General features: G+C 48.5%; 2 protein-coding genes, 1 non-coding gene and 1 pseudogene across 8 annotated transcripts; all 4 read right to left on the reverse strand.

The window, feature by feature from the left end:
* Positions 1–2,118: 2,118 nt before the first annotated feature.
* Positions 2,119–29,136, reverse strand: PPIE (peptidylprolyl isomerase E). Its single transcript, XM_075554224.1, has 10 exons — positions 29,078–29,136; positions 27,022–27,120; positions 25,027–25,070; positions 24,388–24,414; positions 19,539–19,620; positions 18,734–18,834; positions 15,704–15,827; positions 8,261–8,446; positions 2,604–2,746; positions 2,119–2,438 (listed from the first exon to the last, which is right to left on the reverse strand). The coding sequence occupies exons 1-10, from the start codon at positions 29,106–29,108 to the stop codon at positions 2,370–2,372; spliced, it is 906 nt and encodes a 301-aa protein (XP_075410339.1). The 5' UTR covers positions 29,109–29,136; the 3' UTR covers positions 2,119–2,369.
* LOC142438129 (U5 spliceosomal RNA) lies at positions 13,971–14,093 on the reverse strand (annotated as a pseudogene).
* Positions 29,137–31,500: 2,364 nt separating the features above from the next.
* PABPC4 (poly(A) binding protein cytoplasmic 4) lies at positions 31,501–45,652 on the reverse strand. 6 transcript variants are annotated; one of them, XM_075554255.1, is made up of 16 exons: positions 44,485–45,652; positions 42,224–42,417; positions 41,462–41,577; positions 40,199–40,338; positions 39,781–39,875; positions 38,613–38,750; positions 37,945–38,040; positions 35,954–36,226; positions 35,508–35,595; positions 35,259–35,378; positions 34,736–34,822; positions 34,505–34,635; positions 33,022–33,115; positions 32,793–32,923; positions 32,537–32,596; positions 31,501–31,793 (listed from the first exon to the last, which is right to left on the reverse strand). In XM_075554255.1, the coding sequence occupies exons 1-16, from the start codon at positions 44,675–44,677 to the stop codon at positions 31,776–31,778; spliced, it is 1,974 nt and encodes a 657-aa protein (XP_075410370.1). In that variant the 5' UTR covers positions 44,678–45,652; the 3' UTR covers positions 31,501–31,775. The 6 variants fall into 6 exon arrangements, with proteins under 6 accessions (XP_075410370.1, XP_075410362.1, XP_075410351.1 ...); XM_075554247.1 differs by having other exon boundaries at positions 32,491–32,596; XM_075554236.1 differs by having other exon boundaries at positions 31,502–31,793; positions 32,497–32,596; positions 44,485–45,651.
* LOC142437831 (small nucleolar RNA SNORA55) lies at positions 37,559–37,692 on the reverse strand. Its single transcript, XR_012782343.1, has one exon. It is a non-coding gene; the product is annotated as a small nucleolar RNA SNORA55 (small nucleolar RNA).
* Positions 45,653–70,733: the final 25,081 nt, after the last annotated feature.

Consider the following 70,733-nt stretch of genomic DNA (forward strand, 5'->3'; position numbering starts at 1 on the left):
TTTGAATACAAAAGAAATAGCAACGCCCACAATACCCTGCAGACAAGTGTTACCATTCCTTCCCACCCTCCTCTGTAGCTTTTTGTCTTTATGTGAAATAGGTGTTTTAAAAGTTCAAAGCAGACGTGTGTTCTGCTTGAGTTGCTTTATTCAGTGTATATTTTGAAAATGTCACAGAGTACCTTTGGGAACATCATTTCCAGGTGGCCCAACCTCGAGTTCTCCGAAGCCCTTTCCTCACAGGAGGCTCGTGCTATGGCCCCAGGGTTCAGGACACTGAGAGTTCCAGGCTGCTCACTAACCCCCAATCCCTCAGCCTGACACTGGGCAGAGGAGGCACAGCCCTACTGAAGGAGCTAGGGGCCCAAGGGTCAGGTGACCACTTGCACAAGGGTGTTGAGGTGGTCTGAGACAGCCCCTAGAGAGCAGAAGGAGCTCTCTGGCCTGTCCCTTTCCCAAAGCCATCAGGGAAGTGCAGGAAGTGGCACATTCCCTCTTGCAGCCTGAGGCCAGCCTGCTCCCTCCTCCACCACCCCTGAAGCCCTCACACTGTGCCCTGCCCACCATCCTCTTCTCTCTCGGAGGCCGCGCAGCCTTGCATGGAGGAGTGTCAGGGTGCCTGTGCCAGATTCCGAGCTGTGACTTCTTCGTACACAGCAGGTCAAGGTAACAGCCACACTGATGAGTGTGCCCTAAAGGCAAGGTCCAGGAGCTGGCCTGAGGGTCCCTTGGCAAGGCAGGCAGCAGCCTTCCCTGCTTCAGATCTCAACCCTAGACCAGAACATGGGCTAAGAGGCCAGCCCAGCAGTTTTGAAGAGGATCTCAACCCCACAACTGCCTGGGATCAGGCAGGAGAGCAGATGGCAATCCCGGAGGGAGCGCAGCTGCAAATCGAGGTGGACTACAAGTTGCAGGTGGAATGAGGGTGGGGGCTCAGGAAGACCACTGTCTCGTCCCTTATGTTCTCCCCACTCCCAACAGCATGTGGCCAGCCAGAAGGCACTAGACACCCTGCAGTGGTAACACCCTCATGACTCAGTCACTGAGGAGCCCAGAGCCCAAGTAAGGCCCCATGAGACCCACTGGTGGCAGTGTGGTGAGCTACTTACTATGGCCTTTCTAACCGCAGGCTTTGTAGGCCCGCCAAATGACTGGGAAGGGCTATGCAAATATGAGGTGTCTGTGATCCACTCAGGGTTTTGGGAAGCTTTCGAATGAGGATAAGGTCTATGGAACCCTAACATGGTAGTGGCCAGCTTTGTCATTCTGCTAGTCCTAGAGGTGGAAAGGGGATCTCACAATCATAAAGAAATAAGAGCTAAGAGTAGAGCACATCCTTTAGACCCAAGATCCTATGCAGAATCACCTCAATCCAGAAGACAGCTGTGCCATCAGAGATGATGAGAGAGGCAGGGGAAGCAATGGCCAAGTGGCAGCAGGAGCAAGAGGCCAGCAGAAGACCCACAGAGCGAGCAATCTGAGCATCTCTGGGCAGGTAGCTTACTGTCAGGAATGTGTCTGGCCTAAAAGAGCTGTGTAATGCATGTCAGAAGGGCAGAGGCCAAGAGACTCACAGGGCCAGAAAGAGGTGTGCCTACAGGCGTGGACGAGAAGAATTGTAACCTATCACTTCCCTTATAATCCCCATATCGTATGATCTGTGAATTCTGTGGGGCCGCTGCAATGAATTACTGAACCTACCAAAGAAGCAGAGTAGCCACGGGAGGGTGGGTTGGTGTCAGCATTGTAAAAAGGCTGTAAGGGTGGAGGTAAATCTGAGTTCTGCCTCACACCTCACAGGAATCAGCTTGGGCTGTGGAAGCTGATGGTACTGATTCTCTCGCCTCCCAGTGAAGTTACAGGTCCGCTATTGGTACAGCACGAGGGCAGGCTGGTGTCTGGGTGACCTAACTCCACTGCCCAGCAGATGATAGAGAGACTGAAGTACTTTCGCACCAGCTCTGACATCCACTGGCCTGCAATGGTCAGCCAGGGGTGTTTCTTTAGAGTTCTCCTGTGGGAAGTCAGAAGCAGCGGGGATGGTGCCGAGGCCCATCCAGGCAGACAGCTCAGTTGCAGCTGCAACCTTTGAAAACACCTGGGATCCAGCCAGCAGGCAGCAGTACAAGAACCAGGATTTATTTCAGCAGAAGAAATCGTCCCGGAAGGCAGAAGTGGCCTTGGAGAAGGCAGTAACTGTCCACAGCTGTCCACGGTGGGGAGGGTGGGCGCCTGTGCTGGGGGAGTCCAGGCCATACTGCAGAGGCGGTGCTCAGACATATGCTGCTGCTTCAGAGGAACGAACACCCTGAGGGGAGTTCCCTGCTGCTTCCCCTGCAGAGCTGAGGGCAGAGCCGAAAACGCCTGGATCAAACATATTCTCCACAGTCGGCGATGATCACTTTCTGCTTAGGCTTCCCGTCCTTGCTGCCCTGGGTCTGTGTGTAGGACAGAGGAGGAGAAATCAGGGAAGGGAGGGGGTGGGGATAAAGGGTGCCCCCCTCCACCCTGGCACCTGCTTCATCAGAGGAAAGGCTGTGGGCCCTCCCAAGTTCCCTCAGCTCTCCAGCAGTGCAGACGTGAGGTTCACTCAGACCACCTACCTCAATCTGCCGCACAACATCCAGGCCTTCGGTGACTTCCCCAAACACCACATGCTTGCCATCCAGCCAGTCCGTCTTGTCACATGTCAGGAAGAACTGGGAGCCATTGGTGTTTGGTCCGGAGTTGGCCATGGAGAGAAGGCCTGAGAGAAGGCACAGCTGTGTGGGTTCTCCGCACCCTGGGTCCTGGCCCCAGAAACTCGGCGTCCGGGGCCAGCTAACGCTCAGTGAAGCGAGGTAGCATGGCGACCCAATCATTTTATCCTGGTTTGTCCTTTTATCTCATTTATTTCACTAACACTTGTCAAATGTCTGTGTCATAAGCAGGCCCGAGGCCCAGGGACACTGGTGAGCCCAGCAGGGTCCTGGCCTTTGGGGAGCTCAGTCTCTGGGAAGAGAGTTACTCCAAGGAGAACTGTGCTGTGTCTCCAGAATGCAAGACTGACTAAACATCCAGACACTACTCACTGCACACCCCAGAGTGATACAGGATTACACCAACAGACGCAGAAAACACTGGACAAAACCCACCACCCTTTCGGGAACAGAAACACGCAACAATCTAGAAGCAGACGAGGATGCCCTCAAGCTGCAGGGGAGCATCTGAGCCCCTCCCTCTAAGATCAGCCCCAGGACACGGATGTCTGTGCTCGGTGCTCGGCCAGGCAATTAGGCCAAAAATAAGAAGTCATTTCAAGCGGAAAGGAAGCGCAAATGACCTCTGTTTGCAGATGCCACAAGCTCACAAATGAAAAGCCTGGAGAATCCATCAGAACTAAAATGGAGTTGCGTTATCAAACCAAAAACTTACTGAATTTCTACATACTAGCAATGAGCAACCGAAAAATATGAAATCAAGAAAACAGCTCCACTTATAGTTGCAACAAAATGAAATAAATACTTAGGAATCTAGATTAACCTAAAGTATAGAACCCCTACTCTGAAAACTCCACAAACCTGTTAGGAGAAATGAAAGCCCACACAGGTGGAAAGACATTCTATGTCCATGGATTGGAAGACTTACTCTGTACATTGGCATTATTCTCCATCTTGAAATGGGGGCTAAAGGCAATTCCTACCACACTGCTTTGAAAAGGTAGCTTCTTTTGTAGAAACTGACAGCGTGATCCTAAAATTCATACTGAAATACAAGGGAACCAGAATAGTAAAATAATCTTGAAAAAAAATGCAATTGAAAGACTTACACAGCCTGATCTTAAAGCTTTTCACAAAGTCTCAGGATTCAAGACCATGTGGTAGTGGCGTACGAACAGGCCCTGGGTCAATGGAATAGAATTGAGAATCCAGAAATACAATGAAACAGTCTTTTCAACACACAGTGCTGGATCTCTACGTGCAAAAGAGGTCCTGCTGGGCCTCGGGGATCAGGACTTCAGTCTTGGGAGACATCCAGGCCAGTTGGCATAACATGATTGACAAAAACAATGCTCTACGTCCTACTTCGGTGAGCTGATCTAGTAGAAAGAAGAGTAAAGAAAACTGAAGACACCTGGAAACATTTAGTCCAGTGGACCAAGTGACCTTAGCCTCCATACCCCGGAGAACTGAGGAACTAGATGGGGCCTGGCTGGCACTGCCAACTGCTCTGAAAGGGACCACACTGGAAGGTCTTAGGGAGAGTGGGTGGGAGAAAACTGTGAAACAGAATTCAAAGTCATAAAAGACAGCGCTTCATGGTCAGCTAGACTGGGGCAGGGAGGCTGCAGGGAGTGGGAGAAACGCAGGAGGGAGTGGGATGAGTAGTTATGTTGTGGGAAATACAATCAATGAGACCAAACAAAATGTGCATGAATTATTAAATAGAAAATTGCTCTGCTCTATCAACTTTTACCCAGTTCACAATAAAATCAAAGAAGAAAAAACAGTAGTTGAACTTTTCCTTATAATAAACTAAAAATAAACAAACAGAAATCCATTGCCATCAACTTGATTGCAACAAAATGATCTTATATAGTGTTTCAAGGCTTATAAATCTTTATGGGAGCAAGTAGCCTCATCTTTCGGCTTTAGAGCAGCTGATAGGTTTGAACCACTGACCTGGAGTTAGTTCAGCACCGAACCCAGCCACAGCACCACCGGGGCTCCGTTCCTGCACTACAGGTGGGAGCAAATGACAGACGGCCCCACAAAGCCTGCAGCTGCTCTGTCCTGTGTTCCTCACACCACAAACAAAAATTAACTCAAAATAAACGAAAGACTTAAATGTAAGAGAATATGAAACTCATAGAAGAAAATTAAGTATGATACCAAAGCTTTGTTGTTCCAAGGGACAGCATCCAGGGAGTGGAAAGGTAAGAATGGAAGAGAACACTAGCAAATCATGCTCTCAGTAAGAGACTGGGGATAGACATATAAATCAGTAATAAAATGAAAAATAGCCCAATTAAAAACAGGTAAAGGAGCTGAATAAACATTTTTCCAAAAAAGTATATGCAAATGACCAATAACTAAAACATATTAGACCTACTGCAACCACATAGATTCCTACTCAGAGGGCTTCTGATGCTGCTGCTGTTTACAGAAGCAGATGGCTGGTCACTTTCTCTCCCAAGGTGGTTGGTATCTGGCCAATGACCATTTGGTTAGCAGCTCAGTACTTTAACCACTGAGCCACCAGGGCTCCTTGAATGACTAATATGCACATGCAAAGATGTCCAACATTACTGGTCACCAGTGAAATGCAAATAAAAACCACAATGTGATACCATCTCTCTCTCTCTCTCTCTCTCACACACACACACACACACACACACACACACACAGGGAAATGCAAATAAAAACAATGTGATACCATCACACACACAACCAAACTAGTTGAGGCCGACACACACTGACTCCATGTGTGACAGAACTTTGCTCTGCAGGGTTTTCACAGTTCACAGGTTGACCTTTCAGAAGTAGAAGGCAAGGTGTTTCTTCTGAGGCACCTCGGAGTATACCCAAACCACCAACTTTTTGATGAACAGCCAAGCAGGTGCTTAACTATGCTACACATATACTGGCATGGCTATAATACAAAAGACAGACAAGGACGAGTGTTGGCCAGGAGACAGGTAGAGAAATAGGTTGGGGTGTAAAATTATGTACCCACTTTGGAGAACTATCAGCAGTTCTTGAAAAATGTTAAAGTTACAGGATCCAGAAAGCCCCTCTAGGAGAGATAAAAACACACGTCCATAGAAAACCCAACACACAATCTTCATAGTATAATTCCTGATATCCACATTGACTAATGCAGGCTTATTGCTGAAAGCCCTGAACTGGATGGCTCCTTCTGGGTCAGAGGTTCTCTATAGATTAATACTGCCCCCTAGAGGCTAATTGGAAATGGTTAAGGCTTTTTTGTTATAAGAATGGTCTCAGCTGCCTAGTCAAAGGCTGGTGATTCAAACCCACCGCTCCATGGGAGAAAGATGAAGTGGTTTTCTTAAGGATTTACACCCTTGGAAACCCCATGGGTCAGCTCTACTCTGTCCCATAGGTCCCTATGGGTCGGCTCATCTCAATGGCATCAGGTTTGGTTTTCAGTAATACTGGTGTGGCGGTGGCCCAGTGGGTAGGCGCTCACTTGGCTGTTAATGAGAGGACTGGTGGTCTGGAGCTAGCAGCCATTCCACAGAAGGAAGATGGGCAGTCTGCTTCTGTAAGGAGTTAGTGCTGGAAACCTGACAAGGGCAGAGGCTCCGCTCTGTCCTACAGGATCAGCAGGAGTCAGATTCAAATGGATGGCAACAGGTTTGGTTTTGTTCACTGGCGATGTGATACAGAGGGGCTTTGGGGGCCTATGTGTGTCCATATGTATGTGTTTGTAGTGGGGACCTAGCTGTCCTGCAATATCCCACCCAATGAAAACATATTCTGCATCTTCTGGACTTTCCCACACCCTGACACACAGAACAGGACACACAGAACAGGAACACGTGCTCTCGCTGATCTGCTTTGAGCCGACACTGGAGACTGAAGTGTGACATTACTTCATTCACACGCACTCGAAGCAATTCTTTTGGCCTTGGGTTTCCAGATCACAAGTATCTGAGTCACAAGGTACCAAGAAACCTCTTTGGGTTCAGAAGCGCACTAGTATTTCAGAAAAGCCCGTGACAGTGCCCTGTCGACCACCCCCACCTGCACCCATGCACACTGCTAACTGTGACCGCAGCCCACGCGCACACACTTGTGCAGCACTGTATTTGAGTAGCTGTGCTCAAGGGTTTACAGACCAAAATGCATGTCAGTTTATGACAGCACATAACTGACTTTTATAAAATACAGTGGAAGTACGTATTAGCCAAGGCTTTCATCTCAGACAGTAAGGGGGGAACCCACCAGTTAAAAGAGGCTGGGCTAACGGGTCAGACACTGAAGAGCGAGTGTAGATAGAGAGGAAAGCCTCGGCTGGCGCCCTGGGACCTGACAATCTAGAGGGGAAAGGAAGGGAGTGTGGAAAGATGGGCTAACGAGGCAGGCGGCAAATCAAGGGGGAAGTGCTGCCAGCGAGCGGAAGAGACTCAAGGGGAACTGATTAGCAGCGAATGCAACACTGCTGCAGTGGGCAAAGGCGCTGGGAACCAACTGCCCTGCCGGGAAGAAAGCGGCTCTGGAGGCGACAAGTCTTCCGTTTCTTCCAAGCACTTCTGCCAACAAGGGGCTGGAGGCCTGAAGTGGTAACTGGAGGGAGACAGGGGTCAAGGGAGCCATCAGCAGCTTGAAGGCTGAAGGGAGCTGGTGAGCAGTGCAGAGGGAGGGGGCAGGAGCGGGAGTGGAGGGACCCGGGCTGACTGTTTGGTGAAATGAGAGCGAGTGTTTGGAGGCAACGCCAGAGGCCTGAGGAGCAGAGAGGAGGCGTGGAGCCTTCTCAGGCTGTGGGAGAAAACCAGCTGACGGTGTCTGGGAGGGGAGCTCAGGGTGGGTTTTACTCCAGCCGCGAGGCTGAAGGCAGGTGTGAATGCAGGACCCAGAGGAAGGCAGTGGAGCCTGACGGCAGAAGGGAGGACATGTGTGCGGTGGTGGAACCTGGGTCTGAATGGCAAATGCAGAAGGGTGGACTGGGGTGGACAGCGAGTAGACTCCTGCCAAACTATCCAGGCCTCTCAGGGGACGTCACTGTGACACACGGTGATGTCTGAGGAGAGACACTGTCGACCACTACTTTCTGACTTCGTGTCTGGCACTGAGGCAACAGACACAAATGCCTGTGACAGCAAATGACGGCTGATTTATTCTCAAATGTTTCTGAGAAATATGGCTTTGTCTGCAACGAAAGGCAAGAAAAGAGACAGCCAGAGAAGTGGAGAATGCGGATCACAAACGTCAACACTGCTGAACCTTCATGAAATGCATGCAAAAGTGTACGAGGCTCCTCATACTGTTCTTGTAACTTTTCTGTAAGTTTGAAATTATATAATAAAGAGGTACAAAAACAGTACTGCCACCACATTGCTGCTGTAACAGCACCAGGCGCCTTCCTCTCGTAATACAGGGAGACTTGTTTGGATTTAAAATACTTTTTTTAATCACTCCTCTGCCAGGCTGAAACCTGCCCATGTATGACTCCTCAGAACTGCCACCCTGTCTCGACATCCCCGTCGCCTTACTTATCCCGTCTCCGTCACCACCAAACACCAGTCTCATCCTACCTGCTCCTGTGTGTTTGAGGATAAAGTTTTCATCATCAAACTTCTTTCCGTAGATGGACTTGCCCCCGGTGCCATTGTGGTTGGTGAAGTCGCCACCCTGGCACATGAACTGGGGGATGATGCGGTGGAAGCTGCTTCCCTTGAAGCCGAAGCCCTTTTCATGGGTGCACAGACAGCGGAAGTTCTCTGGGGTTGGGAGAGACAGAGACACCGAGGTCAACGATATCCCCAGCCCTCAGAATACAAAAATCAACATAGTACCATTATTTAAACACATGCCGAAATAAAAATCTAAAGACCCACAGAAGCAATTAGTCCAAGGCACTCCTAATGGAGTATGCAAACTTCACCCCCACAACCCTGAGATCAGAAGCAGTCGATGGTGCCCCGCGATCACTCCCAATGGCTCTGAAAAGGGTCACATGAGAAGGACCTGGAGAGAGTGGCAACAAATGTGCAGCAAAATCATAAAGGAGAACAGGCTTACTGGTCGGACTATGGCCCCCTCTCTAGGTGTGGAATGGAACTCACTTCCGTGTTAGAATGAACAATCAACCGAAAGAGCAGCAGTGAGTCAAATGTGCAACAACTGCTGAATGTAAAACTAGGGTTCCCTCGGTACCTTCACCTCATTCACAGCGAAAGTGAAAGGTTAAAAAGAAAACTACCATCACAGTGATCGTGGGTTTGGTGAGAATGAAAACAAAGGACACTCAAGAGCACTAGGTAAAGATCTGAACCGATCTTCCACGAGTCCACACAAAGGGAAGTAAGTGACTGGCCCAGACATAGCGGAACTGAGTGGCCTTTACCAGGAATGTCAACTCTACCACCAGGGACCCTCTGATGCGATGACAGAAACACACAGCCCGAGTCCAATCAGGAGGACACACTCAGACCACTCCAAGGAGGCGCAATCTAAAAGCAAGTGTCCTATGTTGTTGTGAGGGGCTCTGACCCGCAGCGACCCTGTGCACAACAGAAAGGAAACACTGCATGGCCCTGCGCTCTCCTCACAATTGTGCCTCTAGTCTCCAAACGACAAAGGCTGAGGAACAGGCTCAGCTGACAGCCGCTGTGGCTTGCTGCCCTCACGGTGGCTCTGACTCACAGCGATCCACACTAGGCACAGAAGTAGGCGCCACAGAATTTTCACTGGCTGTCCTCTTGCAAAGGCCCGGCGAGCTGCTGGGTGGAATCTACCCGCTAACCTTTCAGTTAGTGGCCAGCACACTGTACTACCCAGGTTCCCAGTTCCAGAATAAAGAGACCAAATCGATTCAATAATTAAATACTGTGTGGTCCCAAATTGGGGGCTGAAAAGTGCCAGTAAGACACGTAGTGAGGGGGACAGGGAGTGAAGGTAGTGGTGCTAACAAACCCAGGGACAACGGAACAACAAGTGATCCAAATCGGTGGTGAGAAGGGTGTAGGAGGCCTGGTAGGGTATGACCAAGGGTAATGTAACTGAGAGGAATTACTGTAACCCAAATGAAGACTGAGCATGATAGTGGGATAAGAGGAAAGTCAAAGGAAATAGAGGAAAGACCTAGGAGGCAAGCAAAGGGAATTTTTTAGAAGTCTAAACAAAGGCATATACATATGTAAACATATATATGAGAATGGGGAAATAGATCTATGTGCATATATTTAGAGGTTTCGTATTAAGGTCACAGATGGACATTTGGCCTCCACTCAAGTACTCCCTCAATGCAACAATACTCTGTTCTATTAAATTGGCATTCTATGATGCTCACCTTCCCGACACAATTGCTGAAGACAACTGGGTGCATAAGCAAATGTGGTGAAGAAATCTGATGGTGCCCGGCTATTAAAAGGTATAGCATGTGGGCTCTTAAAGGCTTGAAGGTAAACAAGTGGCCATCTAGCTCAGAAGCAACAAAGCCCACATGGAAGAAGCACACCAGCCTGTGCGATCATGAGGTGTCGACAGGATCAGGTATCAGGCATCATCAGAATCATATCATTGTGAATGAGGAAGGGAGTGCGGAGTAGAAGTGGAGACCCAAAGTCCATTTGTCGGCCACTGGACATCCCCTTACAGAAGGGTCTCCGGGAGGAGATGAGTCAGTCAGGGTGCGATGTAGCAATGATGAAGCATACAACTTTTCTCGAGTTCCTCAATGCTTCCTCCTAGCCGACTATCATGATCCCAATTCTACCTTACAAATGTGGCTAGACCAGAGGACGTACACTGGTTACACACAGGAACTAAAAACGCAGGGAACCCAGGGCAGATGATCCCTTCAGGACCAGTGGTGCGAGTGGCGATACTGAGAAGGTGGAGGGTGGGTTGGAAAGGGGGAAATGAAAACAAGGATCTACATATAACCTCCTCCCTGGGGGATGGACAACAGAAAAGTGGGTGAAGGGAGACGTCGGACAGGGCAAGATATGACTAAATAATAATTTATAAATTATCAAGGGTGCGTGAGGGAGTGGGGAGCAGGGAGAGAGGGGAAAAAATGAGGAGCTGATGACAAGGGCTTAGGTGGAGAGCAAATGTTTTGAGAATGATGAGGGCAATGAATGTGCAAATGTACTTTACACAATTGATGTGTGTGTGGCTTGTGAGAAGAGTTGCATGAGCCCCTAATAAAACGATAAAAAATAGAAAAAAAGACCCGTATTGAGACAGTCATCAAAATCTGACCACAGACTACGTATCATATCATGGTATTATCCCAGGGTGCGATGGCCTGCATTTGATCACTGTACCCTAAGTGTGCTTGTTCCTAGGAGTGGCATGATGAAATATTCAGGGTTGAAAAGCCATGACTGCTGTAATAGACTTTTAAATACTACAGCATATAACAATCAAGAGAAGGAAAAGGAAGTGGTTGAGGAGAGGTGGTGGGAATGGAGCTCTTCATTCCGGCGCCCTTACTGCGGTGCTGTGTTGGGCCGGGGTACGGTGGAATGGCGTATGCCAGGACATCCCTGCCAAGAAAAAGGACAACGGACCGCACCTCGTCCCTCCTCCCACCAAGCAGGAAGCACAGGGTCCAACAGCCCTTTCAGTCCTGCTGTAGGGAGAGCAGCAGACACTTACTGAGTGACACTGAGAGCTGCTGGTATGAAGGGGGGGCAGGGACAGGCTCTGAAGCAGGTGCAGCCCAGCAGCCCGTGAGATGTGAGCGCCTCCAAGGGGAGGACGCCGCCTCGTGGTGTGTTCCGCATGCACCGAATCCCAGTGCTACCTCGGGGCTCTGACGCAAGAGCCTGGCACCCACAGCAGAGACGGCTATGCCATTGGAGCAGATCCTGGCATAATGCTGGGCCCTGACGGAGCAGGACCACCTATCCATGGGCATCAAGTAACCATGTGGCCACCAAAAGCCAGCTTTGGTGGATTTAATGAGCCCTGTGCCCCAGCAGCAAACCACCACAGAACGGAAAGGTGCCTTCAGAATCAGCCGGGAGCAGGGCCAGAGGACAGAACATGCTGCCTGGCCGGTGTCACCCACTGCTGTTGTGCCTGTGCCACTCCCTCTGGTCAGACCTGTGGTTCGGTGACAAGTGCAGCTCACTGATGAGCTGGCTTGGTATGCAGCTGGACAGACTGCTGCCCGGCATCCCTGGTCAGGGTGGAGAAGCACAGAGCTCTCCCCATGGGCAGAGCTGGAGGCAACACACTTGGTGACCCAACAGAAGGATATATCCAAGGCCCCGACAAAGACAAATGCCTTGGATGGCAGGTCAGGAGCCTGGAAGAAAACTGACTGAAAGAGGTTTTACAGACGAACTCAGGGTGGGCACAGAGTATGATGACCTTCGACCTTGATGTTCACCAGACCATGTGCCCAGAGATGAGACTGACAACTCAGTCGGCCAACACCAGCCAGCCTTGGCCACTGGCCCGAGTGCTGCCGAGGGGTACATGAGAACTAACATGCAGGTGACGGAGCCCGGAGCACAGGATCCACTCACCATAGCCCATCTGCTGCCACCACAACCAAGTGTCTGACGACAGCACAGGGCCACCGCCCTGGGATGGCATGTGGAAAACACTAGACCTTCACTCCTCTCTGGAACTCATCTCGACAGCAGACAGTGTGGAGTCTGGATGCAGACAGGCTTGTACTCGCTACGTGGCTGCAGTAAGCACCACTATCCAAGGACTTAAGCGTGTCTGCTACAGCGACACAGGCTCCTCTGACATGGATCATTTTACAGTCAGAGTGGTGTGATAGAGAGCAGGGGAACACAACCCACCGCTCCTGTCACACACACCACCCAGACCGGACAGAGGGCTGGAGACGCCCTTTCTCCAAAGGGCGCACCTGAGGCACCAGCGTAGAAATGCTGTTCTGTGACAATGGGCCCCCACACACGACACCGACGACCATTTGCGAGCACTGAGGCCCTGGGATCCGGACTCCAGATGGAAGTTCAGAGTGGCCCTGCTTATCTCTGCTGCTTTCCATGCCCACAACTCAGGGCACAGTAGGTCCAGAGGTCTTGGCCCTAGATGGGATGCTTCGTTGCCAGAAAGGCAGAATCCCATCTGATGGTGAGACACAGCTGCTGGCAGATCACTCTCTGTGCCAACGGCCTGTGGATACACAAAAGGCTGCCGTCTTAGGGAGTGAATGGCCAGATCACGAGACAATAGGGCCATTATGACACAATAGGGCTGCCCAGGACATGCTGGCACCCGGGGACCAGTGGGGCATCCCCAGGTGCTCTCTGGTCCAGTGCTGATGATGCATGGGCAAGCGCAGCAGCCGTGGCCCGAACAGCACAAGCAGTGGCTGCTCCAGCCTGAGATGAAGGGCTAGGGGAACCCAACAGTGAGCCACTGGGAGGCAGATGGCAACTACTGGATATGGGTCTGAGACTGACAGCAGTCCGTCCCAGGGTTCCGTGGACGCACACCCCAGCAGTGTCCCGGAGCTGTCGTTTCAGGTGAAGTGAACTTACTCTAGGAACCAGAGGACACGGCGGGGCAAGCTGCTCAGACCTCTTCCAGCCCCAGCCCCTCACTTCCTCAGCTGCCGGGGTTCTGCTGCCAGCTCTTGCCCGAGTCCTGCCCATGGGCTGCCTCCCCCAAGTATACACACTCAGTGGCTGGACCTGGCCCCAGGCCTGAATGCAGGACAGTCCTGAACTACCAGCCAAGCTCCCCAGCTCTCCATGGGATTAGCTGCATGGCAGTTCTGCTCCCCTTCTACCCAGCCCTGGTTCCCTCAGTCACGAAGCCTGCCTCCTTCCTCAGATCACCCTTCATCAACTTCCTGCCGGCAAATCGCCAGGAGTGTGTTTCTTGGAGCAAGTGACCCAAAGCCTTCTAACAGCAGATAACCAGCACCACCTGAGGGGTGGTAACAGGAGCACCTTTTTGAGATAGGGCACCACCCGACCAAATAATCAGCAAGTAAACGGAACGCTGCCACTGACAGGCCAGAGATGAACTGTGCTGTGGGAAGGCAGACAAGATGTCGCCTTCCATAACAAACAGCAGGGAACTCAGTCTTCCACAGGAACCGCTGTGGGCACCGCTGCCAAACGCACAACAAAATGTTACCCAGAGAGAGCGGTGACGGAGGACCACCAAGAAAATACAACCACGCCGAAATCACACAAAACAAAAGGAAAATGGGAAACACTTAGCATAGTTGTCGCTCGGAAACAGCCTGGAGACGGCAAGGAGAAAACAGGCCAGCTCTGAGTAACTTTCAATAGAGCTACACTGGACCTTAGCCAAAAGGCCAAGAAGCGTAATGAGTAACTTTTAATCGAGCCACTTTCTCCACGGAAATTTTTAGTAAAAGGCGAAAGATTGATGTGCTCTGAAGAGAAACCACAGCATTAGCGCCACTTTCTATGGGAGAAACCCAGGCACCTCTTTAATGAAATGATCAAAGCTAACATCTCAACTACTGACACTGCCACCCTGTCCTTTGTTACACAAACCTACTTCGGTGGCATCCCTGCCAAAACACACCACGGGAACACCTGTGGGGGAGTCTGTCAGAGGGCCGCGCCGACCTTAAAATTAACGGTCTGCTGCTCTGCAGAAACACGAAGGTCAAGAAAGACACTGAAAAGCTGAGAAACATCCAGATAAGAGCAGGGAGACCTGACAATCCAACAGAGCCTGTGAATCCTTGTTAGTAAAAACATGGTGAGCTTAGGCAGAGCAACCCCGATGAAGCCAAAAAAGGCTAACGTGTCAATGTCCCAGTCCTGAGAGCTGTGGAGAACCAGTCAGGAGGCAAGGGGTGTGTCTCAGCTGCCGTAGAGTCAGGCCCCCGGAACAGAACGGATCCACACAATCAGGTGCAGATCAGCCCACGGTGACCACACAGTGCTCAATGGCTGATTCCTCAGCCAAGAAGAGAACTAAAGTCCTGACACACAGGCTGCAACATGGACAGACCTTAAAAACAGAATGCTGAGCAACATTAGTCAGTCACAAATCGCATATGATGACATGCATGTGAAATACCCAGAATAAGCAAGTGTACAGAGACCGAAGTGTGTCCCTAGTTACCAGAGGTGGGCTGGCATGCCAGGCATGAGAGAAGAGGCTGTGATATAAAGGGACAGCGGCCTTCTGTCAAAGGGGATGAAGAAGGTGATGGATGTCACTCAACTGTTCATGGGAAGATGGCTGAGATGACACGTTTACTACGTACAGCCACTACACAAACGCACGCACACGCACAGTACTACACGCACACACGCACATGCACATAATCACTACACACACATGCAGTCACTACACACATACGCACATGTACAATCACTACACACACACGTACATACAGAGCTAGTCAGATAGATGCCTATCAAGAGTGCGTCAGCTCAGGGCGAGGGTTAAAGTAATTAAGCTGATGAGGGAGTAAAGGATTTATGAAAGTCAAACTCACCGCCATCGAGTCAATTTCAATTCATATCAACTCTATAGGACAGGGTAGAACTGTCACTATGGGTTCCCAAGTCTGGAACTGTCTATAGGATGATAACAGGAGGAGAAAGCCTTGTCTTTCTCTCATGGAGTAGTCAGTGGTTTCAAACTTCTGACCTTGTGGTTAGCAGCCCAACGCATAAACAATACTCCACCAGGGCTCCTAAAGATATATTAAGAATTTCTTCTCTTTTTTTTTTTAATTTAGAGTTTCTTATACGACTCTCAGAACTTCCTCTAAATTTGAAAATATATCAAAATTTTTGTATTACCAAAAAGATAAAGCCCAACTTGAAGGTAATTCAAATAGTCTGTACCTTTTAAGTGCTTACTCTTTCTAATGGTTCTAGAACTTTCCCAAGGCCTGCTCTGCCTCACTGTTTACTAGAAGCCAAGGTCTGAGATGCCTGAAGTGGAGTCAGACAGAAACAGAGTTGAGGACTCAGCATTCCCAGCTTCCTCCCCACCTGCCCGCTTCCTGGTCCTCCTGACCCAGGAGTCCTGCTCACCTGCCGTCATGGGAACGACGTCTGAGCGCAGGAGCATCTGGATGCGGCCAGCCGGCTTGTTCCCAATCTTGATGTCCATGTACACCTGAGGATTCGACCGGGCCTTTTTGGCCTTCGGCTCTCCCTGAGAGCAGAAAAACAGCGTTATACAGAGCTCTCTGCCTCCCCAGACAGGAGGGAAACTCTCCAGACACACCCCCAGGACACAGCTCTCAGAGGAGGACCAAGGTGCCGACAGGGAAGGCTTTGGGCTGAGCAAACTAGAAAAGGAACAAGACACGACCACCACCCTCAGTTGGACACTCGTGTCAGGAGAGCCCAGCACCACCCAATGTGAGCCCCCCGTTCCACACCTCCTCTGTGCTGGGACCTGCATGTCCTCAGGTGACAGTGGAAGCACAGAAGGCCTAAAAGCTCTGGGACAGCAGAGCACAGGGGGCCTTGTTCTGTGCTTCAAGTAAACAAGGTTGACGAGGCTGACGAAAGCACTGACTAACCCTCCCGCCTGCCCGGCCTTTACCACCTCCTTCGTAGTTGTTGTTAGGTGCTGTGGGATCGGTGCACGGGGCCTGCGCCATCCTCCCAAGTGTTATGCCTGGGCACGTCACTGCATCTTGTTGAGGGTCTTCCTTTCTCATTGCCCCTCTACCAAACTTGATGTCCTTTTCTAGGGCCCTATCTCTATCTCCTGAGAACAGATCCTAAATTTGTAAGACAATGTCTTACCATACTTGCCTCTAAGGGCCATTCATTCAGGCTGCACTTTTTCCAAGACAGATTTGTTGGGTCTGTTGGTGGTCCATTGTACTTTCAATAGTCTTCACCAGCACCATTAATTCAAATGCATTGATTCTTCTTTGACCTCAATGATCTCTTACTCAATGTCCAACGTATTAACATACTGATCTATCAGGCCAAGTACCAGAGTTAGAATGGAGTGACCCTTGCTCTAAAGAAACTGTCTAGTGGGGGAGAAAAAGCCACAAAATAAGTGACTGGCAGTCAGGATCCTGGAGCCAAACAGCCCAGCTTCACAGTTGAACTCCACAACGCAGTGGGTGGCTAACACGGGCAAGGTACCTTAGCTTCCTGAGCTGAGCTCACTTCCGGCTCAGGATCTGGAGACAGTAGTCTCCATGAGCTGGCACAACTGGAATGAGGGTTCAGTATTAGTAACACACCTAAAGCAGTCCCCAGCATCCAGACCCGCTATGGAAGTGCGGGCTGAGTACGAACGTCACCATCATCCAGCACACGTTGGGACCAAGGACTATGTCACTTGGGGAGAGGATTCAGAAACGTGCGGGAGGAGGTAACTGGCTGAGGGCTGAGACGGAGCAGGCCTTACCAGGCACAGGGCATTTTAGGTGGAGAAACAGCTGATACAGAGCCTCTGGGAAAACACTCGCTCTCTCTCTGCGTGTCAATGGGAGTGAAATCTAGAGCTGGGCGGGGTCAGACCACAAGAGCCCTTCCCTTCTGCTCCGGAGCTGGACTCACTCCTACAGGTGAAGGGAGCCCCAAATGTGCAAGAGTAAGACCTGGGTTTCCTAAAGTGTCTCCGGCTGCTACCCTCCTCCTTCATTCCTCACGGGACAGATGAGCCCCGCCTGCCTGAGGAGACTCAGAAGAGTTCAGAAAGAAACTCAGCAGGATACAGCGATGCATCCTCTTAAGCATTCCAGTGAGAGGCCTAAGAGGACACAGAGATGTCTGGTTTGATTGACGGCGAAATGAAGTATGACTAGGCACAAGCGGAGAAGGGACCTCCATTTGGGATCTGCCCGGTCTGTGAAAGGTGCCAGTAAGCTTTGCAGGCAGAAATACGTGAAACTCAGGAGCGAGGGAAGCCAGCACAAGTGGCTGTTGTAATTCAGCTGGGGCAGCACTGACAGAAGCCACACCACAAACAGTGGGGTGGGAAAAAAAAGGGAAAATGGCCACCAAATAGGACCCCACCGTCCAGAGATCCTGCTGCCAGACCAGAAAATTGGGAGGTAAGGCAAAGGAAACGGGGAGGTGGAGTCCTGAAATTAGAACTAGGGTACCAGGGTTTCTCCTGAACCCCTTTTTTGTGTGGGATTTCCACTCACAAAGCAAACCAAGAACGCTTTAAAGCGCTCTAGCTTTGGTAAGCCTGCAGGCGCCGGCTGTGCCCTTGCCAGGAGCAGTGATTCCTGCAGGCAGACAGTGGAGAGGGGACAGAGTCCCAAACGAGGGGAACCCCACACCAGAGCTCTCTGCGCGGTTGGCTGCCTTGAGCTCACGGCCAGGGGAATGGTGGCGGGCAGCCATAATTTAGAGTAAAAGAAAAAATATATTATTACCTTAGGAAGATCGCAGTGTGGGAGAAAACAGGTGGAAAATTGGGAGTCTAGGGAGCAAATGTAGTTCCAATTGGCCATGAAGAAAACAACCCCCATAACTAGCTGGATTTCCCCTCTGGGGGTCAGCCTGATAGCCCCCAAATCAGAGCACATCACAAGCAAAAAAAAAAAGGTGAAATATATATATTATTGGTTTAAAACTCCAACCCAAGTCTGGTTGCTCAGCTCCAAGGAGCACATAGGTGGAGGCCCTTCACATAAATCAGCGTAAGAGGCAACAGCTAAGGAATGCCAGAACTCAGCTACAGGGCCTGGCGGCTTTTAGCATAACAAAGACCCGCTGCAGCAACGCAGCAGATTTAAAAAGCAAGGAGCTGCAGCCCAGTGACTGTGAGAGACAATTTCATTTTATTAGACTCTAGCTGGCCAGGGAGATCAAGAATCGGTGGGGTGGGAGGAACAGAGACTGATAGGGGGGTTGCCTTCAGCCTGCCCACAGACTGAGGAGACTGTAGGCAGAAGAGTACCTGGTGCTCACAGCCCTGAGGGAGCAGGACGGATCAGGAAGGTGGTGACAAGGAGTGCTCACTGTCCTGTCTCCCTCAGTCCTCCCACACGGGCCACACAAGCGCACAGAGCCCCACAAGGATGCTCGCTTCTCCACCCACACCACAACTGCTCCGAGCAGAGCCCTCACACCGACCTCCTGGCTTTCTGCGTTGGGAGGCTCAGACCCTTCTTCTTCTTTGTTCTCCTCCAGAGTCTTCCCGGAAAACTTCTTCAACCAGTCATCATCGGACCAAACTAACAAGAAAGTATCAAAACCCAGGGTTGATGAAGCTATAGGGACCACAAGTAGAATAAGGGTTTCGGGGCGAGAGAGGTACAATGGTGGGGGGTGGTGCTAAAAGAATGTTTGGAAACTGACTGTGCAGTAACTGTACAATTCTGCTTGACGTGATTGAACTGTGGAATGACATGTGTATTGACTTCTAATTAAATACATAAAAAGAAGTAGAGAGTCAAGCAGGCACTGTGAAAGTTACCCTTTCAGCCAGTGAACTGCCCCTGGGCTCCATTCCCTTTCTTCCCAGCTTTGGTCAGCCACGGGGAACACACCGTGAGGCCCGAGTCAGAAGCTCCCTCATATGGCTCCCAAAGGAATGCCAAGTTCTCGGAAGGAAACACCGGCCCTAACGGCCAGCTCTTAGCAAAGGTAAATGAAGAGAAGGACAGATGCCCCGAGTCAAGGCAAAAGGGAAGTCTTGAGCCCTTGCCTAGGCTGCAGGGAGGGACTCTAGGGTACATCCAGAAGCAGGACGTTCGCAGGGTATAAGGCCCTCCGCTCTGCTGAGAAGTCCGAGCTCTGGTGTCCAGGGAGGGGCTGCATGCATTGCCTTCTTCACTTCAAGTCACTCCATACGCCTGTCCCAAGCCACAGGAAGAGCGGATGGACATAGCACCCACCCCAGAGGACCCAACGGGGGATCCATGGCTGTTCTACTCACCTGGTCTGGAAGAGCCCTCCTTAATTCTCATTGGCTTGGCTAAGTTGACACGAATTGTCCGCCCGAAGAGTTCAGATTCATTCTGAAAGATTGAAAGACATCTTTTTCGTAAGACCTGTTCCATAAAAGAGGTCCCACGTAAACTTGAGAGGTCTGAGACCAGCATGTGATGCATGCTAAGCCCAGGAGCCCAGGCCCCAGGATGGTCAGCTAAGTGTGGAACCGACCACAAAGAAGCCTGAGCCGCTTTCTTCACTACCATGCAGGCATGTTGCTGGTGTGACCCTGGGCTTTCAGAAACTGTCAGTCTTGGAGTAGCTACCACTTTAAGAAGTCACGGCTAGCTCTGAAGACCAGGACCATCACTGACTTCTGACATTCTGATGACAGAGGGACAGAGAACGTGGAGGCAAGTCTTCTAGAACTGTAGGTACTAGAAAAAAGTTACTGTATACACTTGTGTATAAGCCGATTTTTTTAGCACAAAAAATGTGCTGAAAAATTGGGGTTCGGCTTATACATGGGTCAGTGGTACCCCAGCAAGGTGTAACAACTTGCTGCCCACCCCCCAGGAAACAGGATGAGTGCCCATTATCTCACGGGTGATTGCCATTTCTCCGCTGTTCATTCAAAGTCCCGCTGACACTGCAGGGCTTTCAATGTTTGTTTACTCACATCTAACCAATCAGAGCCGTCCTATGACGTGGACGGCTCCAATTCTCAGAGGCACCCGCAGTGATTCACTTACACAGGCAGCTGAACTGGTAAGGATGTGTCTGTGGCTGCACTCCGTCTCTCCCCTCTGGTCTCTGTGTTAATTCACATCCTGCATCCCCCGCCCGCATGGACCCCACCCCCTCCTGGCTAACATGTCCCGTCGCAGGGGGGTGGGGGTACATTACCATGAAAGTTCTTTTTCAAAGTCTTGTTTTTTATCCTATTAGAAATGGATACTCTTGAACCAAAACAAAAATGCCGGTCATATGAGGCTGGTTTCAAAATGAAGGTTGTGTCAAAAGCAGAAGAGAGTAATAACAGTATTGCAAGTAGGGAATTCTGTGTTGATGAAAAGCAAGTGAGGGAGTGGCGGAAAATGAAGGCTGACTTGGAACAGATTCCAAAAGCTAAAAAAGCTCCTCGTGGTTAACGTCTTTTTATGGGGCTCTAGAGAGTGAATTGCATAAATGGGTTATGGAGTGTCGTCAAAATGGTTACTGTGTAACACACATGGGAATCCACATACATGCTCTACAAGTGGCTAAGGATGACAAATATAAAGCACCAGGCATTGAAAAATTTGCTGCGTCAGCAGGATGATGTACCCGCTTCATGAATAGGTTTGGCCTATGTTTGAGACAAAGAACAAAGATTCCCCAGAAATTGCCACAAGACCTTGAAAAAAAAGTTACCGTATGTCATAGCAGTCTTTTATTATAAAACAAAGAAGGATTTAAAATTATGACCTGGCAGATATTGGGAATATGCATGAAACTGTCATGACTTTTGATCTTCCAAGGAACAGAACTGTGTCAAGTTTAGGAGAAAAAAACCATTTTTCTCAAAACCACAGAAATGAAAACAAAAACAAAAAAACACTTTACAGTTGTTCTATCATGTTTGGCTAATGGAACTAAGCTGCGTCCTGTCATTATTTTTAAAAGAAAGACCTTGCCTAAAAAGATCAATTTCCCACCAAGAATTACTGTGCGTGCACATGTTAAAGGCTGGATGAAGACGGAACAAAAAAAATGGCTGGAAGAAATTTGGAACCGACGACCAGGAGCAGCCTTAAAGAAAAAGCCATCATTATTTGTTTGGGATATGTTCGGAGCCCACCTATTGGATGACATAAAAAAATTAGCAAAATCTAGTAAAGTTACTTTAGTCGTCATTCCAGGTGGGTTTACATAGGCACTGCAGCCTCTGGGTGTATCTTTGAATAAGCCTTTTAAAAACCATGTGCGAAGGATGTGGCATGAGTGGATGTCATCTGGTCAAGCCCGACTAACAAAAGGAGGAAATCTCATGAAGCCTGCCATAGAGTTTATAGCACGTGTGTTCGAGATGCATGGGAAGACATTCCAGAAGACACGGTGCGACGTGCCTTCCAGAAATGTAGTCTTAGTAATGCTATGGATGGCAGTGAAGACTGCGCTTTGTATGAAAATGACAGCAGTGATGGTGATGACGGTGATCTCAGTGAGGACAGTGTCTATGATGACCTCACACCAGCTGAAGCTCTGCATTGGGATACAGATGATGAGGAATCCAGTTTTGAAGGATTTTAACTTCACATTTTAGCTTGGTTGCTGATTGAGCTCAGGGAATAGTACTCTTAAGGTATCATTGTTGATACCTTCTTGTTTTTGTTGAACCTATTTTCCACATGATGTGCTGGTTTACTAATGTTAAATGACTTGTCCTTTTATTTATGTTTTTATTTTAAATAAATATTTAAATACATTACCTCACTGATGTCTCAATTTTTAGTAATTTTATTTTCATTTGTTTTGATTATTGAAACTCACCAGTAGCTTCTGCATTTTCCACCCTAGGCTTATACTCGAGTCAGTCAGTTTTTCTGGTTTCCTAGGTAATAATTAGGTACCTCGGCTTATACTCGAGTATATACGGTAAGCCAACAGATTTTTAATGAGAAGTTCATCCTAAACTTTTTAATGAAGACTACAAAATAGAAGAAAAGCAATCCCGTTATTTAATAAGATTTAATTATAATTATAACCAAGGCCTTGCTCCTAGGAAAAAGATCAGGTACTAATTTAAATTCCAGCAGTAAAAAAAAAAAATCAAATGACAGCATGAACTGACATGGCACTCTTAATACATGTTTAGTCATGAAGATCATGAGCATAACAAAGACACTCACAGAAATGCCACCCTCATGTTGATGCCCAGCAGCTGTGAACAGTTTGTTATATGGCAAAAGGGAGCTAGTCAAGTGAATTTTAAAATAAAATTATCCTGAATGTGCCGGGTGACCTCAAAAGGTATTAGAGAAAAACAAAACAAATCCACCGTCAAGGAGACTGACTCCTATCAACTCGGTAGGACAGAGCAGAAAATGTGGAAGAGGGAGGCGGGACAGTTCCTTTCAGACTGATGGAGAAGGTAAAGACTCAGTCAGTCCTGGCTCCCCTTGAATACGTGGGAGACACAAGCAAGGAATGCGGGCGGCCACTAGAAGCCGGAAAAGGCAAAGAACCGATTTGCCCTGAGAGCCTCTGAGGGAAATGAGGCCCTGGCAACAGTCTCACTTGTAGCCTGTGGAAGTGCCATGTTGAACTTCTGACCTCTGGAGCTATATAATAGTGTTTATGCTGTCCTGAGCCACCATATTTGTGTAATTTGTTAAAGCGGCAATAGGAAACTCACAGGTTTTGTCCGTGTTCCCAATGACTTCTCAAGGGCTTTCAAATCATTTTCTTTTAAAGCACTAATCTGAGCACCTCTTAGGTCTCCTCTTCCTTCGTTGTTCATGAGTCTAACTCTATGAGAACCTCACATTTCCAAGGCTTGGTCTTTGAGTAGAGCCAAGGAGAGTGGGTCTCCACAATCACTTTCACAGATGTCAGGAAACCTCTCTCCCTTTGCAAACTCCCCGCTTCACTTTGCAGCCAGTTGCACTCCATGAGCAGCATACGTTGCCCTAGACTTGATGTGGTGGGGTTGAATTTCTTGGTATGGCTTCTTCTCATGGTCTTAGTGTCATAGCAACTCCCCCCAAATGCCCGGATGTACACATGCAAATAGGGTGTATGGGGCCCTATAAAAAAACCACCTCAGAAGCAGGGAGAGGGGATCCCAAGATCATCAAGAAAGAAGACATGAGCAAAGAGCCTCTTTAGGAGCTCGGGATGAGGAAAGCCGAGTGCATGTGGGCAGGAGGCTGGCTTGTAGAGTGGGGTGCCCTTTGGGAATTTAGCAGCAGTAAAGGAGTTTGTACACTTGCCAAAGTAGGGCAGAGGCCAGTGGGCCATGTGGCTGGAAGGTCGAAGACCAGAGGCGTGCTTGCCAGCATGGCTAAGAGACTCTGCAGACAGAATAACTGTGCCCTTAACATTCCATTCTGACTTGTAACTGTCAATGTCTTTAGTAATCATGTCTACTGTCTAAGAGTCCGGGGTGGCTACTGCAACAGAGGATCAGACCCAGCCGGGAAGGAGGGTGCCATGGGAGGAAGGGCTGGTGTCAGACCAGCGTGGAGCAGTTTGGAAGGGGGGCATGTCTGACCTCTGTCTGCTTCGTGGGCATCAGCCTCGGGCTAATGTGGAGTTGGATGCCCCTTCTCCCTTGTGTACTGGAAGTCAGATGGGGTCCCCATGACATTCCTGTACTAGCAGTCTGAAAACTTCAAGGTCTCCTCAGTCAATTAATTGCAGGCTACATGTAGTCGCCACTGGACACACTCCATTGTCATCTTTTTTGCCCTCCTTCAAAAATCAACAACAAAAATAATAATAACCTTTTAAAAATGTATAAACCATTTAGTTTACAGACTGTATCAAAACACAAAAACAGTAAGACAGAGGTTGGGGGATGGTTTTGACCCACAGACCATAGTTTGTTAACCCTCTAGAAACATGGAAGCGGCAGGAGAATGGCCAGCAGAGAAAGTGGGGAATTCTGCTAACATTAACTGAGCAAGGATGAGGGAATGAGTTAACTTTATAAGTGGTCAGTACGGAGAGAGTATGTTCAAACCGTAACAACTTTTGCTTCCAACTTAACTTTGAACTGTGGAAATGGAAACTCAACAAGTGGAGAAGAGTCCCTGTAATGTAGTAACAACAGCTTCAGTAAAATGCAGGAAAAAGATTCTCAGGCATACCATGTTGTCGATAGCTGCTGCAGCATCCTGCCAAAAGAATGCAAGGAGAGTTCATGATTACAATTCATTCCTTTTGTTCAAATGAAAAGTCAAGGACAGCACAGCAAAGGAAAAGATAAAATTCTTTCTACCTGCTCAAACCAGACCCACTGTCATTGAGGTGATTCCATTTATAGTGAATGCCCCGTTTTGGGTTTCTGAGACTAAGTCGTTTCAGGAGCAGCTGGTAGGTTTGAACCGCTGACCTTGAGGTTTGTGGCCCAACACACCTAGACCACTGTACCACCAGGGCTCTCTTCCTGCCTGCCTAGATGGCAATATATTCACCAAAGGGCAGACAGCAACTCTCAGTCAGAGCCGGGGAGATAGGAATGGTGCTCTGGCTATGGAGACAGGGCCAGGACCTGCTGATGCCTGGCCACAGCTTTACTGTGGGCAGGGGCAGTACCCCGCTGCTGCATTTTGACCGTGTCGGGGAACTCTGAGTCAACAGAGGTGGGATTTCCTTCAACCAGCTCTGTCTATCTCTCGGAAACTGCCATCTGCATGCTGAGAAAGGCATCTAGATAGAGAGTGGCAGTTTTATAACCAGTGACCATGGTGACCCTAGTCAAACCCTGAACATGGGACATTCCTTACCTCTGCCAATTCAAATTCAACAAAAGCGAATCCTCGGTGCTTTTCTATGAAAGAGAAAGGGGACATCACCAGTGGGCACTAGGAGGGTACATGCCACACCCAGGCCCAACTTAGAATGAAAAAAATAACAACCTGCTTTTATGGAGGAGGGAATCATTTGCCTTTTCCAACAAAGCTTCTACAAAGTTATGATTTTGTGTGTTTTAAATAAACCAGGTCAATAATGAACTAAAGCATTAAACTCTGAAGTATACAATGCTAGCACCACACAATTTAATGTGTCTTTTCCAAGCATTCTGTTAACATCTGTTTACAAGACTCAGCAAACAGGAACTGTCTACAGACTCTTCATTCCAATCGAGCATCAGCCGTGTATGATATGAGCATTGGCCTTACCACTGAGTCAGGTGAATATTCAAGGAAGAAACACAGCTCATGGTCTCAGGAAAACGCTAACGTAGCTTGTGGGTCGACCAAGAGCAATAGGTGCCACTAACTTACAAAACTAGGGCGTAGCAAGACTCCCCAAAGCTTTTCTTTCGAGATTTGAAGAACTGAAGGTTCAGAGAGTGTAAGTGTCACAGTGAGTACCAGCACTGGGCCTAGTTTAGAAAATCACAGCAGAGGTTTGCAGAGAAACGTGTGCTGCAGCTGGGAGAGCAACTGAGGAAAATTCTTGTAGGTAAGCAGCCACCGAGACTGCTGCTGGGGCTGAGCGTCCCTGACGCCCTTGGCTAGGGAACAGCACAGCTGCTGAGAAATGAGGGCTGGCCCAGGAGATGGTGAGAAGTAACACCCAGACCTTCAAAGAAAACATAGAGGCAGTCTTCCTACTGTTTCTTACTATATTTAGATTTGATATTTTGTGATCCGAAATCAAAGCCTCGACTGACTCCAATGTACTAACATCTCCCCACAACCTCAACAACTGCCTTTCTCTGTATACTGCAGGCCACACACCCGCTGTGCTGCCTCAGTCTTCCTGGGCTCGGGGCGTTCCTGCAGCATCTCAGGCTGAGATGCAGTCACCCTTCTGAGCATCATTACAGTTGGGCCTCATTCTTTGCAGCAGGTCTGTTCTCTGGGGTCCCAGGAGCAAACGCTGAGCCACTGCCTCCAGAGGGCCAATGGTCACGTCTCATCCAGACCTCGGTACAGAACCACATAGTATGGGTTGCTGTCTGTTGTTAGCAGCTGTCAAGGATCCTGGCACATCCCAGCAACCCCTTGCCCAAGGGGGAAACAGTGCCTCGTACTGTGGCAGGCAGGGCTGTTTCCAGCCACAGCTAACTTCTAGAAGTAACCCCCCAGGCCTTTCTTTCAAGCCCGCCTGAGTCGAGAAGCTTTGGGGAGAGCCGAGGAGTATCACAGTGGCAGCGTGCAAGCTTCCACTGACGTGATGGGGGCTGCATACGAGTGCTCCCGCTGGGACTGGGTGAGAATGCCACTGCTGACCGGCCACTGTCACCATTACCTGTTGTTTTGAGATTGTATCTCACTCCACACATATCGTTAACTCATTAACACCATCCACATTTCTGACCACCAGCATCCTAATTCATGCCTGGGTGAAGTTTATCGAATACACATTTTCGCAGGCATTCATAGGCCAATCCTCTCGTGCTCAGGAACCCTAGCCAACACCTCATCTCTAGGCTTGGGGGCCATTTTAAACCCTGAAATCACCAACAAAAAGCACAACAATGCGAAAAACACAGCACAAAGCTGAGAGAAGGCAGAGCTTCGCTAGGTCCACCCGCCTATCAGGTGACTCAAAGTTTGCACCAGCTCTGCCCCTGTCTGCAAAGGACTGTGAGGGAAGGCCACACTGAGCAGTGACAGACGCTTAGCAAGTAGCGGTAATCACAGGTCAGCAACTAATGAGGCTCGACTGCCCGTGCCAGCCAGACCCAGCATGCACATGGTTACAATTCTTCCCAGAGTTCCTTCCCTGCCACCAGGAACCCGAACACAAGGAGGGGAAGGAGCATGTACCTGTTTCATAATCCAGAGGAATCTGAATATCTGTGATGTCTCCAAAGGGAATAAAAGCAGCATGAAGAACTTTGTCGTCCACCTCCTCTGCCAGCCCACCTGCAAGACGGACGCCAAGGACTTTCTGAGCTGCTGCCCTCGATATTGGAACAGTTAGCTGCTGCAACCCACTGGGAGCGGGAAGGAGGGCTCCCTGTAGTCTCTGAGGTCCACAAAGGGACTAGCGAGGTTCACTCCTCTTCAGAGGCTCATCTAGCCCCTGGTTACTGTTTCTCCCTCCTACACAGCCACCAGAATGATTCCAACTCAAAACCAAACTCACTGCTTTCGAGTCAGTGCTGACTCAAAGCGTCCTACTGTGCGTTTCCAAGATTGTAGCTGTTTATGGGAGTAGAAAGCCCAGTCTTCTCCCTCAGAACTGGTGGTAGTATTGAACTGCCAATCATTCAGAACACAGGCGAACTTGTAACCACTACACTACCAGGGCTCTCTCTAGATACTTACCATTGATTTTAGCTACCATCCAATTAATCAATTATTTCCCTATCAACCCTTTTGTGTGTCCCTGCACCTACTTACTATTTGAAAGTTCCCTGCTAATAAGAGGATCAAGTCCAAGCACCCACAACCGGCCCCCACCCCAATGATGTGCCCAGATGCCAAACTCACTTCACACCTCTTGGCTTGTGCATTTGCTGCTCTCCATTCAAGGTCTCTAGGTGGTGCATTCGGTCTACACTTTACTGCTAACCTGCAGGTCATAGACTGGAACCCACCCAGAGGAAAACCCCAAACTAAACTCACTGCCAAGGAAGTGATATTGACTGAAAGCCACCCCACAGGACAGGGTAGGGCTGCCCCCATGAGTTTCTCAGACTGTAACTCTTTATGGGAGTACAAAGTCCTACCTTTCTCCTGTGGACTGGCTGGTGGTTTTGAACTGCTGACCTTACTGTGAGTAGCCCAACCCATAACCACTACGCTAAGTGGGTAGAAAGGCCTGCTAATCTACTTTCCAAAAGAAAAACCTCTGGAGTAGGCTATTCCAATCCCTCCACATCCCTGGGGCAAGAACTGGATGGTATGTGGCTCCCAAGTACTCTGAAAAGGGATCACACGAGAAGGTCCAGTGGGGGGACAGGGTGGAACAAAATTCAAAATCACATGAAAGACCTTATGGGTCAGATAAGAGGCTGGTGCACCTCCCCCTGCCCACCTCCTACCTCTCCCGCCCCCCGCCCCACACACCCTATGGTTCTCGGTGACTTCACGTCAAGCTCCATTCCCAGCCAAGCAATGAACTGAGATGTGAGGTAGCACACCTAGTACAGCCAGCCTTTTGAGATCCTGGGGGCAGCATTTCCCCAGGGCAGAATTCAGAAGGGTTAGGGGTCGCGAGGAGGTTTGAGTGGGGTGCATCGAGGGCGTTGCAATGAATAGGAGGAAGCAAAGTGCGTGTGAACCTTTGAATGCGAAACTGACGCGCCGCTCTGGAAACCTTGGCTCAGTTCACAATAAAAAGTATAAACATACACAGACAGACCCAAGGCACTCTGTACACACGCGGCGGCGGCGGCGAGTCAGAATCCGCCCAACCGCTCTGCAGGCCCCACTTGGCTGCCGAGTCTTTTCAAACCCCGCGCCAGTCTCGGCCTCGGTCTCCAAGACGTCCGCCCGCACCTCTCCGGAGAGCGGAGGCCCCGGGACCCGACAGGCGCTCTCGTCGTCACACCCGCTACCCACCGCGGCGCGTGGGGCCGCCCAGTGCCCCGGCCGCTCTCTCCTGAGGGGCCAGGGCTGCGGGGAGCCAAGAAAGGGGAGCCAGTGGTTGGAAGCGCCTGAAGCCGCGACACCGCGTCACCACGCACGCGGGCCGAGGGTCGGCGGGGGACATCGCAGCCGCGTCAGCCCCCAGGCTGAGGGGGAAGCGCCGCAGGAGAGCCAGCCCCGGCTTCCGGTCGTCGCCTGGGGCCGCGACTGGTCACCGTCGCCCCCAGCCCTGCCAGCCACCCGGGCTCTCTGCCGTGGGGACCCCCTCAGCCCCGCTGGCGCTCACCCACGTAGAGGACGCGCTTGGTGGTGGCCATCTTGCTTCCCAGCCTTGCTGCCGGAAGTCGGCGCTCGCCCCGCCCCGCCCCCGGCTGGGCCTCCCCGCCCCCGACTGGACCGCCCCGCCCCTGCCCGGGCCGCCCCGCCCCCGACTGGACCGCCCCGCCCCCGCCCGGGCCGCGCTGACACGTGCGGAGGCGCGCTCAGAGCAGTGATAGGACACCAGGCGGGGCCTTTAGGAGGTGCAGGCAGCCTGGTGGTGCAGTGGTTAAGCACTTAACTGCTAGAGGAAAGGTCAGTGGTGCGAACCTATGGGGATACCTCGGGACTCATAAAACGATTGCGAAGCCTTTGATCCACTTTAAAGTTGTTGCAGCTTAAAATAAAAAATGAGGAGAAACACCACGTGGATTCCACCCCTCAGTCAATCCCTATCATGAACCAGGGGTGTAAACAGCCTTGCTCACATGCAAAAGTGGGTTGCTGCATTTTTTTGAGGCTTTTGTTTTACTTCATTAGTTCTTTAAAAATGTTTTTATGTAGGGAGGGGGGAAGGGGGAGGGGAAAAAAAAGAGGACCTGATGCAAGGGGCTTAAGTGGAGAGCAAATGCCTTGAGAATGATTGGGGCAGGGAATGTATGGATGTGCTTTATACAATTGATGTATGTATATGTATGGATTGTGGTAAGAGTTGTATGAGTCCCTAATAAAATGTAAAAGAAGAAAAGAGAAAAAAATGATTAGGGCAAAGACTGTACAGATGTGCTTTATACAATTGATGTATATATATGAACTGTGAAAAGAATTGTATGAGCCCCAATAAATTGTTAAAATTAAAAACAAAAAAAAAATGTTTTTGTGTATAAAATCTAGGGTAACTATAGGCAGTAACTGGATTAATGGATCCTTGGGGATATGGCAGTGGAGGTTGAAGAGAAATAGGGAGCTAACAGTATGGGAATGAAGAAAATGTTTTGATTGTGATAATTGTACAACTCTTCTTGATGTAATTGGGCCTATTGGATTATATTGTGTGAATTATATGCCAATAAAACCATTGAGGTAAAAAAAAGGCGCCCTGGTGGCCTAGAGGTTAGGTGTAGAGTTGGGCTGCTAAGCACAAGCCCATCTGACAAAAAATCACATTCCAGTCTGGTCTGTGAAAGGAAGGCGGTTGCTAGGAGTCTTGAATACTCACTGGCTCAGAGCAGTGTACTTGCTCCCCATCAATCACCCACCCACCATATTTCATGGCAACATTGGTTGCAATCCTCAACCTTGGGTTCCTCCTTTCTGCTTGGCCCCAACTCTGCCCCTTCCTAAGCTTGCTTTCAGACAAATGCTGTCCTTTGGGTCCTGGCACATTAGAAGGGTGTCTAAATGTCATAGCCTCCAGGGGTTCCACCAGCCTATCAGACTAGAGCTGATCTAGTTTGTCCAATATCCTCTGCTCCCACTGTCCGGTTAGCGGGGCAGGCTGGGCACCATGTAGTTCTGAGCTCCGCTTCCAGAATGCCCATTCATAACCAACCTCATCTTCGGTTTCCTTGCTTAGATGGAGACCAACAGTTGCACCTGAGATGGCCACTTGCAAGCTTTTAAGATCCTATTCACCAAAGTAGGATGTAGAACAGTCTTCAGGGAGTTACAACCAACCTTCATTCACACCCCAAGATTATGATTCTACCCCTCAAACCCTGGAACCACCCTCATCGAGATGCATGGGCAAACACTAACAAAAATCAGGAAATGGTTAAAAACCGGGCAGTTCTGTTGTACTTAAGCGTCACTAAGAATTAGATACCTAACAAAGACGGGCCATGTTACTGTGGTTCCCTTTACTCAGTAGGGACTTATGTTGTGACTTCCACCATATGGAGAGCCATTGTGGAAAGGGGGCAAGGCTCCCAAGAGGCGACAAGCAGGAAAAGAACAGACACTGTCCACAGGCTGACCTGGGCAAGGTCACTGTTGCTTTGAGGATTAATCACCAAAACATTTAGGCTGGGTGGGGATTGTCACTCAGATCTATTTCTCAGTTCAATCCCCAGGAAATCTTAGCAGCAGTCCACAGACAACCAGCTGCCCCGTTTAATTGGATAATAGACATGGTCCAAGATCAAGCCTGTGCTCTTGAGCCACCCTGTACCCGAGTTCCCAGAGCAGTTCCTGGGCTACTTGATTCACCCTATACTTTTTTCCTGTTAAGTGACATGAAGTTTTCGCTGTCATGAAACTGGAATAAGGTCAATATTGAGCCATTCTGCATACCCCACCTACCCGACTGGCTAAGCCAGTAAGGAGATCAGAGTTCATTTGACCCCATTCACGTCTAACATTTCTTACTATGAAAACTGGTATTTTAGAGCACAGCTGTGGGGTTAGAATCACACAAGACAAGTTTTATGGAGGGTTTTCTCCCCCTTTATTGAGAAACTTAAGACTTAGATACATCAAATAAAACCAAAATTTTTTTTGGCGGGGGGGAGAATCAAAACCCACAATAGAAAAAAAATGTTAACATTATCTGGGCTATGGCAGAACCCAGAGAATATCTTTGTATAATTGAAAAAAAAATTCTAGGTGCTTCATAATTGACCTTTTGATACAAAATGACCTATTAATTCGTAATTTGTGGTTCTTAATGTTGACGTCCATAGGACAAGTTAGGGAGTCTTCAAACTTGAGCTGAAATTCAGGAGGGGTTATTTGGCTTCTGAATCCTGAAAAAACAAAAAAGCACCAATATAAATAACCAACCATGACTTCTTTGGCTGATGAGGCACCCACTGAGACTCTGGGTTGGGTGATTCTTTGAGGACTGATTGTGGGCTTGTGAAGCCTAACAGCATCTCTGGCCTCTATCCACTAGATGTAGCAGGCCCGCCAGCGCCTACTTGTTCTCTTCAACTAAGAACAGGGCTCAAGTCCCCAACAAGGCCATGCCAACTCTACCAGGCCAGACCTTCAAAGCCTTTTCCTTGCCCTCCCCCTGCCTTTGCTACTTGGTTTCCACTTTCCATCTGGTGGCTTTCGCCAATTCTTGTTAAGCTTCACTGACCTGAGTCTCTGCAGGTAGAGACCTGAAGTTTAGGGGTGGGGGGGTGGGAGATGTATTTTTAGTCAAGGGTGCCTGTCTTTACCACTAAATCGACACCCTGGATGCCAAGACCCGTGCCCTGTGTGTTCTCAGAGCTAAACAGCCCTCAAGGGAAACTTTTCTGACTCATGGCTATTCCAGACCAACAAGGACCTGCCAGGTGATCTTTATGGAGAACATGGTTCTCCTGCAACTCCAACGACTTTCTTTCCTCTGCATTAACGGAGTTATTGAAAGTGGCTCTACAAAGCACTCCCACATTCTTTTAATAACAGTCACAAACCAGAACCCATTCTAGGAAGGGAATTGATCAAACATACGCTTACTCCTTGTCTAAGAGGTAGCAGCAGCAGCAACAGCGCCCACCTTCTGGGCGGCTTCCTTCTTGGCATGATGAGCCTGTAGAACTGCAACAGCTTCATCCACCTGCCAGAAGTCACCAGTGGATCAGTGGCATCCAAGAGACTCCACCCACACACAAGCTGCCCTGGTACCCAGACCCAGGGCAGAACAAGTCTACCAGCCACTTTCCCAGATAACACCAGGAGGTCACACTCCTAAGGCATGAGGAGGCCACAGGGCAGCAGACTCCTCTCTGTGGCCCTGAGCCAGGTCAGCTCACCTTGGAGCGCAGGGATTCCGGGGACTCCAGCATGTGCAGCAACTCTGAGTTGTCTATCTCCAGCAGCATGCCCGTGATCTTCCCGGCTAGGTTAGCGTGCATTGTTTGGATGAGCGGGAACAATCGCTCTCCTGTAGGCAGGAATATTTACCCCCAAATCAGACGGAGTCACAGCTTAGACCTGATGCTGGTATTCAGGCCTGGGCTCTGTGGTGTGCGGGCCACTCACCCAGCATCTGCTTCTGCTCCTGTGGGGGTGCTGCGGCCAACATGGAGGCAGTCAGGGGCTCCTGCCCCTGCACGTGGACTGCAGGCTGTGGAGCCTGGAACCAGGTGGGCAGCAGGTTAGCAACAAAAGAAAGGGCTCTTTGCAGTGGTGGTTGGGGCAGCCCAGCCAGTCAGCATCTGACTGGCTGCTGCTCTCTGTTCACAACGACTAATATCAGTCCTTGGGGACTTAGGGATGCAGGGTACACAAGTGGCACGAAGGGATCATTCCTACACAGTGCTAGGCAATTATAATGTGAAATGAATGTACTAAAATGGACCGATAGCCTAAGTAAGGACACTACTCTAGCGTACATCACTGAGGTGATGAAGCATCTGAAGCCTTTTAAATAAGGCTACAGTGGACATTTGCGTAGGTGAGGCTTTTTCCTAAAGAGGACTATTTCTTAAAACGAATTCCCAATAGATATTAAGTAACAGGGTATAAATATTTTTTAATTACAATAACGTATGGATTGTGATAAGAGTTGTACGAATCCCTAATAAAATTTTTTTAAAAAATTACAATAATCCTCATAGGAGTCCCTGGTGGCATACTGGGTCATGTGCTGAGTGAATGGCAAGGTTAGCAATTCAAACCACCAGCCACTCCATAAGAAAATGAAGCTTTTTACTACAGTAAAAATTTCATCTCGGAAAGCCACAGGGGCAGCTTTGTGCTGCCCAATGGGGTCACTGTGTTGGAATCGACTTGACAGCAGTGGGTGGCTGGTTTGGGGTTTTATCACCCACGTCCCTTTATTGTAAACTTTTATCAGCCGTTTCATCACTGTGCAGAGTCAATGCTAGCCACAGCCTTAAAAGTAGGGTCCCACAGACTGTTACGTGGCATCAAGTTCTGCGGAGTTGCAAACGTAGAAAGCATGGGAGCAGGAAGGTTTAAGGGAGGGTACTATACACAGCAGCCAATGGGCTCGATGGCCGAGGGAAGCTGCTCCCCACAGCCAGCGCACACCACACTAAGACCATCTTGTCGCAGTGTGGGTGAGGTCGAACCAGAAGAGGTGATGTGAACTGTCCCTGACAGGGCAGCTAAGGATCAAGCAGGCCAGTTGGCATGGCCTAGGCGTGCGAAAACATGGAGTGAAAAGCAGGCAGGAAGCACCAGACCATTCCGCACAGTTTGCGTTTATGTTCATTTTACCTTTTTAGGGGTATTGGGGGGGGGGGGCGGGGTTACACGCCAGTGGTTCGAAGCCACACTGGGAGCAAGATGAGGCAGTCTCCTGTGAAGTCTAGGAAACCCACAGGGGCAGTTCTACCCCATCCTTCAGGGCCGCCATGAATCACAGTGGCCTTGATGGGAGTGACTTTTTTGGCTTTGTGTTTTCAAATTCCTGCCTTCTCCCATTCTGCCCCCCCCCCCCCAGGGCAGAGAGAGTGCTTGTGATGAATTTGCCGTCCAGGACACAGCAGGACCTCACCTGTAAAGGCGGTATGGCGGGATGGGGGCTGCGGACGCTGGAGGCATATTTGTAAGGGACCACAGCCCGAGGGGCAGAGGCAGCAGCTACGGCAGCCCGAGGAGCTAAGTTCTGCACAGATGTGGGCACACCTTGGGGGGAGGGGAGGGGAAAAATAACATTAAAGCCCATCAATTTGGGCACAGACCCATGAAACCCCATCGTTCCCCATCTGTGTGCACCCAATACCACCTCCAGACTGGCAGCTGTCAGTCAGCCCTTGCTGGGCGGCACCAGCCCCACCAAAGTCCATAGCCAAGCGGTCCGGGCACTCAGACCCTACAACAGACCAGCAAATGCACATCAGTGTTGGCAGCAACTGTCCAAGTGGCCACGTCCCACGAAAGGAGCAAGTCCAAAGCACGTCACATCTCACACGGACACAACACATCTCCCAAGGACCTCTCCTGCTTTCAGAGCCCACAAGGAGCCCCCAACTCAGAAAAGCACACTACATTCCGTCAGAGGCAATCCCTTGGAATCCACCCTGGAAGCACAGGTGGCGTCCAGTCACCCAGTGAGCCCATTGTGTTTGCTCGCACCAGTCAGAAGCGCCAAAGCCCCGCACCCAGAGCGTCTCTGCCATCTCAAGTACCTACCTAAGCACACAACTCAAGTTACAGAACCAGGACTCAGAAAACACTATGGCTGGTTGAGCCTAGTCGTCCTGACTCCCGCCTCCCTGGGCAGTGCCTCTCAAGGCCAGTTTGCTCACCGACTCTCTGAGTAGTAGTAGGGAGGCCACGAGAGGCCGGAGCATTACCAGTTGGAGCCAGATGGCGAAGAGCTGGACGAGGCCCAGACTGGCGTAAAGCACTTGGCATTCCTTGGAAGCCTGGTGAAAAAAAAAAAAAAACTGTGTACCAACAAAGGCCGGGGGTAGTGGGGCAGAGGGCTTCTTAACAAACGCCCCTCTCTGGGAGGGTACACGTAGGGAAACCAGGACAGGGACAAAGCCACCTACCTTGGGGTCTCCCGCCTTGCTGCCAGCGTGGATTAGGCCTCATCTGTGCCAGCTGGTTAGGCGTGTAATACGGAGGTCTTCCCTGAGCCTGAAATAGAGAATAGCACCCACGAGCTTTTAAAGGACTGGCCGCCACACGTGTTTGGGGGTTGTTGGGGGTGGTGGTGGTCAGCTAGAAGGGATCTGTGCTTATGAGAAACCAACCTCAGGAAAAGTTCCTACTTGAGGGGTGAATCTCTTATCACAATCCATACATCCGTCTACTGTGTTAAGCACATTTGGTGCCATCATCATTTTCAAAACAGTTTCTATTTGAGCCCTTGGTATCAGCTCTCGAGGGCATCTTTACTAATTTCTAGAAAGCCCCTGAGCTGTAAACCACTCCCTCCGCCCCACTGCATACTCCCAAAGCAGCTACCAGGGCCCCACACAGCCAGCAGACCCACCTGGGGAACTGCTGGCACAAAGTAGCCACCAGCTGCAGGCTGGAACTGATTTAAGATGGCGTTGGCAGGGAGTGCTCTCATGCCTGCCACCCGCTGCATGTACTGGTTGGTCAGGTGAGCCTTTCGCTCCTCCTTCCTCTGGGCCAGGGCTACATACAGGGGCTTAGAGCCCACAATGCGGCCATTCATCTCGGTGACAGCTTTGGTAGCCTCTTCTGGAGATGAAAAGCAGACGAAGCCAAAGCCTTTGCTTCTCCCATCCTCCAGCATCACCTGGAAAACAAGAGTATGCACTTGGACAAAGCTTTGCACTCAGGGGGTTGGAATGAAAAGCTACAAAAGGTGGGCTGTCCTAGGTCGTGGATTCTCAACCCCTTGATCCAGGTGGCACCCCTAGGCTGGCCCAAGGGTAAAACTAGGCAGTTCCAGTTCCCGGATACACATGGTTAGTGACTGACCAGGAAGAGATGCCCCCGCGACCTAGGAAGTTAGCCATCCCCGCAACATTCCTGAGAGCTTGGCAAGTGTCAGTGGACTGGAAGAACTCATCTGCTGAGGCCCTGGTCCCGGCAACATGAGGAACCACTTCTGAAATTCTACGTGCAGGCAGCAGTTATGGGACTGCGAGTCACCAGTGGGCAACGCCATTGATTGGGAGCCACACATGAGCAAGACGACTCTCTGGGTCCCAATTTCCATGCTACACTAAGGAAAAGAGCCACACCAGGCCACTGGCTCAGAATCTTGTCCACGAGCCACTAATGGCTTTTTTCCTTCACCGGTGATTGCTGTCTCTGACCTTCCTCTTAGAAGCACTTGCAGCACAATAAGGCTGAGCCAAAAAAGTACAACAATGTCACAGAAAGCTGTAACAAAAACCACCCATATGTGAGCCGATGCTCGTCAGCATACCCTCTCCTCCACCTAGGTCCACACAGATGAAGGGTCTCTTTCCATTTATTTAACCCTACTCCTTAATGATCCAGGGTCTAGTAGCCCCCCCCTCACCCCCCCGCACACTCAAATGTGTTCCTTGTAATTGTTCCAGTTTGGGGATCAAAAGAACTCTGAAAGGGACATCAGGATTGCCGGCTGGGTGGACTAAGGTTTTCTGATGGCATTTCCACCTGCAGGAACGAGCATGTGCATTGTTGTGATGGCTTGAGTCTCTGTTCACCTCTCCTTACTGCACCTGAAAACCTCTTTGCCTAACACCTCACCCCACCTTGTGAGTAATGCAGACAAGAGCTCAGAAAAGCCTCCATCCGCCAGCCCACCCTGACCCTTCTCTTTGACCTTCGCTCGCTGCATGTCTGCACAGCAGGACCAATACTGTACCAGGCTCTTCCCAGAGGCTTGTAGGTGCCACCCATTTCTGTCACAATCCCAAATGCCAAGGACACACAGCACTTATGCTCGTGTAACCAGGACTCAAATCCCTTACCTTTACAATGGAAGTTACCAACAAATAAAACTATCCTGCGTGCTCAGTGGATTAAAAGAAATTAAAAAAAAAATCAATGACGCACTGCTAGACAACATGGAAAAACCAAGCATCCCACCTTTTTGTCCTCTAAGAGCAGAATGGGAGTCCCTTAGGAAGAGGAGTGTGGCAGAGTTGTAGAGACAGGCCCCAAGACAAATGGAAACCACCCGTCTGGATTCCCTCTGCTCATGCTGTAGCACCATCTGTCCCCACACCAGCACGAGGCAGTCCGGAATGGGAAAGATTCAGGTGCTGAGGGCTCGCGTGGAGTGGGTGGTCAGGTTCATTCCCTTATTTGGGGAGGCTGGCACTACAGTATTACTCCATGAAATGCCATTCTCCAGAGCATTTTAACCAGATACACACTTTATTTACTACAGAAACTAACTGGTAGGCTATTCTCGAACACTAGGAAACCACAAATGAGATCGATGGAACCCTAAATGCCAATACACCTCCATCAAAGGCTTCTCTGCCTCTGGCCCCAAACCTCTCATTCAAATACCTTGGCACTGGTGATTGACCCAAAAGGAGAAAACTCTTTCCTTAGCTTCTCATCGTCGATGGTGTCATCCAAGTTCTTAATATAAAGGTTCACCCCCTGAGGAAGAAGCAGCAGTTAGTCGCACTCCTGTGCACTTTGTAGCCGACGAGACAATGGTGGCACCCAGCCCAGCACCCCTGGGCACTGGTTAGAAAATTCAAATTCTCAGGCCAGATCACAAAGCCGAGGGCTGGGGCCCCTGGAAGCCAAGCTCTGCAGCCACTGCCCAACACTAATGCAACCGCAGTCCCCACAGCTGCTCAGGGCTGTGTGAATCCAAGTGGCTCACATAACGACGAGCAACAGGCTGAGGCTCCCCTTTAACCCTGTTCTGCGGCCACTTCCAGAAGCCTGTTGGCAGAGGGGCTATGCTTTGGATTGCTAAGCCCCAAGGTCAAGCAAGTTACACTCACAGAAACCCCCAGGGGCAGTTTTGCCCTGTCATGTAGGGTTGCCTTGAGTCAAAATTAGTGGCAGTGAGATCCCTGAAAGCCTAGTACTCTTGGGGGGAGAGGCAAGAGTTCACCTAAAAACCCCAAAGAGAATGACCACAAAACAGAAGCCCATGGTGCAGGATGTCACGGTAAATAAATCCCCTGGGGGCAGGCTGAGCCACGACCACCTCTCACCTGGTAACGACTAATTCTCTCCTGCTTCAGCTGCTCAAACTTCCGTTTTAGCTCAGCCTGCCGCTCAACTTTCTTCTGTGCACGGCCCACGAAGATGGCCTTCCCACCAATTTCCTTTCCGTCCATCTCCTCCACAGCCTAGAGAGGAAGCACGTGCCTTTAAACCCCAGGATGTAAATGTAGGGGGTACGGAGGCCTGGAAGGCCCAACTGATTTCTGGGGAAAGCAATCGCTCCTGTAGGGCTATCCACTCATACACTCTGCTTCTGAGTCTGCTGAGCCATGTCAAGCCTCATTTAAAAGGGGGGCTATTGGTCAAACCCGCGAGCAAAGGTACCACCTCTATATAATAAGGGGACCAGATTTTAACATTGGTAAAGCAGGACACCACTGATAAAACTCATCTCCTGGCGAAATAGCCACACGGCGGCCGAAAACCGTATACTCTAGCTTGTCGTGCATTCTTTCCAAAAATAGGGACTTTTAAAAAACGCCATGGGACAAACTGTTAAAAAGCAGGACGTCTGGTCATCTTACTGTATAAACATGACCATCTCAGAGATGTGCATATGTGTATAACTTGCCTTCTAGTGAACGTCAGAGTTCCTTTTGTGGGTAGTAAAGGAGGTGCTAAGGGCTTAGTGCACACCACTTGGACGTTAGCTCCTTCACCTCTGAGTGGAACACATGTTGCGTCGTCTTTGCAGCCCATAGGGCCAGACAACTGACAACTCAAGGTTATGTGTCACGCACTTTGAAAACCGTCACGTTTAAATAATAACAATACGTAATATATTAAGGGTTTGAGGGGGTGGCAGAGGGAGGGAGAAAAAAGCTGATAGTAAAGAGCTCAAGAAGATATTGTTCACACATGGTTGATGCCAATAATTTCACACGTCCGTTTGAGATAAGGGACGTATGATTTATTATAATAAACGTCAAAGACCCCAATGAAAAGATTTTTCCAAATAACAAAAAGTTAACAGAAATGAATTACAAGATAAGGGAAAAAAAAGTTCAGTGATCGTAACGTGTGGCATCAGACAAGGTGATGCCAAAGCGCAGTACAGATAACCGTGAGCCCATTCCAGCTCCATGCTGCTGTGTTCAAGGCCCTGCCCCACACCCTAAGGGGACTGCCTCCTGCAAACCCTGGTGGTACTCTCACCTTATTGGCATCTTCGTGTTTCTCGTAACTCACAAAGCCAAAGCCTTTGGATTTCCCATTGGGATCTCTCATCACCTTGACACTTAAGGTCTTACCTATTTGCCAAAGGACAGAACTATTAGTAACACCATCTCTACTACAGCTTAGGGAGAGAATGCTTCTAGGAACCCATTTGAAACCAACTTCTCGCTGAACCCACCATGGCCTGCAGGGCAGAGGCCCCATGTCTGGATTCTAATGAGGTGGCCTTGGGGATGAGATGAGGTTGAAGCCTAGTCTTAGCTACCTTGATCTTTGTCATGCAAGGTATTTTACTTCGGGGCCTGGGCCCTCATCTCTTAAAAACCAACAAAAGGACGGGGTTCCAGGAATCTGGTGGGTAAAAGGGTGTCCCGGCAAAGGGCTCCCTCCAACTTACCAAATTGGCTGAACAGCTCTTTCAGACCCTCATCATCCATCTCTTCCCCAAAGTTCTTGATGTAAACGTTGGTGAATTCCTTGGCTTTGGCCCCAAGCTCGGCTTCCCGCTCTTTTCGAGACTTAAATCTGCCCACAAACCTACAAAGAAACCACATAACACGCACAAGTGACCACCCAGAAGGACTAAACAGATGATTTCCAGGGGCCCAAAGGACTATGTTAAGGGCGCACAGGAATTTAAAACCCAACCAGGCCCCACACAACCACCAGAAGGGCAAGCTCAGAGACGTCGAGTCCCCAGCAGAAAGTGAGGCAGGGCTTTCCTACAAGGACTAGTTGTAGGGCTCGTGGCTCAGACCACATCACACTACTCGTGAATGAACCCGCTGACCAGGTTTTCACAGCGTTCATTTCTATGCATCTAGGTAAATGCATAGAAAGAGCCTGGAAGGCTACGAATCAAACTGTTTTAACAGTGGCTAATCCTGGGAGCAGCAAGCCTGTTGGTGTATATTAAGAACCACCCTGTGTGTGACTTCTGGTATTATTTACATCAAACAGGAAATTTTTTTCTCTCAAATGTTTCCATCTCTTTTGTGATACTAGTGAAAAACCTGGCTGCTGGGCAAATTACCAATGTGACCCATCACCGACTTGGCCAGGAGGACCAAGGACAGACTTATTTAATGCCAAGGCTTCCCGCCCTCTATTTCTTTCCTCTACTTCATGCTGCCCCTCCTTCCCACTCTCCACAAGGTCTACTGCGAACAATGTCTTCCACAGCAGGAGAGCCAGTCCTGTATGCGGCAGCTGAGTCCTATAGGTAGGAGCAATTTGGGATCAACTTGAGAGACCCAGGGACAGACTCGACTCATCGCAAGGCCAAGGTCACATGGCTAGTCTACACCTTGTGGTCAGTCCAGGGCCCTCTCCACTCTGCCACTGGCCAAGACCCCCGCTCAGAGTGGGCTTAGAGCTGCCTTCCAGCCAGCCCCAGGTGCTGGATGCTCACAAAACCCAGACGCAGGCCATTTCAGGGGAGAGGCAGCAGGCAGGCCATGGCGTTGGCAGGAAGCCCACCTTGGCGAGTCAAAAGGGCTGCCACGGCTTGGGCAGGAAGACTCACCAGCCCTGGAGTGGAGAGGTAGGAGCAGGCCACTTGGGCCGAGAACCAGTAGCTGCCTTGTGTGTGCCAGTTAATACCAAGGTGGGGCCACGGCTGGCTCATGCGATGGCGGTTGCTCCAGACTGGGACACTCACACTTTGCGGTCATTGAGGAGCATGCCATTCATCTTCTCGATGGCCTTGTCGGCAGCCTCTTGGGTCTCGAAGTGGACAAAGGCATAGCCCTTAGAGCCGTTCTCATCACATACCACCTATCAAAGACAAGGGGGGCCACTTTAGCACCACTGGCCAGTCCCCAAGAGGGCGAGAACCTCATGCCCCCCACCTCAGGGCCCTCGCCTGTTTGGGAGGTCTCTAGCTACACCCCCCCCATCCCCGGCAGACTGCAGAGGTAAAGCCCAGTGCCAGGTAAGTGTGCCATTTATCATGGGGGTTTTACTTGCGATTTCCCACTTTCTTTATCAGGGTGCAAACCACAAGGCTCCCACTGCCAGGGCGGGAAGCAGTCATGTGGAGTCAACCCACACACAAGCACACACGCAGCCCTGATGGCGCAACGGTTCAGTGCTCAGTTGCTGACCAGAAGCTCAGTGGTCCAAGCCTATCAGCCACTCTGCGGGAGAATGACAACGTCGAAAAGGACTCCCAAGTCTCAGATTTGGTGGAGTCACACAAAGAACCCGGCAAAGCACCTCACACCAAGGCGTATGCACTGGGCAGAGCACAAGAAGCTTGGGTACTAGATGGTCACCAGGGATCTGGTAGGGCTTAGAGCTGTCTCTGGCCCTTGGGGATGTACCAGGATCCGCTGCCCACGGCCAAGGCACTTTCCCACCTGGTATTTATTGTGTTTTCAAGCGTCAACACTTAGCCCACGGAAATTGCTTAAACATTTACCTTGCAGGACAGAATGTTTCCAAAAGCAGAAAAAGTATCATAAAGTGCTTTGTTATCTATGGATTTGTCCAGGTTCTTGATGAAGACATTCCCCACACCAGATTTCCTCAGTGAGGGGTCCCTTTGCGACCACATGATCCGGATGGGCTTGCCCTTGATCACATCGAAGTTCATGGTGTCCAGGGCCCGTTCAGCTGTGAGAGAAAAGCACATCTCAGTGGAGGAAGATAAAACCTCCTCAGACATGTCTTTCTGTGAATGCTACAAATTATTACTCCAGGACTCCTCAAGGGAATCACTGATAAAAAAGCAACAGTCAAAAAAAAAAAAGGGGCATCAGATCTCTCTAGCTTAAAGTGTTACAGAGCATAGTCCCAGCAAATCACTCCCCCTCCTGACAGGAAGTCTCGTCTCTTCTGGGTTTGTGTCCTTGTTGGGAGAAGGGGGTGGCACCAAACTCAAACCAACCTCCCACCTGACTTCTATGAGCTGCGATGTGAAGCCTTTCTGCATGACCCCAGCAGCACAGCTGGGCCCCGCCCTCCCACCTAGGGATCTTCAGGTCTTCAACGGGGCTTCTGAGGAATCTGAGATATTATGGGCCCCCTGATTTCCATCACCCAGTGCCCTGAGGCCTTCCTTAATTTGCCAACCATATCAGGGTTAGCACTGTGGAAAACGCACAAGACCAAAAGCTAAAATAATATCCAGAAACACCTGTCTCCACTCACAATGAGGGCACCCAGACCTGACTTAAGCTATTATCTCATAGCAGTGACTTCACTCGTGCCATGACATCACCTACAACTTCCTCCCAGAGGGCATTCAGGCAGGGCTGGATTTAGGGGAGCCTGAGCCTGCACAACACTTCCCAAATTCAGGGGTCCAGGAGGTTCTTCTCCCTCATTTCCACCGCTGTCCTCAGAAAGCATGGAGGTCAAAGGGAAACAAGGAAAGTTCCCCATCTGCTGTGGGTCAGCTGGGAGCTCCCAGCCGATGTCAAGGCGCCCACTTCAACAACTCCTCTTCCAGCCAGCACTGCACAAGTCGGCCTAGCCTGACAAATCTGGTCGCACGCACACTTATTTATAGCAGGGAGAGGTCCTGCAGAGTTATGTGCTGGCAGACACACTGACTGGTGGCTTCTGTTACTATCTCTAAGTGACAGGACTTTTGTTCGCAAGAGTTAAGGTGGCAACAGATAGCACAAGTACCCACCACTCCCCTGACTGAAAGGCTCCACTCAGCTCCTTGCTCGTTCTCCTCCGAGGACCCAGAACTCCGCTCAAGAGGACAAGTCCAGTGCCCTGGTTCAGCGGCCTGCTGGGCCAGCGATGTTCTCTCTGCCTCATCAACACTGGACAGAGTGGGGACTCTGCCACAGAATGGCTTGCTTCACCCAGCAATGCTCTCTGCAGTTGTTCGCAAGGCCGGCACGCATCACGTGCAGTGAGATTAGGTTTCCTCAGGCCTCACTCCTGCCCCGCCTGCAGCAAACCTCTCCACTGCTCTCGTGTGGAGTGGGCAGGGCACTGTACTGGGAGTCCCAAGTTAGGCTCAACTGCTGTTCCTGGTACCTTCAGAAAGCACTTCAGTAAAGTGTCAATCACTAGGTGTGTGTGTCAGGTGGTTACCCTTGCCAGTCCCAAGCCCCAGCCAGTGGAATTCCAGGTGGCACTTTCCCAGACTAACTGATCACCCTTTCTTTAGCCAAGAATTCCTCTACCCCAGTGGCATGCTGGCCTGGCTACTGCCTGCACACATGGCTCGGGGGGCACCGATACAACCCCTCACAGAACTGTTCCCTACCTTCCTATCTGTCTGTCCTTAGGACCTTTGATAGACACAAGCCGATGACTCGGGACAGGGCAAGGGTGTAGGGGCTGCAGTTCTGCAATATGAAATCTTTGCAGGGAATTGGAATTTCAATCCACCTGTCTTTTTGGAGGACTTGGGGGTGGGGGGGAGCACAAGCCCATCCGTAGTGACCAGCCCACCAACCTGGGTCACACACAATCGAGTGGTACTGACTGTACTCTCATCCCTTCACTGTCTTCCAACCCACCTCCACCCAAGGTCACCCAGTTAGAGCAAGTGACAGAAGGGACTGCAGCCATCTGCTGCCAGGTGCAGCTTTCTTAACCTGCATCAAGCTCCCCGCCTGGCTCCTAGACGCTACACCCCGCCCCAGGCCGGGGACTTGCCTATGATTCCCAGGGCTGCCCAAGATCCCAAATTTTGCGAGCACAGCTTCAACTCACCGTCGGCAGGCTGCTGGAAGTTGACATAGGCATAGCCCAGGGAGCGGCGGGTGATCATGTCGCGGCAGACCCGGATGGACAGCACAGGCCCGGCAGGACTGAACTTTTCATACAGCATGGCCTCGGTGACGTCCGAGTGCAGGTCACCCACATAGAGGGAGGCCATGGGGTAGCTGCTGGCCGCAGCGTTCATCTCCCCGCCCCCCACCACCCCGAGCCCCGCCAGGAGGACTTCTTTTAGGGATCACCACAGGACAAAAGAGGTTCCCTCCGAGGCGAGGGCCGCGCGGCGGCTCACAGGTGGCAAGAGGCTGAGAGGCGCTGGAGTTGGCTCAGATACTCAGGACAACTGGAGTTCAGGGGCAGCTCAGACAAAAGGCGTTCCAAAAAAAAAAAAATCAAGAAACAATATGGCCTTCCCTGGGAGTTTGTCGTCTGCAGCTGTCCTGGTCTGAACCTCTAAAAATTTAAAAACTATGAGCTAAAATGGGGAATCCCCTTCTGAATTCTAAAAATTCTCCCAGAGGCAAGCAAATGCTGCCCACAGCGGCCTCCGGGACACGCGTTTCTCTATAAATATAGGCCTCGGGCTCCTGGCGGTTTAAAATTACAACAGCCAGGGGGAAGGGGGGAACCAAATGTTTGTCGGTGCCGACGGCACAAGCCCCGGCGGGCGAGCGTGCGCGCGGCCGATCCCACGCCGGCCCCGGGAAGGGCAGCGCGGACACGTGGGGCGCGGGCGGCCGGCGCGCGGGGGGCGAGGGCGGAGGCTGCCACGCGGCGCGCGGACGGGGAGGGTCGGTGGCGGGCCGCGCGGACGGACGGACGGACGGACCGACGGCGGCGCGCGGGCCACGGCGGAGGCGCGCGGACGAGGTCAGGCCCGGGCAGGCGGCGGGCACGAGCTGCTCACCACCCGCGGCACAGACGGACAGACGCGAAAGTGCGGCGGCAGGCCGGAAGCGTGCAAAAGTGACTTCCCTGCGGGTGCTTCGGAGAGGATTCGCCTTTTCTTCTTCTGTTTTTTTTGAGGGTTTTTAGTGCGATTTTGAGGATTTTTTTAGTCGTTTTCTTTTTTTTTCTTCAGGCTGCTGGGCCCGAAAGCAGCAGAGGCAGCGGCGACCCGGGGCGGAGAGAGGCGGCCGGGGGAGCCACCGCTCCATTTATACCCGCCCGCCCCGGGCGCTGCTGGTCGAAGGGCGCCTCGCGACCTGGGCGCAGCCGTGCCCGCCCACTCTGCCCGGGGGCCCGAGGCGGGGCGGCCGCGGGAGCGCAAGCCTGCGGCCGCACGACGCCACAGCGCCCCCTGGCGCGCGGAGGACCGCTCCCGCTCTGGGCTTCCAGCCCCAAGGGCAACTTTTCTGAAGACATAGATTAGGGCCCCGCCCCCACCCATCATTCCAGAACGGAATCCACAGACAATTGAGCCAGCCACGAGGATAGCGTTTAAAATCAACGTGTTGTCTAATTGCAAACTTAAGAAGAACTAAAATCATTTATAATTTTAAAAAAATGGAATACAGGGGATTACATGGTAAAGTCCTCAGAATGATGGGACTTAGCGTGGCTAGCTAGCAATGTCACAACCAGTAAGGCTGTTGCTTCCAGGGGTGCTGAAAGTATCTGAAAGGTGAATTCATTTTGGTAAAGCTTCAATAAAACAAAATGTAATCATTCCCCAATTTACAGTCGTGGCAGGCCAGATAATTGAGTTTATGTTGAAGGATGCAAAAATTATTTGTTCCTAAGTAAATGGGAGTTAATGTCTAGGCTTGGGTAATTATAAAAGACTTCTTTTTCATCTGCATGAGGGTCTGATAGGTCATTTGAAAGTCATGTGGGGTCTGGGATAATTCTGTGTTATGTGGGACTGCCCACCCCCTGCACTGCAAGCTACAGTGGAACCTGTGAAAGCCAGAACTCAATGGGACTGGCTTGGTTTCCTGGTTTCACAAGTTTCCTACCTTGACAGGATGCAGTCATCACTTTTCTATTGAACTCCATTAGTGGAAAAGGTTTGAGTTTTCCTTCACTGACAGGTTTCCATCTTACACGCTATCGAACATTCACAGGCTTTATTGTACGTAGTCACCCTTCTTCATGAAGGAACTCCTTATTATGCAACCCTGAATAGAAGTTACCGATAGACACATGTATTCCCCCACTGTACATGTGCATCCATGGATGTAAGATGGCTATAAGCAGATGTAAATAAATCTGAAAGAAGTGCCAGTGTTTTTTTATTAAACATTTTATTAGGGGCTCATACAACTCTTATCACAATCCATACATATACATACATCAATTGTATAAAGCACATCCGCACATTCCCTGCCCCAATCATTCTCAAAGCATTTGCTCTCCACTTAAGCCCTTTGCATCAGGCCCTCTTTTTCCCTCTCCCTCCCCGTTCCCCCCTCCCTCATGTGCCCTTGGTAATTTATACATTGTTGAAGTGCCAGTGTTTTTATAGCCATCCATTCATAGGAATAGTTTCAAAGGGCCCACTCTGTGCCAATGCAAGGAGTTCTGGTGGCATAGCTCACACAGTGAGTGCTGACTACAAGGTCAGCAGTTTGAACCCATCAGCTGCTCCACAGGAAAAAAGTTGAGGCTGTCTACTCCTGTAGAGATTTAAAGTCTCAGCAGTGCAAAGGGGCAGTTCCGCTCTGTCATACGGGCTCACTGGGAGTCACAATTGACTGGAGGCAATTAGTTTGCTTTTGTTTTCCCTTTTTCCATGCCAGTGGCAGATAGGAGTGCTGGTGTTCTTTAGGGCAGGGCTTCTCTCTCCCTCTCACCACAACCCCCTATGTGTTTCTGACACTTGAACTTTACAGGAGCAGAAAGCCCAGCCTTTCTCCCTCTGAGCAGCTGAGGGTTTCAACTGCCGACCATGTGTCTCAGAGCCTGAGGCATAACCACACCACCACCAGGGCCCTTCCTCTCTCCCTCGTGGAATGTATAGTGTAGCTGGTGTATTAGCTCAAGAAGTATTTATGTGAGCGTTCCCCTGTGGATAGAGACACCCCTCAGAGAAACCTTTTCAGACCACCCCAGCTACAGTCACCTGCTACTCTCAGCGCCATCACTCCATGTGAGGCGCCTTGGAGTTGGGTTGAGGCTCCTGGTGACCGTGTGACAAGAAGGCTGGGTGGGTTCAAACTGCCTTCCTTTTGGTTAGCAGCTAAGTATGTAACCCCTGTGCCACCAGAGCTCCTTAAGGCTAAGTGCTATTAAGTGGATTCTGACTCATAGCAACCCACTGCAAGAATGGACACGTAGACCTACCCCCTGGGGGTTTCTAAGCTGTCAATCTTTATGGGATCAAGTCTTTCCTCCTGAGGAGCTGCTGTTAGCAGCTCCGTGATTACCCATTGAGTCAACCTTGTTCCTTATTGGGGCTCTTATTTTTGCCTGAAGTGATGTGGCTTATAAGTGTTTATCTCGTCGAAGTGTATCTTCCTCCAGTGTATACAACTTCATGAGAGCAGGGACGTAGAACCATACCTAGCATGGCATATCCTAGGTGTTCAATAAATATTTGATTGAACAAATACATAGATGAATGAATGCTAGGCACCAGTGAGCAAAAGTGAAAGTCGCTGCGCTCATGAAGCTTACTGCTCTGGGGGATCTTACTACCTACATGAGCAAGCGAGTTCACAGCTCTGATCCTCAGACTCCCCAGCTGTAAGTATAATAAATTGGCAGTGAGTCAATTCTGACCCCAGCGACCCTACAGGACAGGGTAAAACTGCCCCTGTGTGTTTCTGAGACTGTCACTCTTTATTCTAATCCTAACAGAAGCACTCTCTCACCAGAGTGGTCATGAGAATAAGCTACTTGGCATCCATCACTTACGCAGATGTTGTTGTTGTTACCAAGTGCTTGTGTGCTGAGAAGAGAGAGGAGAGAAGTTACCCCTGGGAAGACCCTGCCTGAGTGGGGGTGTGGGGCTGAAGCAGAGGGAACAAGAGTAACTGTGGGGGGTGTGGGGGGCCGAAAAGACAGCCAGCTCTTGGGGAACTTGAAACATTCTGAACTTTATCCTGAGATTAGAGGGCAGAGTTGAAGATTTTAAGGACAGTACCTTGGAACAAATCGCATAAAACAAACAAACACCTCCCTTGCCCCCACCCCACCCACCCTCTCTGGCCACAGACAGGTTAAAGGGTGGATGCAAGGACACTGTAAGGTGATAAACCAACTGAGTAATGACCTCAGACATGAAAGAAGTGACTAGATTTAAGATGTTCCCTGTTCTTGTTCTTAGGTGCCTGCAGTTGATTTGACCCACGGTGACCCCACGTGAAGGAGTAGAATTGGCCTGTAGCATTTTCAAGGCTGGGTGTGTTTGCTGTTGGGTGGGTACTGTCTTTGTCCTGTTTAAACACTTAATAACTGCAACTCCCAATTCATTTCAAAAGGCCAACCTTAAGTTAATAGGGAAGTCTTAATTACGCCACCCAGGGACTCTGGGATTGGGGCGGGGAATCCATTTGTTTTTACAGGGAGTCTGCACTGGATAAATGGAATGAAGTGCCAAGAGAAAGAATGTGGCCAGGGTTGGGAAAAGGTTGCTGTCAGATGCCATGGAGTTGATTCTAACCCCCAGCAGCCCTGTGGACACGCTGTGTGACCTGCTCCATCCTCCCAAGCACTGTGAGGTGTGAGCCATTGCGGCAGCCCCAGTGTCCCTCCATCTCCTTGAAGGCTGTCCTCTTCTGCCCCGGCCTTCTATTATACCAAGCATAATGCCCTTCTCCAGGGAGTGGTCCCTGCTGGCTACATGTCCAAAGTAAGTGAGAGGAAATCTCACTATTCTCCAATCTGAGGAGCAATCTGGCTGCACCGTTCCCCAAACAAAGTTGCTTTTCTTGTGATAGTACATGGCATATTCAGGATTTTTCTCCATCCCCACGATGCAAATGCATCGGTTCTTTGATAGTTCTTATTCATTGTTCAGCTTTCACATGAATAGGAGGTGGTTGGAAATACCATGGTTTGGATCTAACACACCTTAGTCCTCAGATTGACATCCTTTTTTCTTTGGGTCATGCATTTGTGACAGTTTCCTTTGTCCTCCTGCTTAAGCCATGGGTTTGTTATAAACCTTTGGACACCAACATGAGCTGGTGTGGACGGCTTCTCGCCTCTGGATGATGGGTCTTTGTCCACTTTAGGCCTCAATCAATGTTCTCCATAGATTACATTTGAGATTTGGGCTCTCTTTCATCCTCTGCATAGCCACAGCCGTCTAGTGATCTGGGTTCAGGGCTGTGGAGGCTGATCTGGGGGTGGGGGGGTGGGGGAGTATTCCATTGGACTAGTTCTCTCCATGTGTCTTCTGGTTTTTTCCCTTCCCCCTCTGTTTATTGTGAATTAGGTGGGGTTTACATTTCATCATCAACTTTGTATTCAACAACTCAAAACCTCCCCTCGCTTTTCCTTCGATTCCTCTTCTCTGTGGAGAGTGATCGCTTCCCTTTCACCCAAGTCAACCCCAGGCCACCCTCTAACCTACTGCATCACCTCCCGACCTCTTCCCATAACCATCAAGTCGGTTTCTCTTCGTATGAAAACCTCTGCCGTCAGTTTTCCTTTGTAACAGCGATCCCAGACAATGTCTGCCCTCTTGTGATACACTAACCACCTCAGCGTAGGGGTCTGCAAGTCCATTCAAGTGGTGAGGTGCTTCACGGTTTCTTCCCTATACTTTAGCCAGGCGTAGTGTTCCTCGTGTGTAAGTACCACAGTTTACTTTCCCTTTCTCCCACTGGTGGGTGTTCAGGCTGTTTCCATCTTCTTGCTATTGTGAACCGTGCTGCCGTGAACATGGGGGTGCACTTGGTCCTTACTTCCTTAGCATGGATAGCCAGCAAAGGGACGGACGGCCGAGTCATTCCGTATATTTTCAATTTTAATTAATCGCTTTTCCTCTGGGCAGGAAGAGACCAATAGCTGAGCTATTTTCCAAAGTCGGCAGTGGACCATCGTCTTGTGAAATATGTTGTGCCGATTGACTTTGGCCCAAGAGCTGGAACCATCTTGAAGTTATCATTAGCAAAATTTTACTCGTCTGTTGCATTAATGGGAGAAAGACGAGGTTTTCTACTCTTGTAAAGAGTTGGTTTCGGGAGGAGGCGCGACCTGGGACAAGAAAAAAGAAAAAAAAAAAGAGTTGGTCTCAAACTCAACGGGGCAGTTGGACCCTCTTTTAAGGTCACTATGAGTCAGCATCGATTCGATGACTTTGAGTTTGCTTTTGTTGTATTGTTGATATTGTTCGATACTCTTCACAATCATCTATTGGGTCACTTTTCTTTGGAATGGACACAGTAAATATTTCCATGTAAATTAAGGCATGCTGCCCTTCACAGCTGAGATTTTTGCAATACAGCAGAATTGTGAGAACTCAGGCTCCTGGTTTCATCCCTTTTATTCATTCATTCATTCATTCATTCATTCATTCAACAGACTTATGTGGTTCCCACCGACAGCCGGGCTCTGTTCTGGGTGCTGGCGACAGAACTGTGAGTTAAACAATCCCTAAACAACCAGCTTTTACTGGGGAGAGAGATAAGAACCAAGTGAGTCAGTGACTGTGTGTGTATCAAAGTTGGGAAAAGTGTTTTTAATCAAGAGGCATTCTAAAGGTCAGAGCAGAGAGTCCCAGGGTAAAGTGACCACAAGCTATAGTGGTGGAGAACATAAAGTTTACTTAGCACATACAGTAGCTGTATTGCAGTCTAAACGCTGAGCACCTGGTTTGTAGACGATTGTGGGTGACAGCGAAAAGTTCAAAACCCATTTGCAGTGTCCCTATGTGGGTTAAAAGCCAACCCAAACTCACTGCCATCCAGTCAAGTTCCTCACAGCGGGGCCTATAGGACAAGGTAGAACTGCCCCTGTGGCTTCTGAGACAGCTCTTTACCACAGTAGAAAGTCTTGTCTTTCTCCTGTGGAGTGGCTGGTGGTTTCTAACTGCTGACCCTGTGCTTAGCAGCCCACTGTGCCGCAACTATGCCCAACTGGCTCAGGACAAACTCTTTGTCCAACATAATGTATGCGTCTCAATCACGGTCCTGTTCCCACTTTAGTAGTGGGAACCGGGCTGTAACTGTGGTGCATTGAACTGAGTTGAATTGAGTTCCTTCTGACCATCAACTAGGGGTGTGAACAGTCTTGCCCTCAGGCAGCCTGCATTGGAAAGTGGATTGCCTCCACCTCCACCATCACCCGCTCCCCCATCAGCCCAGGGAGGGGCAGTCTCCCTTGGGGGCTTGCCCGAGTCTGTTCTTGATGGAAATCACCTTACTGGGAGTCCTGGGTTTTGCCCTCTGAGTCACACCCTGACTGCTTTGATTGGAAGGCCTTGAACCAATCTTGTCGACTTTTGTTTTTCTTGTCAACACTTCCGTGCAAGGTAATCTGGAGGTTCCAATTATGTGTTCCCAATTTTGCAGTCCCACCTGTAACTGTGCTGTACTGATCCCCATCAATCATGAATTTAAGCGGGGTTCCTCAGTGTTCCATGCCTTACTTAAATAGCTGCTTGAGTGTAAATCAGGGGTAGGGAACCATTTTTCTGCCAAGGGTCATTTGGATATTTAGGACAACACTTACAGGCCATACGGGTCAAACATTTAAGTGACTCATCCCTGATCGGATGGCCTTCAGTCCACACTCAAACTAAAACCAAGCTCACTGCCATCGGGGCAACTCCAAGTCCTAGCTGCCCCACAGGACAGGGTAGAGCTGCCCCTGTGGGTTTCCTAGACCGTAAGCCTTCACTATGGCAGGAGAGAGCCTCGTCTTTCTCCCATAGGGTGCTTGAACTGCTGACCTCTTTAAGCAGCCCGACATGTAACTACATAAGCACCATGCCACCAGGGCTCTGTGGTCAGTCACGTACTACTGTGATCTAATACTTGGGACTTGTCCGAGAGACCAGTCTCTGGAGAAGGACATCAGGCATTGACAAAGAGCTAGGCACTCAGGGGATGGACTGACACAGTGAGCCTGGCACAGGACCAGGCAGTGCTCCCGTCTGCTGGACATCGGACCGCTGAGGCCCAGGCACCTAACAACCACAACATGATGGCTGGACTGACTTCTCTTTGGTGAGGCCTGTGATGTTAGCTAGTACTGGCCATTTCTCAGCATTAGAGGCCCTCTGGCTGGACACCCCCACATCTGTAAAACCTGGGACGCCTAATGGTCTCCCTCATCTGATGATGTGTCTGTGTCTTGTTTAAGATCTATTAAATGCTCTCCTCAAATTATACTTGGAATTTGGGGTCTCTGTGGTCCTCTAAAACACAGGAAAAGAAAACAAATGTGGGACAGGAGAGTGATACATCATCAGAACAAAATTGTCCAAGTCTGAAGAACATTACACAGCCAAAGACGTCATACAATTAGTAAAAACTGCATCTTTCCATCGATTCACTAAAAACTATTGAACCACAGCCTGTTTTTCAAATAATCATTGGTACACGTTTTCAGTAACAAGTCAGGAGAGTCTTTATTGATCCAACAAATCTTATCAATACCTAAGGTTAAAAAAGAAGGGGCTTTCAGCTCCTGCAGAGAGTTACAGACTCAGAAATTCACAAGGTCAATACTATGCTGCCCGATAGGGTCACTCTGAGTTGACCTGGACTCAATGGCAGTGAGCTTGGTTTGGGGTTTTGGGAAGGTAGAAGAGGCGCCTCGGTGGTATAATGAGTTACCTGTTGGGCTGCACAAGGTCAGCATTTCAAAACCACCAGCTGCTCTGGGAAGAAAGAAGAGGCTTTCTACTCCCCCAAAGAATTTGTTTCTATCACCCACAGGGGCAGTTCTACCCTGTCCTACACGGTTGCGATGAGGGGAATGGGTGCAGTGGCAGTGAGTTTGGCTTGGGTTAAGGCAGGAGGTAAGTGGGCGACTGCCCTTTAACTCAATGTCTCTGCTGTTAGAAGCACACACCCAGGCAAGTTCCCTAGTTTTTTGCATGAGCACATTTTTGTACACTAGTTAATCTAATCTTCTTTTTTCTTTCTTAGCTGGCACTTTACTGATTGTTTTGAGATCAGTGCAGACACGTTATGGACGATTTGTACACAATTCTTAACGCATGGACCCAAATCCTAAAATGGTATGTAGAGACAATTCTTAAATTCCAGTGACTTTTCAGCTTTAAATTTGGAGGCAAATTTCCTTTAAGAAGATAACAAGTACCATGATCTTTAAGTGCTGAAGCTAATGAAAATGAAATGAAAAACTGTTACATTATAAATCCCTCTAACTCACAATTTGCTATTGTTGTTAGAACTCAGCAAAATAAAATTCTGGTTTATTGTTTGACAACATTGGTTCACACATACATACAACAGGCCAAAATACATACATAAACAGCAACTTCATAGGGAAAAAGAAGCCTTTTTATCTTTGGCCTTTTAAACTACGTCCTACAGACCAGCTCCTTATAGTACAGCTAAGTACACACACAAACCAGTTACTGGAATGCTCAGAATGAGATTGTACTTTTGTGGGAAACTGAGGACCTGGAAGAGACTGTATGAGGTCAGTCGATCGATCCCCCTTCTGCTGCCTGCCTCCAATACTGGTCTTGGGTTACTCCCCCAATGAGCTCAGAGCCACCCAAGCGCTGAAAAGTCCATTTGAGCTCACTCTCCTGATCCTGACATGGGGAAAGGGGCGCCCCTGTCCTTTCTGTCTCTCTGTCTCTTTATTTCCTATTATTGCACGGCCGCTCCTGGGGACCTGTTTGGTGGTGGGGCCAGACCCCACAACATTGTTGTTGGTTTTTGTTTTTTACAAGGGTTTTTTTTTTAAATCTTTTGAGATTGTAACGAACATGGTCACACCACCATTAGAGTCAGAAGTAGGGCAGAGAACGCTCCGAAGGCTGGTTTGGTCATCGAGATCATCAAGAAAACAGCTGACCCCTAACAATGTGTGCAAAGCATAAAACGTCCATTGAAAATACATGCACATTTTCCTTTCTAAAGTACTTTTAGGGAAAAAATCGGGAGTTTGGGTTCATTTTGCCTTCCCTGATGCAAATTCATGGTGTGGTTTAGGTGTGTGAGGGTGGGTGGCCTGCAGTGGTGCAGCCCCAGGTGGGCAGGCAGGACGCTCTACATGAAGGTGACCACGTTTCGATTCCGCCAGTAACTCACAACTGAATGTCCCGCACACACCACACTTGAAGTTCAACCCTGCACAGCACATCAGTTGTTAAAAAAGCTGGCGTTACGGAACGCACAGTCTTGACAAGCAAGCCCTGATGGCAGGATGGGATTCAGATACAACACTACTAAGAAGCAACGTGGAAACAGAATTTAAAAGGTTCAAGTCCTCTGACTCTCACTCTCACTCTCACTCTCTCTCTCTCACACTCTCTCACTCTCTCTAACTCTCTCTCATTCCTTGATCATCAGACCAAGGAACACCTCCATTTGCAAGCTACATTACTTCAAAAAGAAAAAAAAAAGGTTCAAGTCCTACAAATGCATGACGGTGGCTCCAAATTGGCATTAAGTGTGTTTTGAATTAGGGATATAAACTGCCCCACCCCCTCACCCTCCCACTCCATGGAATGTTAAGTTGACACCCAAAACAGTCCATGGGAGTTCAACATCCCATGATTTTCTGGTTGTACCAAAAAATAAATGATCAGTAAATGATTTTACATCTTAAACAAACAAGCAAACATTTAAACTTTAAAAAATGGGATTTTATCCTTCTTAAAAATGTTCCTAAAGCTACTAAGAAACTTGAATTATAAAACATTTGATAAAAAGAGTATTCCTCTGGATTGTACAAGCAGGGAGAACAGGGCCCCCTGATAAGACCTGATAGATAAACAGACGTTCATCAGACTCAGCGTCTTTCTCCTGCTTCATCAGAGGCCGGACTCCCCTGGTTTTTTGGGTCTCCATTATCTTTAGCTTCTGGGTCAGCTGCTTCAGCCCCTTTTCCCTTTGCCTTGCACTTTTTGTCTGAAGATTCACGCTTGCCTGCTTGTTGCCTCCACTTTTGCAGAATCTCAACTGTCTCCTCTTGGGCTCTTCCTTCACCTGCCCTTGAGCCAAGCTGACCTTGTTTGGGGGCATCTTGGCTGGGGGGAGGGTGCTTGGTGGATGCCTGCAGTTGAGTGTTGGGTTGCTAACCAAAGGTCAGTGGTTCAAACTCACCAGCTGGTCCTAGGGTGTTTGCTCCTCTAACGTCTCAGAAGCCCTCAAGAGCAGTTCTACCTTTTCCTAGAGGGTTGCTGTGAGTCAGATCGTAGAGGGATTTTCTTTTTCTTTTTCCAACCATCTGTTCTTTCCGTGGTCAAACTGTCTCTCCCAGGACTTTCCTGAACTTTAAGCATGGCTATATGGGTGCTTTAGTAGTCCGAAGCACTGGGGAAGGCGCATGCTGTTGAATTGGTTCCGATTCATAGCAACCCTGCACAACCGAACAAAACAGTGCCTGGTCCGGTGCCATGCTCACTGAGCATTCAACATGGCATCTGAAAGGTCAAGGCTCAGAATGGCACGAGGGCTCCAACGAAAGGCTGCGTGTGGCCTCTCAAGCTTTTAGATGTTAGGCTTGAAAGAAAGAGAAGCCCACGTCCATCCCCCAAGTAGCAGACTCATTCTTCCTACAAAAGTTTTCTTTCTTTCTTTTTAAATCATTTTATTAGGGCCTCGTACAACTCTTATCACAATCCATACACACATCCATTGTGTCAAGCACATTTATACATTTGTTGCCGTCATCATTCTCAAAACATTTTCTTTCTACCTGAGCCAAGTCTTATTTCTTAAAGCACCAATGTCTCCACCTGTCAGGAATGAAGACCCTTCCTTATGTTGTAGATTGCTGAATTGTGTACTCCCCTACCTGCCCCAGCCCCTTCTGCAAAATATGTGCTGTAAATGAACCCCTGGGCCCATGGTTATAGTGCCATTCTGGGTTGGAGCTGACTCGATGGTGGCCTTTGTTAGGTTAATGAAACAGGAAGAGTGTAGCTTTTAAGAGATTGAAGAGACAAAACAAACCAGAAAAGAAGCAGAGACAGGGCAGATGGATGCCAAGACACATGGAGTTCTTCCAGGTAGCAGGAAGCAAAAGACAGAGATGAGGACACTCCTCTAGAGCAGACAGAAAGAGAACGTCTTCCCCTGGAGCTGACATACCGAACTTGGACTTCTCACCTTCTATATACAGTATGAAAAATAAATGTCTGCTTGTTAAAGTTACCAGCTTCAGTATTTTTGTTGTCGCTGCACTACATGGTTTTTATTGTATTGCATTAGGTAGGCAAATCTGCTGAACTCTTTAGAGTATTGAACAGCAAGGACGTTACTTTGAGGACTAAGGTGGGCCTGACCCAAGCCATGGTATTCTCTATTGCATCACATGCATGTGACAGTTGGATATTGAATAAAGGAAGACCGTAGAAGAATCGATGCATTTGAATCGCAGTGCTGGAGATGAATATTGAAAGTACCATGGACTGCTAAAAGGACAAACCAATCTGGATTGGAAGAAGTACAGCCAGAGTGCTCCTTAGAGGCCTAGATGGCAAGGCTTCATCTTACGTACTTTGGACATATTGTCAGGAGAGAGCAGTCCCTGGAGAAGCATATTACATTCTGTAAAGTGGAAGGCAGCCAAAAAGAGGAAGGCTCTCAACAAGGTAGACGGACACTGTACTGCATCAATGGACACAGGCATAGGAGCAATTGTGAGGATGGCGCAGGACCATGCAGTGCAGGGTGCAGGGTCGCTGTGGGTTGGAGCTGACTTTCTGGCACCTCACAACAACATAGTGTTACTATGAGTCATAATCGACTCGATGGCAGTGAGTTTGTTTTTCTTTAGTGTTGGTGGTGTAAGCAGATGGCACATTGGGCTACTTACCACAAAGTCAGCGGTTTGAATCCACCAGCTGCTCCAAGGGAGACAGATAGGACTTTGTGTTTCCATGAAGAGGAAGGCCCTCCGTGAGACGGATGGACACAGTGGCTGCAGCCATGGGCTCAAGCACAGGGACCATCGTGAGGGTGGCTCAAGGCCAGGCAGGGTTTTGTTCTCTTGTGCATAAGGTCCCTATGGGTCAGCATGAACTTGGTTGTTGTTAGGTGCCATTGGTTCGATTCTGACCCATAGCAATCTTGTGAAACACAGAACAAAACACTATGCAGTCCTGCCCCATCCTCACCATTGTCCCTCTGCTGGAGCCCATGATTGCAGCCACTGTGCCAATCCATTTCCTTGAGGGTCAAGCGTTCCTCTTTTTTGCTGCCCCTCTACTTTACCAAGCATCTCGCCCTTCTCCAGGGACTGATCTCTCCTGAGATGTCCTGAGGCAAAATCTTGTCCTGTGCTTCTTCCCACACAGATCGGTTTTTCCTTTTAGCAGTCCATGGCACTTTCAATATTCTTCTCCAGCACCACAAGTCAAATACAGTGATCCTTCTTCGGTCTTCCTTATCCAATGTCTGACTTTTACACGCATATGAGGCAATTGAAAATACCATGGCTTGGGGCAGGTGCACTTTAGTCTTGTTTTTACTACTCTAAAGAGGTCTTGTGCAGCAGATTTACCTAATGCAACCCATATTTTGATCTGCTTCCATGAGCATTGATTGTGGATCCAAGCAAGACAAAATCCTTGACAACTTCAATCTTTTCTCCATTGATCATGATGTAACCTGGTCAGTCTCTCTAGTCAGTTCAGGATTGGTCTAGCCTTTAGGAAATTGCCAGGAGTGTCCTTGAGGGAATTTTGGGGTGCTAGTATTCCATGGTCATGAGTCCCATCCTAACTACCTTGGTCAGAGGGCCCTGGACACTTCTTGTAAGTTCTTCTGTCCAGCATAATGTCCCATCATGGTCCCATTCCCTATTCGGTAGTCCTGCCTGCAACTGGGATATATTGATCTGCCACCATTCATGCTTCTATGACAGTTTCCTTTGTCCTCTCCTGTCATAGTTAAACTGCTGATCCTTTGTACATTTTCAGACACCATTATGAGCTTATGCGGATGACCTCCCTCCTCTAGATGATGTGTCTGTCTTTGTCTTGTTGCAAGTATTCTATTAGGTATGTTTGTGATTTGGGGTTTCTTCTGTCCTCCACAACAATATGATAGACTCAGTAAAGTCCTTTTAAGAAGAGGAGCAAAGTGCTTTCCCAGTGGAGAGATATTCTTCTCTCTTCGACCTCTCCACATTCAGAGTTTCAAAAGACACCAAGAAAATATGCTTTACTTCTTGATGGCTCTTACAGTTAGGTAGAAGATGCTAAGAAAAATATGTCAGACATAACTTTCATAAATTAAAATTAATTTGGGGGGAGCGGGGAGGAAGGGGAAAAAAAGAGGACCTGATGCCAAGGGCTTAAGTGGAGAACAAATGCTTTGAAAATGATTAGGGCAAAGAATGTATGGATGTGCTTTATACAATTGATGTATGTATATGTATGGATTGTGATAAGAGTTGTATGAGCCCCTAATAAAATGTAAAAAAAATAATTTTAAAGATATGTATGCCATGACCAAGGACCTTGGTATTAAAAGCTGAAGCTGAAAATTTATCATTGGTGGAAGCAAACATATAACTGAATGGATTTCTAACTATTGTCTTCCTGCCCAGTATCCCAGAATGGACACTGGCTGCAAAGACGAATAGACTTTGTTGCCTTCCTGGTATTGGTAGCAATCCCTTGACGGCATCTGACATTTAGGTCAATTATTATGATCTACATTAGAGCTTAAATTCTGGTACCCCATTTTGCAAGAGGCTATGGATGGCAGCGACAACCCAAAATCCATTTGCCGTGTCCACACATAGATTAAGCCTCCCATGAATTCTTTCTGATGATCAACTACGGATGTAGATAATCTTGCCCTCAAACGTGAGGTTTTGGAAAGTATATTACCTCCACTTCTCTCCAGCCAGCCCCAGGAAGGGCAGCCTCTTGGGGGCTTGTTGGGTGTTGTTGATGAAGATCATCGTACTGGTGACAGTACATGGGGCCAAAGACCATTGGGTCATATTGTTTCCATCTTGTTCTGACTGTCTTGATTGAAAGGCCCTGAAACAATCTTGTAATCCCTTCTAGCTCACCTAATGCATGTGTCCCAATCACGGTCCTATTCCAGCTTGTGTCCCACCCATAATATTGCTCTACCGCCAATCATGAATTTGTGACAGCTTCCTTTGTTCTATCCTTATTCAAATAGCATCCCGACTATGAATCCTCGGGTGCCATTGTGACCTTGTGCTAGTGACCTCCCTCAACTAAATGATGCGTCTGTGTCTTTGTCCCTTGTAAGGCTTAATACATATTCTCCTTGGGTTATATTTGAGATGGGGGTCTCTTTTGTACTATAAAATAAACCCAAGACTTCTAGGTTTATTTGTTCAAAGACTTCTTAGAGGAGATAACAATGGAGCTGGAGCTTTAAAAGAAGCTAGAGCTTTGGTCTGAAGAACCATCAATGACTATAGCCTCCAGTCTGACTTCAGCACAGCCACAGTATAAAGGAATTAAAAATCCTCACAACTGGATCAATAAGCAGAGTCATGATACACGGAGAACAGATCGAAGTAGTCAAGGGTTTCATTTTACTTGGGTCCATAATCAGTGCCAATGGAGGCAGCAGTTCAGGCATCAGATGGTGTGTGGCACTGCTGTCAAAGCGTGAAGTAGCACAGGTGCCGCCTTGAGGTCTAGCGGGAACCTGGCCTAAGTCATGGTGTTTCCGTTGCTTCATACACGTGCATACGATGGACATGGAATAAGGAAGACCAAAGAAAAATGGATACATTTGAATCATTTTGGCAAATCTATTGCAATCATATTGCAGTCAACAGATCTCCAGTCAGGTGGTGGCCATCGAAGCATACATATTGGCCAAGACTATTGACTATATCATGGAATTGAAGCTATCTTGGGAGGTGTATAGTCAGAATGAGCCATAGATGAATGAGGCTTTGTCTTACATCCTTTGGACTTGTGATCGGTCCCTGGAGAAGGACACCAGCCAAAAGGAGAAAGACCTTCAACGAGATGGACTGACACACTGACTGCAACAACGGGCTCAGCCCAGCCATGATTGTGAGGATGGCATCGGATGGAGTAGTATTTCTTTCTTTGTACGTGGGGCGTCTGTGCGTCCAACCGTCTTGAAGGCATCTGAAGCAGCAGTTCTCGGAAGGTACACGAAGAGGGAGAACACTCTACAAACGAAAGTCCAGAGGTGGGTCAACAATGAATAAATAAGTGTTAGTCTCTGTCCATGGTTCCGAAAGATAACTTTTATAAAAAGGTTCTATTTTCTAAGCACTGTGATCACCTTAGATGCTGGCCTTGTAGGGGACATGGGATCCCCCAACGGCCGCCCCAGAATAGAAACGGAAGCCCGTCTGAAAGAATTCAGCCCTACTTTAAAACTACTGGTAGCTCTCGTATTTAGAATTGAAATTCCCTGGTGGGAGAGGAGGCCAATGACGGCCACCCCAAGACTATGGGAATGGCAGTTGTGGGTCTTGAGTTGGATCCCTGGCTTTGCAGGCATCTAGGAAAGGGGACTGAGAATCACCATAGATTTACTATGTTCCCTTTACATTAATGTGACAGGTATTAATTTGATAGGCAAGGACCTGCCCTCATAAGGAGTATGACAGGGAAATTCCCCCTAGCACCAAACCTCCTCTTCAATGTAAACAGAGCTCAATCATTTAAAGATTCAGTCTGTACAAAACAACAACTCGTGTATTGCGGTTTGCAGCAGGACTATCCATGAATAAACTCCTTTTCTCAACAACACCTTAAATTCTATGCCATTGGAGAAATTATTGATGTTTTCAATGGAACTATTTTATACCCTGGGGGGTGATTGACATTGTTTTTTAGGGGGGGTCATAAAATGATAATAAGACTTCTAAAGTTGGGAACAGATTACAAGGATCCACATGTGACCTCCTACCTGGGAGATGGACAACAGAAAAGTGGGTGAAGGGAGACGTCGGACAGGGCAAGATATGACAAAATAATAATTTATAAATTATCAAGGGTTCATGAGGGAGCGGGGAGTAGGGAGGGAGGGGAAGAATGAGGAGCTGATGCCACGGGCTTAAGTGGAGCGCAAATGTTTTGAGAATGATGAGGGCAATGAATGTATAAGTGTGCTTTACACAATTGATGTATGTATGGATTGTGATAAGAGTTGTATGAGCCCCTAATAAAATGATTTTAAAAAAAGATTGCTCAAGTAAACCAGAGGTGTTGATAACCCATGGATAAGCAGATGGCTTCTGGGCTTTCACTTAATTCTAGCCCCACTACAAGAACAGTCAGTTCTTATAACATGGCCCCGACGATATTTGCCTTATTAAGTGATCACTGAAGATAGGTGTGCTGCAGAAATTGTGGAGAAGATTTCAGATGGTGCCTGGCTATCAATTAGAGTAGTCTGGGGTCTTCATGGATTTCATTCAAACAAGCAGTCAACTAAGTGAGGAGTCAACTACGTCCACATGGAAGAAGCACACCAGCCTGTGGGATCCAAAGATGACAAATCCAAATATGATGAAGGGGAAAGCATAAGAGTTTAAATGGTGAACGCCCAATTTGTAGAAGGCTATGGAGGACAGGGGGAGCCCAAAATCCATCTGCAGACTACCTAGTTGGATGAAGCCTCTGGCAGGTCTCCCCTGGCCACAGTCGAGGGATGAGAACAACTTTACTACCAGACAGAGATTACTGTAAACTTGGTTATTGTGGCTGGAGCTACAGTGTAACATGATACCGGTCAGTTGACCTCCCTCTTGACCCAACCTGAATTTGCTCTAGCTTTCTCACTTGTTCCATGACAGAAATTTCCTCTCTGGCTTATTTTAATATTGCTGATGGTATTTTCTTTCTTTCTCTTTATTTTTATCTTTATTATCATTGCTTTCTTTCGGTTTCATTTTTTTATTGTTTCTGTTGGGTTTCCCAGTTTATGAAGCACGGAAGGAGTGGATGCATAGAGACAACAACTGAGGCGGTGGTTTATCAAGGCGGGGGTCTAGGGGAGAATTGGGGAGCAAATAATGAATGCAGAAGGGAGGGGGTGCACTGGAACTGTTGGTGATGATGCACGTACAACTCTTTTTTTGCATATACAACTCTTTTTAAAAGCGAATTAACTATGGAAGTCTATGATATTTGAATTTTTTATGTTTCAGTTTTATTAAGAAAACAAGCAAAACAAGTTTGCCAACCCCTTGATTTGTACTTACCATGTCATATGTACAGGTGGTGCACCCATCCTGCTTACTGAGAGGGCTGTCGACTACTTCAACTCTTCTCCATTTGTCATGATGTTCCAGTTGTGAAGGCTTTGGTTTTCTTTTTATTTTTAAATCATTTTATTAGGGGCTCATACAACTCTTATCACAATCCATACATACATCAATTGTGTAAAGCACATTTGTACATTCATTGCCCTCATCATTCTCAAAATATTTGCTCTCCACTTAAGCCCCTGGCATCAGGTCCTCATTTTTCCCCTCCTTCCCTGCTCCCCCTCGATATTTGAATTTTATGTCAATAACACTATTTTAAAAAAAAAGAAAGGTCCTGGTTTGAGTGGGAGAACAATGTGGAACAGAACTTAAAATCATAAGAGAGAGCAGACTTACTGGTCAGATAGGGATCTGTGGGAGACTCCCCCTCCCTTGACTGGCCCTTACCCTGCGGGCCTGGCACTAAGTACAGGAGGAGGAAGGATATAAGTGATGGTTCACTGAGGGGATTGCAGTGGATGAGTTGGATCAGAATGTATATGAATTGTTGAATGTGAAACTATGATCTACTCTGCAAACTTTCACCTAATTCACAAAAAAAGGTTAAAACAAACAAAGAAAACTTCCAAAGGCTTGCAATTTCCCCAGTTATTGAAGTGTCTTCGATGAGACCTCCAAACCAGATCTTCAGGTTTATGTTTATGAGTGCCTTTTGGCTAGGAGCTGACCAATCCAGAAAAACCCACCAGATGATGTCAGCCAACCTCAGGGTAGAGACTGATTCCATCAATCTTGAGGCCCCATAAAGGGTCTCAAAACAGAAGTTCCTTGCACTTCTGAGTTGGTGAAAGGTGTCAGTGCAAATGGAAAGACGGCAGATCTCTTTTTGAGACAGGGCAACACATTGTTGGGTGCCAGTGGGTTAGAAGTGAGGGGACTTGAGTTTAAGGAATACAGAGTCACTGTGGCCCCATCCCTCCCCCCCAAAAAAATCCCTGATAGACATTCAACCATGTCAAGACATAGCATGTGATTGAGAACCAATGGGACTGAAGGAAGAAGTCCAAGTAGCACTGAAGGTATTAACCAAAAGCAAGGCTCTAGGAATCAAGTCACTGAAAACCATTGGAAATGTTTCAACCAGCTGATGAAGCACTGGAAGCACTCACTCACCTCTGCCAAGACAAGACAAACGGAAAGACACTTCCTGACTGGCTGAGAGATCCCTATCTATGCCCATGCCCAAGAAAAGTGACCCACCAGAATGTGAAAAGTATTGAATCCCATAATTAGTGTCCCATGCAAGTGAAGTTTCCAAAAGAGAATTCAAGAATGGGCACTGCAGTCCGTTCAACAGGGAGCTGCTAGAAATTTAGGTTACATTCAGAAGAGGACGTAGCACAAGGGATAGACATCATGGTGGATGTCAGATCTTGACTGTAAGCAGAGAATACTAGGCAGATGTTTACTTGTGGTTTATTCACTATCAAAGGTATTCAGATATGTGGGTCCTAGTAAACTATGGATGACATTGAGAAAGATGGGAATTCCAGAACACGTTATTGTGATCATGAAGAACTTCTGCCTGGTCCAAGAGGGAGTTGTTTGAACAGAGCACAAGAATACCAAGTGGTTTAAAATCGGGAAAGGTGTGCATCAAGGTTGTATCCTTTCACCAGCCGTATTCAACTGGTTGCTGAACAAATCACCTGAGAAGATGGATTATGCAAAGAACGCAGCCTCGAGATCGAAGGAAGGCTCGTGAACAGCCTCTGATATCAGGGGCACAATCTTGTATGCTGGAAGCAAGGAGGACTTGAAGCATTTACTGATGTTGTAATCAAAGTGATGTAAACCCAAATCCTCATAACTGGATCAATAGACAACATCATGACAATGGAGAAAAGATTGAAGTTGTCAAGGATTTCATTTAACTTGAATCCGCAATCAGTGCTGATGGAGCAGCAGTGAAGAGATCATACAGTGGATTCTGTTGGGCAAATCTGCTGCACACGACCTTTTGAAAGTGTCTGTCGAAGAGCAAGGATGTCCGTTTGAGGACTCCGGTGTGCCTGACCCGAAGCCATGATACCTCCAATCATCTCAGATGCAGGTGAAAGCTGGACACTGGATAAAGAGGACCAAAGAGGAATTGATGCATTTGAATTATGGTGCTGGCAAAGAACATCAAAAATCCCATGGACTTCCAGGAGAATAAACCAATCTGCCTTAGGGGAAGCCAGCATGGTCCTTAGGTGGATGGGTGGCAAGAGTTTGTCTCATTTTTTTAGACATGTTATCAGGAGAGACCAGTCCCTGGAAAGGACCATCGTGTTTAATAGAGAAACAAAAACAAGAACAACAACTACAACAACAACAGAGGACCTTCAAGGAGATGGATGGACAAGTGGTGAAACGTGCAGAACAGGGCATGATCCATAGGGTCAGAGCCGAGTCCAAGGCATCTAGCAGCAGCCATCCCTACTTTCCAGATGGGGGGGGACTGTGTCTCAGGAGGGTTAGTAACTTGTTCATGGTTGGTCACTGGTCATTGACAATAAGCTGTGGCCGCCATGAGAGCATACTGTTCTGCCTTCCTTCAAGAGAACCTGCTACTGGGAGTGTACGCGACTGGATTCCCAAAAGGAAAATCCAGATTATTCCAGCAATGATGCCCATTGCAGGATTATTAGCACCAACCTACTTCTGCCTGGGGGAGGAATCTTTTAATTCTTTGGGGACTACCATCTCCTCAACCTACTGGGTCAAGATCTTATTAAAATTGCCTAAAGTTCTTTGTACATAATCCTTTCTTTCGATTCTCTTTGAATACGTGTTAGACCTGTGTCACTGTCTGAAGGCTCTACCTGTGTATTTCTACTCCCTTCCCTGTCCCCAGAGAAATCTCTTGCATATGTAATCTGGCCTTGGCATCTGCTTCTCGGAGGACTCAAACTAACATCCCATATTTGCATGTGCTATCAATGGCCAATAATCCTGCCTCTTGTGGATACTTCTTGAGTCTGACAAGGGCGTTCACACCCAGGAACTCATTCAACTGAGGCAGGAAGTATGGCTAACTACCCAGAAGGCAAAAGGGTAAAGTTTTAAGATGTTTCCCAGGATGATAGCGAGTACAAATAGAGCAATTCGAGCTATGTTCGGCTATCTCAGATAAATTTCTCACCAGTGTTTATTTTAAAATCCAAACATTTTATCTTTTCCTCCATTAATGTTCTCATGTAGAAATCTCACCATGGGCATATACAAGTTTGGGAAGAACAATTTTACCTCTGGGTTTGCCTTGGGCTTGGTGTCTAGTGAAAATCATACATACATATCTATTTGTTGCTAGGTACTGCTGAGTCAGTTATGACTCATATGACTCACAGTGACCCCTCCTGGTTCTGTGCTAGCTTCACAATTGTTAGGTTTGAGCCCATTGTTGCAGCCACCTTGTCAATCATCTTCTTGAGCCTCATCTTCTATTTCACTGATCCTCTTCTTTACCAAGCAGGATGTCCTTTTCCAGTGACTGGTCCCTCCTGATAAGATGTCCTAACACCAGAAGACAAAGTCTTCCCATCCTCACTTCGAAGGGACCCTCTGATTGTACTTTCTACAAAACGTATTTGTTTGTTCTTCTGACAGTCAGTGGTACTTTCAATATTTTCCACAAAAACCATCATTCAAATGCATCAATTCTTCTTTGATTTTCCTTATTTGTTGTCCAACTTTCCAATGCATATCACATGATTGAAAATATCCTGGCTTGGATCAGGGACATCTTAGTTTTCAAAGTGACATCCTTGCTCTTTAACTCTTTAAAGACAAATGTGCGTATAAGCCAATGTGGTGAAGAAAGCTGATGGTGCCCGGCTATCAAAAAATATAGCATCTGAGGTCTTAAGGGCTTAAAGATAACCAAGCAGCCATCTAGCTCAGAAGCAACAAAGCCCACATGGAAGAAGCACACCAGCCTGTGTGACCACGAGGTGTCGAAGGGATCAGGTTTCAGGAATTAAAGAACAAAAAATCATATCATGTAAATGAGGGTGAGTGCAGAGTAGAGACCCAGAGCCCATCTGTAGACAACTGGACATCCATTTACTGAAGGGTTGCGGGGAGGAGATGAGCCAGTCAGGGTGCAGGGTAACAATGATGAAACATACCACTTTCCTCTAGTTCCTAAATGCTTCCTCCTACCCCACTATCATGATCCCAATTCTACCTCACAGTTCTGGCTAGACCAGAGGATGTACACTGGTACAGATAGGAACTGAAAACACAGGGAATCCAGGTCAGATGACCCCTTCAGGAACAGTGGAGGGGTCAATACCTGGAAGGTGGAGGGAAGGTAGGGTAGAAAGGGGGAACCAATTACAAGGATCTACATATAACCTCCTCCCTGAGGGATGGACAACAGAAAAGTGGGTGAAGGGAGACATCGGGCAGTGCAAGATATGACAAAATAATAATTTATGAATTATGAAGGGTTCACGAGGGACGGGGGAGGGGGAAAGAAGGGGGAAATGAGCTGATATTAAGGACTCAAGTAGAAAGCAAATGTTTGGAGAATGATGATGCTTGACACAATGGATGTATGTATAGATTGTGATAGAATTGTACGAGCCCCCAATAAAATGATTTTTTTAAAAGAAGTATTATGCATTTAAGAAGAAGTATGTCATTTGATTTCTTGACTGCTGCTTCCATGAGCATTGACTGTGAATCAAAAAAATTATGTCCTTGACAATATTCATCTTTTCTCTTGTCGTGATGCTGCCTATTCATCCTTTGTGAGGATTTGGTTTTCTTTGCATTGGGTTGCAGTCCAATCTGTACTGTACAGTTCCTGATCTCAGCAGGAAGAGCTCTAAGTCCTCCCGCTTTCAGTATGCAAGCTTGTATCATCTGCATATTTAAGGTTGTTAATAAGCCTTCCTCTAATCCTGATGCTGTCTTCTTCTCCATATAGTAGAGCTTCTTGGGTGATTTGCTCAGCATGCAGACTGAGTCAGTATAGTGAAAGGATACAACCCTGAACCACATCTTTCCTGATTTTTTTTCTTAAAAAAAAATCATTTTATTGGGGGCTCACACAACTCTTACCACAATCCGTACATATATCCATTGTGTCAAACACATTTGTACATTTGTTGCCATCATCATTCTCAAAACATTTTCTTTCTACTTGAGCCCTTGGTATCAGCTCCTCATTTTCCTCCCTTGATTTATAAATTATTATTATTTTGTCGCGGTGCTGGAGAAGAACACTGAAAGGTCCACGGACTGCTAAAAGGACAAACAAGTCTGTCTTGGAGGAACTGCAGTCAGAGCGTTCCCTAGCGGCTAGAATGGCAAGCTTTGGGCACGTTGTCAGGAAAGACCAGTCCCTGGAGAAGGACGTCATGTTGGGTAGGGTGGAGGGGCAGCGAAGGAGAAGAAGGCCCCTAAGGAGCTGGACTGACACTGTGGTTACAATGGGCTCAGGCAGGGGGCAGTTGTGCAGGTGCCGCAGGCCCAGGCAGTGCTTCGTTCTGTTGTGCAAAAGGTGGCTGTGGGTCAGGAGCCGACTTGATGGCACCTGACAACAACGACCCACTTTGTGACTAATTCACAGAGCCACCAGGGTGCTCCTAAATGCACGACAGAAATAGTGTTGTTGCTTTTAATCTCTTAAGGAAGGCTCAAGGAATGTCTAGTAACTTGTTATTTTGCTTTCAGAATAAACTTTAAATGCTTTAACAAAGTTTCTGAAACAATATGGCCTCTGCTTTCATATACCCTTATTGAAATCCATTCCTCTTCCACCTTCTAGGTGAGACCCAGTCTTTCTGAACACTGCAGCTTAGTTTGCCCCCCTAGAAAGAGTTGAGGAGGTGGGGGCGGGGAATTGAGAAGCAAACAATGAATGCGGGAGGGGGGAGGGAGCATTAAAACTGATTGTGATAATGCATATACAACTCTTTTAAAAAGCAATTTAACAAGGGAGGTGTATGATATGTGAATATACTCTATCAAGAAAACTACTTAAAAAAAAAAAGAAGAAGAAACCAAAGGACCTGTGGTTACCAGGGTGAAGAAAGAGGAGCTGTTGGTTAGGGGGCTTGGAGTCTGGTAATGGCGGTGGAATAATTTGGAAAAGGGTATCAATAATGGTTGGACCACACGATGAGTATAATCAATAGCACTGATTTCACATGTAGAAGTTGTGGAATTGGAGAATGTTTTGTCGTGTGTGTTTTTGGCACACTTTAAAAAATTACACGAATAGCAATGAGTACAAGGAAGAAGAACATATTCTAAAATGGATCACGGCACTCTTCTTGATATGATTGAACTATTGAATTGCATGATATGTGGATGAAGTGTCAATGAAACTGTTAGAAAACAAAGTAATTAAATAAAAGAAAGGAAGCTTTCCTCCCTTTCGCCTGTGGGTCCTTTAGAAGTACCTCCTTCCCAAACAGTGAGGGGTGATCAGCCCAGAGAGGGCAGTGCCAGGGGGTAAAGTCATGCCAGTCCTGCTCACCACTGGATCCTGGTATCTAGCACAGAGCTGGTCATTGGAATATCTTTTTCCAGGCTCCTTCACTATCTGGATAATCAAAGCGTGATGACAAAAACAAAAACTTGCATGGAGTCAGTTCTGACTCCTGGGCAGGAGTCAGACCCTTCAGGGAAGGAAGAACTGCCCTACGGGTTCTGAGACTCTGCAGGACCAGGAAGCCTCGTCTTTCTCCCAGAGAGAGGCTGGTGGTGTCAAACCACTGAGCTCAGCAGCCTTACTCGTGGCCACTGTGCCCCATGATGGCAACCTTGAAAGCAGAGGGCCTTCGTTGCTTTGGAGACGCAATGGATTGGAAGCAGCAAGGGGAGGCTGATGGGGGAAGGAATGGGAGCCCTCAGGGAAACAGTGCCCGAGGGAGTCCAGATTGGAGAGGGTGCCCAAGCAATGTAACTCAGTGGCTAAGGGTGTGGACTTTGGGTCACTGAAGTCGGGAGCCATCAGCATAGGTGACAGATGAGGTCATGGCACTCTCTTCCTTCCTGACACATGTGCGCAATGTCAGGCCTCTTCGCGTCACTGTGGTGGACCACAGGGTGTGTTTGGACGTGGCTCCAAAGTCCAAGCTGTGCTCAGCCTGCCTGAGTCCACAACGTTCTCACGGGCGTGGTGGAAACATTGTCCTAAAGCCTGACATTCCTGTGATTGATACCGTGCTGGGAGGATCGCAGAAGAATCCACTTCACTGCCACGGCCTTGAATTAGCATAGAGAGATATGAGGGGACTTCAACATGTTCCCGACAAGCTGATAGTAAAAGTCATGGAATTTTCCCATGAATTGTTGGACCCTCCCTCGGGTCAGAAAGAAGCTTTGTTTTGGGAAAGGAATGCTTCTCCTCCCCACCTCACCGCTTTCACCGTCACTGGACCAGCCACCTCCGGCCTGACATCCCAGCTCTCCACTCCGCACTCGGCAGCCAGAGGCCACATGTCATGAGGCCATTTCACCAGCCTCACCTCTCTGAAGTCCTGCCAGAGGCTTCGCAGGTCTCCTCCAAGTCTGGCAATGGTATGCTTTCAATTAAGGTGGTAATGGGAATCATTTTAAGTGGGACTTAGAGGGATATTTTTAAAATTCCGTTGTACATTAGGCAAGCTGTCAGTGGCGTGTGCATCTCTTGATCCCACGAGCCCTCTTGCTTAGAGTAAGGGGATGTTCACAGACGGAGCCACTTTCTCACACATTCGGGGAAACAGCACCGAGTGGCCTGCCATGAGGCATTCAGATCCGTGACTAAGCTTGGGAAATCAGCTCTTCCGCTCTTGGCCCATCCCTCTGGTTCTAGGCATGCTGATCTTCCTGGTTCTTGAAAATGTCACAGGACCATCTGTCAGGAATGTTCTGGAATATTCTTCCCAAGCTCAGACACC

This window comes from Tenrec ecaudatus, chromosome 1 (genome assembly GCF_050624435.1).
Source record: "Tenrec ecaudatus isolate mTenEca1 chromosome 1, mTenEca1.hap1, whole genome shotgun sequence".
In the NCBI taxonomy this organism is placed as follows: domain Eukaryota; kingdom Metazoa; phylum Chordata; class Mammalia; order Afrosoricida; family Tenrecidae; genus Tenrec; species Tenrec ecaudatus.

Bases quoted from the DNA above. Each gene is read 5' to 3' on its own strand.
- PABPC4 (XM_075554247.1), bottom strand. From the start codon at position 44,677: ATGAACGCTGCGGCCAGCAGCTACCCCATGGCCTCCCTCTATGTGGGT. The intron at 36,227-37,944 runs GTATTTGAATGA...CTTGTTTTCCAG, and splicing joins GGTCAATCACCAGTGCCAAG to GTGATGCTGGAGGATGGGAG. The intron at 35,379-35,507 runs GTAGGTGGCTTT...TTTTTTCACCAG, and splicing joins GCAAGGCGGGAGACCCCAAG to GCTTCCAAGGAATGCCAAGT.
- PPIE (XM_075554224.1), bottom strand. From the start codon at position 29,108: ATGGCCACCACCAAGCGCGTCCTCTACGTGG. The intron at 25,071-27,021 runs GTACATGCTCCT...TCTCTTTCATAG, and splicing joins TCCTCTGGATTATGAAACAG to AAAAGCACCGAGGATTCGCT. The intron at 15,828-18,733 runs GTCGGTGTGAGG...TTCTGCTCTCAG, and splicing joins CCAACGCAGAAAGCCAGGAG to GGAGAGCCGAAGGCCAAAAA.